This window comes from Cervus elaphus, chromosome 11 (genome assembly GCF_910594005.1).
Source record: "Cervus elaphus chromosome 11, mCerEla1.1, whole genome shotgun sequence".
NCBI lineage: Eukaryota > Metazoa > Chordata > Mammalia > Artiodactyla > Cervidae > Cervus > Cervus elaphus.
Genome location: NC_057825.1, coordinates 94,971,794 through 95,043,882, shown reverse-complemented (window position 1 = coordinate 95,043,882; position 72,089 = coordinate 94,971,794). Strand labels below are relative to the sequence as shown.

The following is a 72,089-nucleotide window of genomic DNA, read 5'->3' as shown; positions in this document are numbered from 1 at the left end:
TTTGTCTTGCCTTGTATCTGAACCATAGAATTAAACCCTGGTTACATGATCATCTCTGCTTTAAAAGTCTCCTGTAGAGTATTTTTGCTGCTTTAACATTTTTCGTTCAGCACATTAAACAAGCCATTGCTCTTTTTAGGTGGGGATTACTAATAGTGTTTTGACGGATTGATAATTAATCACTGGGCTGCTCCTTGCCTCACATCATTCTACTAATGACCCTGGGAGGCTGGTTATGAATAAACTCTAAATACACTTCCTTCCAAGCACAGCTCTTGAAGGATTGTCTCAGGTAGGCAACTGGCTTATGCTCTGTGTAGTAAATGCCTCTGTGTTTTAAGTGAAACACCAGACTGTCTGGCTATTAGCCAGTTTCATGTAAATAGGAAAAAAAATACTCTCCTGTGGCAGTATTTCCATCACTTTCCTCATTTAATGGTCCAACATGGTATTCATTTCAGGGAAGGAGAAAATACGAACAGTACACTTTCCATTGGAACCTAATTGTTGTTCCCACTCTCTGTGAGTTCATGAATTGCAGCACGCCAGGCTTCCCCATCCTTTACCGTTTCCTAGAGTTTGCTCAAATTCACGTCCATTGAGTTGGTGATGACATCCAACCATCTCATTCTCTGTTGCCCCTGCCTTCTCCTCCTGCCTTCAATGTTTCCCAGCATGATGCTTTTCCAGTTCCAATGAGTCAGCTCTTTGCATCAGGTGGCCAAAGTTTTGGAGCTTTAGCAATTCTTCAGTGCTCAGCCTTCTTTAAGGTCCAGCTCTCACATCCATACATGACTACTGGAACCAAATTAGGCATCTGAATTGGGTTGGCTTCGAAGAACCACAACTGTCTAAAATATCCTAAGTTAACATTGCTCTAACTAATACAGATGAAGTCAGAGGGCTTGTAAAGAAAGATAGTGCATGCATACTCAGTTGCTAAGCCATGTTTGACTCTTCACAACCACATGGGCTGTAGCCCACCAGGCTCCTGTCCATGGGATTTCCCAGTCAAGAATACTGGAGTGGGTTACCATTTCCTAAGCCGGGGGATCTTCCTGACTCAGGGATCGAACCTATGTCTCCTGTGTTGGCAGGCGAATTCTTTACCACTGAACCACCAGGGAAATCAAAGACAGATAGATGTTTAAAAGAACCAATCCAAATCGAAGTCTTCCCTTCTCAATACTCCTATGAATCGCAGGGGTTAGCTTCCAACTAGATGTTTGAGTGCACTGGAATCATTCCTTCTCATCCAAGTCAGTGTGCACACATTGAGTGCTTACTGTATGCAGGCAGGTGTTGGGGGAGAGTGGAGACTGGGGCAGTGGGCACAGGCAGATGGAAAATGTCTGTAATCTGAGCACTGCCCCAAGGAGTTTGAGAGCAAGGATTCAGGCATTCAAGGTGCCCTGACTTAGAGCCACTCCTTGCTGGATTTTCTATTCTTTTAAGTCTTTCCATGGTTAAAGTTATTTCCTCTTAAATCACTCTCGTGAAATTAAATCGATCCCCTGCAATTCCTAAATGTATAAATGTCCAGTGGACTGTTTTCCTATTCTAGTATTAAAACTCCTTGGGCTAAATTTCTTATTGATGTTCACTATCCATGTGAGATTTAATAGGAGTTACATTCCATGCCATAGTTCGAAAGGGCCAGGAGACTCTCATCCATCTTATAAAACAGGCATGAAACATGTACACCTTTGTGTGTGAGGTATTATAGATTTATGTTTCTGTTACTACCTATTGGTCATTTGTTAGAATATACCATAATTTATGTTTCTAAAATACTACCTTTTGAGGGGCTTCCCTGGTGGTCCAGTGGTTAAGAATCCACCTTGCAATGCAAGGGACATGGGTTTGATTCTTGGTCGGGAGTTGAGATCCGACATGCCTCCGAACAACTAAGATCTCAGGCTGCAGCAATTGAGCCCAGGCACCACAAGCAGAGCGAGTCCATGCACTGCAGTGAAAGGTTGCATATAATGCAACTAAGACCCTATGTGGCCAAATAAATAAATAGATAATATTAAAAAAATACTACCTTTTGAGAAAGAAGCTCCATATTTGAAACAGCCTCTGTCCTCTCCATCAGGGATGATTTTACTTCAGGTTCAGCAAAATTTTTCATGACAGCCATGTTTCGTATGAAACATTTTGCAGATAAAGATATCAAAAAATATATGGTTGAGCAAAAGACCTCCCCTTATTTGGTTTTGACTTGAGTTCCAGTTATGCTAATTACAGAAGCAGAGCTGAAATTTCCTTTTCTCGTTATTAAAGCACACGACTCTCATCATCATGGACTACTTTATCTGGCTACAAAGGCCCCGATTCTCAGTGGCTTCATGCCTCCCCCAAATAGCTCATGGGCAGAGTCTGCAGAGGAAGAGAGATTGTGGAAATGCCTGCCAGTGGCTTGACCCTCATCCCCAAAGGAGTGGATGAATGATGTCATTCCAAGCATTAAAAAAAAAAAAAAAAAGCAGAGGAAGAATCATATTATTATCTCAGTGTTCCCAAACACCAGAGTCTCATTATGATAATTTAGTTCTTCTCAATCTGCATTTACAATTTCACCTGAAAAACCCTTTATGCTTCCTTCCATGTAAAGTTGAAGTTAGAACAGAATCTGGCCAAGGTCCATCAGCCAGAAAGAGGGAAGCTGAGAAAGTGAACATCCTCCCCAGAAAAGAGGCACGGCTGCCTTGCTGGGTAGTGAGAAAACAGAGGCAGCAAAATTCCAGCAGTTTCCGTAAAACTGGTCTTCGTGACTCCGACAGGTCAGTTCCGGGGTAGCGCTGGTGTGGCTGGTATTCTAGATGCAGAGGAGCAGCCAGAGCGCTTGTAGCAGACTCAGTCCCAGGTCATCTGGACCAACTGCAGCATCTTTTCCAAGCCGATGGCCAGCTAGGTTGGGTGCCTAAAATCAGCCACAGTGGGAGGGTCTACACCTTGGAAATCAACAAATGCTACGAGTCGTGTTGTTTTCCTTCCGTTCAGAGAGCTGCTTGTTAGTCATCTTCAGCACACCACTGATTATCTTCTCCAGGAGGAGAGACAGATAATGGACAATTAATGTGTCACAGGTTGGGAGGTGGTTATGCTATGAAGATAAATAAAACATGGCAGGGTAGTGATGAATTGAAATGCCTGAAATCTTGTACTTTTTGTCTGGTTTTTGTTTCAGTAGAGAACACTCGGCTTTCTAGTGTCACTAGTAGTAAAGAACCCCACCTGCCAATGCAGGAGACATGAGAAATTTGGCTTTGATCCCTGGGTCAGGAAGATCCCCTGGAGGAGGGAATGGCAACCCACTTCAGTATTCTTGCCTGAACGATCCCATGGGCAGAGGAGTGTGGTGGGCTCCAGTCCAGGGCTCGCAAAGAGTCAGACATGACTGAAGCAACTTAGCACACATGCAGAGAACACTCAGGCAGTGTCATCTGACTAGAAGGCCATGGGATCAGGGAGATGGGGGTCTGGGTGCTCGCCCCTGTAGTACTGTGACTTTTTGCAAATCAGCCTTTCTGAGCCTGTGTTTTCTCATTTACAACATAACTGGGTTGGACTAGATGCTCCCTAGATGGCTCTCTGCTCTCCGATTCTCTCCTGATTTTTTTAAACTAAAGGATCAAGTGGAATTTCTCTAGCGAGGCCAAAAAAAAATTTGTGTAAGGGCAGAAACAAATGTTTGGGAAAATATAATAATCATTACCAGATTCACTACAGGCCTCCACACATCTAAAGGTATTTATGAAAGAACAGGGTCCTGTGATCAAGGGGAATCATGTGCAGTTATGATCTGACCCAGAAGATTGTGGAGAAAAGGGGGTGACGATCTTGTGGAAGTGTGAGCTGGGAGCCTTTTACAGAAGAAAGGCTTCTATGTGTGTTTATAGCTGGAAAATGAATTCACTTGAAAACTATTTTTTAATGTGATTAGTGCCTACTGATGACTAAAGCAAGTCTATGGCATGCTCTGAAGTTTTCATGGGGTTGAACAACCCAATGCCCCCGCTCCATTTCCTCCTCTCCACGGCAGTCAGGCAGTCAGAGGAGGGGACGGCTGTGGTGATGGACCCTTCCCTCCATCCCAAGGACCAGTTTGCATGGGGCCTGAAACTCATCTCCCTCCTGCCCCATGTGAGAGCTGCCCAGCCGGGCCTGAAACTTGATTCCCTCCTATCCCCTGCACCAGGAGGTTGGTGCTCCCTCCTGGAGGAGCCAGCCTGTGGAAGGGGCACGGTGGAGAGAGCTCAGAGCCTGCACTCTTCGTGACAAGGGCCAGTCCTTCTGGGGCTGACGGGCTGTGATGGATTAGGCAGATCACTCAAGTCTTGGAGCCTGGAGAAAATTGTTTTTTCTTTTTTTCCATCTATAAAAGAGGAAGAAGACCCACTGTCTCCCACCCTGCTTTATGGACTCTGTCATAGTGCACATACAGCGTATAGTATTTGTGTGCAATTAAGTATACAGTATATATGGTATACACTATCATGTACACTATATACATGCTGCATACTATATATACGGCATGACTATTATGTGTGCTATTATGTGTACTATATATACACTGTATACTATTATGCATGCTATTGTGTTTACTATTATGCATACTATATACTTTTGATACTATTATCTATGTGTGTGTGTGTTGTTGTTGTTGTTTAGTCACTCAGTCGTGTCCGACTCCTTGAGACTCTGGATTATAGACCACCAGGTTCCTCTGTCCATGAGATTTCCCAGGCAAGAAGAATACTAGAGTGGGTTGCCATTTCTTTCTCCAGGAGATCTTTCTGATCCAGGTATCGAACCTGTGTCTCCTGCATTGGCAGGCGGATTCTTTACCATTGCGTCACCAGGGAACCGTGTATACTGTGTGTACTATTATGTATACTATTATGTTATACAAAATGTAACATAGTGCATATGTTATTAATAATATTATTAATATACATATTATTATACATGATAATAATAACTATTACTATTATTAAGCATGATTACAATGGCATTTCCCCCAATCAGGGCTTTTGAACTGTTGGACAAGTGTTGGAGAAGTGCTGTAGTGTTGGAGAAGACTCTCGAGAGTCCCTTGGACTGCAAGGAGATCCAACCAGTCCATCCTAAAGGAGATCAGTCCTGAATATTCACTGGAAGGACTGATGCTGAAGCTGAAGCTCCAACACTTAGGCCACCTGATGCGAAGAACAGACTCATTGGAAAAGACCATAATGTTGGGAAAGACTGAAGGCAGGAGGAGAAGGGGACGACAGAGGATGAGATGGTTGGATGGCATCACTGACTCGGACATGAGTTTGAGCAGGCTCTGGGAGATGGTGAAGGACAGGGAGGCCTGGCGTGCTGCAGTCCACGGGGTCGCAACGAGTCGGACACGACTGAGGGACTGAACTGATTCTTTCTTCGTAGGGGTCTCCCATTCCAGCAACATATATATTTGACACCACTCCACTCAAGTTCCACAAGGAAACCTTACTGCCCATTTTCTATGAGGGAGACAACTTGTAATGTTCCTCCCACAGGGAGTTGCAAAGTGAGGAACTTGTATCTGATGAGCTGGGTTCAACCTGACACTGAAGGGATATTTCAGACTTGGGATAATTATAGTTTTGATGCTGAACCACAAGCAAACACATTTCATATGATGACAATCAGCCCTGTGGACACCTGAATGTAGTAGTACCCTTCTTCACAACTTTGGAGTGTTCTGCTCACTGAGAATAAAAATGTAAAAAAATAACAGGCAATAAAAGGAAACATAAATATGAAAAAAAACCTTCATTCTCAATCTTGATTTTTTTTTTTTCGATCCAGCCACTTATTATAGCTGTGTACTGTCCTCTCCAGCATTTCTAAAGCTTTTATATGACTTTAAATTTCAAAGCTACAGGTGGCCCACAAGCGCCACACTTCAAAGCCAGTTTTTGATTAAATGAAACAATATTTGTGTAATACAGGTCCCGGATCTTTGAACTTTTCCTGTTCAATTCATCCTACAAAGGTTCAATTAGGGGAGATCATACGACACGGTACCCTGGGCCATTTCCATCTGTCACTCAAGTTTGTCTCTTCAAATATCTTTTCTATCAACCCAGGAAAACAATTTATTTTGAGGATGTAATAATCATAATTCAAAAGCCACTTTCAAAGAAGCAATGTCCTTTGCGAGCGAGCGCGGTGTCGGCCCACGTAAGCACCATTTGAAGTGAAATTCTAAGCCTTGGCAGCCGCCGAGTCCTCGTCGTGTTACAACTTGTCTTACTATTGATAACTTGTACTTGCTGCCAACAAAAAAATTCCCGCCCGAGAGGCCCAGCGTTGGGCCAGCCTTTGTATTTTCGACTGGAGCATATTTCACTTCTGAATCTTGTGGTTTTGCCTTCAATGAAGGAAAAACTGATCTTCACAGTTTTAAACTTGTTAATTCAAGCCATATGTCAGAAACCCAGTCTCCATATGGTGCTATCCCACCTTATATTTACAGGGGGCTGCTTTGAAAACATTATTCTCAAAGCTATATTTGCCCCAAAGTTAATATGTGGCATCCTGGGCTCTGAGTCCTGTTTTTAAATATCATTGGCTCGGAGATTGCGGGCTGATAGAGCAAAATAGACTGATTATTAAAGACTAATTATGGCCTGTTTTATTGGCAAAAATGTGCTAATCAAGGCCTTGACTTGCACTGTAAAGGAGAGCGCGTTGTCAATCTCCTCTCGCCAGATATGGTGAAAAGAGGAAACAGAAAGAAAAGCCACAACCTCTTTGATTATAAATGAGCCTCAGTGCAAAGTGTCCATGACCAACGTAGAATTACAACTCAGACACAAAGTCATTTTTGGATCTCAGCTTTCGGGGAGAGGTAAAAATGAAGCAGAGATTCAAAGGTCCTCAAAATCTCAGAGACTAGCAGGTACCTTAACTCACTGCCCAGTACTTTGAAACCGGGGTGTCCACCCAGCCATCCTAGTGACCTTTAGCGTTAGGGGAGAGGCTCTTATTGAACATTGAGTTCACTTTCCTGAACACCTACCAGGAGGCTGCAGATGGATTGAAGCATAATTATCTTCCAACAGCTTTGTTTGATCTGCAGAGTCCAAGCAAGCATGGTTTTGATTTGAGAGATGAGCTTTTGAACGCATTTGGCACTGTATAGACGGTCGGTGCGTGTTAAATATATCATTTCTTTCTTTTTCTGGATTAAAAAAAAAACTGTGTTTCCTTGTGTCTGGTTTCTGGTGGGCATTTATATCTCCTTTCCTCCTTTGGAGACTCTTGCAAAGTTCACTGACAAGATTCTTCCTTGTGGAGAGCTGCCTGTGCGGCTGCAGGCTCTCACTGCGACTTCAATTCAATTCATCCTTCACTGAACCAATTCTGATCTTTTTTTGTTTGTATTTCACCCATTTCTCTCCTGTTCCACCCTATCCTTTCTCCTCTATAACTCCTTGCATTCTCTTTCTTCTCCTTGTCCTTTATTTATTTTTGCTAGACAAATAAAAAAATGGCATGAAGTTTTCTTTGCAATTTACAAAATGATTCCAAAGAGATTTTCCAAAACATAAGCAAAATATCGGTTATAAGTACTGCCATGCATTTCAAACTATTTTTTTTTCCCACGGTGATAAAAATGTTGCTATGTGCATAGTTTTCAAATCAGGAGCAACTGAATCAAGAGAGACATAACGTGAATTCACATTTTTTTCTTAAGCCTGCACAAATATGCAGACCTGTGTCTCTACTTTAAAAACAGGACAGGTTGATGGTGGGAGGAGAAATGATGGAGGCATTGGAGAGAAAGACAAGTTTCGTGACTTAGTGACTATTCATAGTTTCTGTGACACCCTCTCTTCTAAGAACAAAACGTAGCAGTTTTCTGAAATTAAAAACACGCACATGTGAATGAGCTGGCTCAAGGATTAAGGGGGGAACAATCCATTCAGGATTTTCCCAGAGAGTTTACGCTTCCAACCAATCAAGCCACGAGAGTGCACAATCCCCTTTGCTACTGCAGTGTGGGAAAGACGGGCGTGAAAAGGATGCACCGCAGCTCATCTGCAGACCTGCCAGAGAGAAGGGGCTCAGCCCAGCCTTGCCGTTGGGGACTGGAGGGAAAGATAAACGCTTTCTTCAGACTATTAGGTAAAACCCAGCCCAGATAACCTGCTGCATGATGTCCTGCTCCGTTGTTTGCAACTGACATTGAGTCAAGGCTGAGAAATAAAGACAAGCTGCGATTTCTGATGGCTGATTAGCCTGATCTTATCTGAGTCTAGCCACGATGTCCTTTCTGCGCACGGCTTTCTCAAATTTCTGGTGCTATTGAATGAAAGTAATGTGTTTCTAAATTAGGCCAGATTCCTTAGTGGTAACATCGCTTAATGGCTAACTCATTACCAAGGTCGAAAACTAATTATCTTACCAATGTGCCTTTTTTTTTTTTTAAAGGATCTCAAACTCTAAATTGTTTATTTTGGCTTTGGTTTTAGTTTATTCCTCCTCTTTAAGTCTCTCCCTGATAGGCATCATGACTCAGAGGCTACTGGTGAAATGTGGAGACTACTCTCCGCTGCCTTTTAATTGGGAATTATGATAAAATTCTGGCTCTGATAGACATGCAGTTTCTAAATCGAAAGAGACACTTTCTGATTGATGCCCTCAATAAATACCACATGAAATTCTATGAAGCTGAGGGCTCTCAAGTTATGAAAACAAGTCGGCTTTGGTCTTGGGAGAATGAGATGTTTTTGCATAGTTTAAGAATAAAAACATATTACTCTGACAGGGCCCTGTAATCGTGCCTTCTCGATATGCTGCTGTCAGAAAACATCTGGTCCTGCCTCTGAGTATGTATGAACAAGCTACCTGGGTACCATCTAGTGCTTAATCTGAGCCACACTGCTTCTAGCACGACCGTCTTGGAACTTTAAGTGGACAATGGCCGATGATGGAATTTCTAGAGGAGCTGACTGCTGGACAGTTACTAAATTATCTTCTAACAAGCTGAGTCACTCAGGACATATTAGGTTAACTGACCATCAGCAGTGATTCCATAAGATAAATTATATGTATTGAGCTGCCCCACAGGCTCAATGTCTGATAAATTATTAATGTCACAGAATTGGAGTGATTAAGTTGTAAATGGCAGAATTTTTTTTTAACTCAGCCTATTTGAAATAGTCCCGTTCCTCTTTCTTAAAACGTATCCTCTGATGTTACCATGTTTGTTGTTTATAACAAGGACAATAAAACATTCATCAAATCTTTAAAGCATTAAATGAGTCATGGTGTCTTACTGAAGTATACAACAAATAAATGTGATCTAACAGTGCTGTTTCTATTTATAGTTGTCTTTTATGAACTTAATATCTCATTATATACACTATGTACATTTACACATTGGGATTGCTGCCTAAGGCTCTGTTTTCAAAAATGTATTGTGATAGTTCATGGTCTTTTGAAATAATGGTGCAACCATGATGACATTGAAGAAAACTAATGTTTTACTAGAAATAGGAAGCTAGCAACATGTATAGGAGTATATTAGTCATTCCATTTTCTTTGTATAAGGGGCGCTTTGCATACTTTCAAATCGCAGATTAAAATATGTTGGTTTGAAATAGGCATCATTTAATTCTAAAGGAACTAGAATCACAAGTCCTAAACTGTGGGGTCTTAAATCCCTGAGCAGGGATCGAACTCATGCACTCTGCAGAGGAAACACAGCATCTTAACCACTGGACCACCAAGGAAGTTCCTAAATTACATTTTTGTCTCAATTACCTTCAACATGTGTGGTTCCAGTCTGTGTTTTATTTGTAAAGGTAAATATGGGTGTTTTAATATGAATTTTTATTGGATTTGCTTTGGAAAAAGAAAGTTGCACTAATTTCAATCAAACTACTGTTGCCTGCCTGTGTGCTAAATCGCTTCAGTTGTGTCTGACTTTTTGAAACCCACCAGGCTCCTCTGTCCATGGGATTCTCCAGGCAAGAATACTGGAGTGGGTTGCCATACCCTCCTTCAGAGGATCTTCCCAACCCAGGGATTGAACCCATGCCTCTCACATCTCTTCCATTGGCAGGCAAGTTCCTTACTACTAGCACCACCTGGGAAGCCCTATCAAACCTCTACACCTTGTGAAATGAAAATTCTGCAGTTGATATATAGAAGCTTAGTGACTCTTTGGTGGCTTCCTTGGTAGCTCAGCTGGTAAAGAATCCACCTGTAATGCAAGAGATCCTGGTTTGATTCCTGGGTTGGGATGATCCCTGGAGAAAGGATAGGCTACACATCAGTATTCGTGGGGTTCCCAGGTGGCTCAGATGGTAAAGAATCCACCTGCAGTGCAGGAGGCCTGGGTTCAATCCCTGGGTTGGGAAGATCCTCTGGAGGAGGGCATGGCAACCCACTCCAGTATTCTTGACTGGAGAATCCCATGCACTAGGAGCCTGGTGGGTGGTGGGCTACAGTCCATGAGACCACGAAGAGTTGGACCTGACTGAGTGACGGGGCTCAGTGACTGGGCACAGTGACTCTTTAGCAGACGTCTGCCTCATCCTGACCCCAGGCTTTCCTGTTTGTGGAGCTCTGCACTGCCAGACTTCTGGCTGAGGGCACGTGAAGTCAGGATGAGCAGACCTTCCAGAATGGTGCAGAGATGAACACTGATGAGTGTCAATCAGTTCCCCAGCCCACCTCCCACTGGCCAACCACTGATCAAAGAGGGAGCATGTGTGCATGTGTACTCCGCACAGTCAATGAGACCTGGAGGGAAAGTCTACTGGGAGATGGGGAGCTGAGAGGGTGAGACAGGAGCCAACTAAGAGGAGAGGAAGAATGAAAAGACAAAACTGCCCAAGGCAAAATCTTCTCAACTCCCCGTAGGTCTCCTCCTTTGACCTTGAACTTGCGTGGGATGCTGCGGATGCAGCGCCCCCTCCCCTGTGCCTTTGGCCCCCAAATGGCATCATGAAGTAAAGAAACAGGTGCCTTTTCTTCCCTCTACTGACCTCCTGTCCTGGAGAGAAATAAGTTCCTGTATGTTTAACTCTTTCTGCTTGGGTTTCTTGTTACTTGCAGCCAAATACAGTCTCACTGATATAATTAGTGGGAGGTCATGATGCACAGAAAGGAAACCAAATGGTGCCCCAATGTTCAAAATTAACTCATGCAATGACATCATAATTGTTTTTCCAGTAAAATGATTACTTTCAGAGATGCTATGTTTTTTACATTTTCTCTGCTATATGAAAAAAAAAAGTGTTATCCTTAAATTGGGGTGATACTTCTTGAGTTAATCTCAGTTAATCTTATTAGCAGGGTTCCCTGGTGGTTCACTGGTAAAGAATCCGCTAGCCAATGCAGGAGACGTGGGTTAGATCCCTGGGTCGGGAAATTCCCCTGGAGAAGGAAATGGCAATCTACTCCAGTATTCTGGCCTGGGAAATCCCATGGACAGAGGAGCCTGGCAGGCTACATACAGCCCATGAGGTTGAAAAAGAGTCAGACATGACTTAGTGACTAAACAACAACAACAAAACTTATTAGTAGGCGATGCATTATATGTCAGAGAAAACAGAACCACAATTATTACAATACCTTTGAGGGACAGAGGTTCCTGTGTCAAACTTTCATCAGCTTTTTTAAAATAATTTTTATTTTTTTTAAACTCAGATGTTTCCTGAGTCTTCATGCCTGCTGGGGTGATCTTTCCCTTTAAGAATTAGGTGCGAATGTTCTCACATGTTGCCCATGTTTGGTAGAAATGATGTTCTCTTGTGGGTGGTGATAGTGTTATGTTTATCCTGGTGACCTTGGCTCTGACCTTTGCTTCTGCTTTTGTGGCTATTTCCCTCTGTCCTCCCAGCACTGGCCCGGGCATAAAAGACAGTCACTTTTCATGCCTACATTTATTCTTTCAACATATACTTAACTTCCACCCACGTGGACAAAGATTAATGTGGAGATTAAATGAGAGGTGGTGTGTAAAGTGCTAGCACAAGTGCTCCCGGAACATCTTTCTTTCTTTCTGGAATCAAGATTCAATGCACAAACTCCAGCTTAATGGACCTGGGTTTCAGTCCCTGGTCCTTGCCAGTTGACCCCATTTCTATAAACCTGAGAAAAGGGGGCCCATCGTAATACCTAACACTTAAGATAGTTGGAAGGACCAAGTGTAATGTTGTAAATCACCTAGAAAACACATCCCCTATTATTTTTTGGTTTTGACTTTTTATCTCCAGATTCCCTTTTGTGGGTGGGTACCGGCAACCAGGCCATCCTTTCTTCTTCTCCATTAGTGTATGGATATCAAAATCGCAGTTAAATGCAAATTTTTAATGCACTTATCCCAGAATTTGTGTAATTCACAATGGTGTATATGATTTATTTCATTAAAACAGAAACTCACTGGGTATGGAGGATTTTATTTGATTTTTGTTTTGTTTTGATGTGTCGACCAGCCGTTGCTTTTGATGTTCTTAGTGCAGTTAAGGCTGATTTGATGGGGGCTTTGTATTTGATCTGGGGCTTTTACTTTCCTGAATCTCAAATGTATTTGCACAGAGAGAGGCATTTATGCTCTTTATGAATCCTGTCTCATAACAACAGAATTCAGTGGGATGCACCAAAATGGTCTCTGTTTTGAGTTCAAAATTAGCTTATTTTCTCAGTCCCTTTAGAAATGGGAAGATTCGATGGCCTTCAATAAACTCCAGCTTTTGTCCCTTAGCTAAAAAGGAGATTTCTAAATATAAAAAGGTTCTTCTGGGAGGGTTTTATTCATGCTGCCATACTCAAGTAAAAAACAACCACCCCAAAGGTTTTGATGGTCCAGCATATTCCTGCTCATTTGGGTAAGGCCAATGAGCCCACTTGAAGATCAATTAGTTCTAGCCATGTGTAACACAGAGATTCCTAGGCATCTTCACAGAGAATATTTTAATACAAATGTTTTATTTTTGTTTGTTTGTTTGTTTCTTTTTTTTTTAAAGAAAATAAAATGCCATTATCTACATTGGAAAGGTGACATTTTTGAAAATCATTGACATTTTTCTATATCCTGGGATATTTCAAGCAGTGACATTATTAAATTAATTCAACAGAAATAGAAAAATTGCCAGTAGAGTAAGTGGCCAAATAGGAAGTCCAAATGTGTAAATATGATCAACTTCTAGAGAATTCACATATTCAGAATTACCCTTATTTAGGTGACCTTGAGTGTCCTCTTATCAAGTTGACAAGACTAAGCAATGAAAACTGGATTTGAGTTTATACATCAGATTTTAGTTCCCTTATTTCTGTTTATATGGATAAAAGTTTTGCACATTAAGAGTATCAGTAGATACTCTTAGAACAGTTATATTTCTAAAAAAATGTAAAATGGAATTTTATATGTGAAACACTATAAATGTAGTTTTGGATTCAAAGAGTCTCCTTTGTGGATTATAAAATCACAGAAAATATTTTTTTTTTGTAGTTTCAAAGAAACCTTAGCTAGTACTAAGTCCAGAGATCTTAAAGTGGGCTTCGGGCAGAGAACATGATCATTAATTCCTGTCTATTTATTTTGCTTGAACAAATAAAAAGGAAATAGAGCTTAAGTAATATTTCAAATATAAACCGTCTTTCCCACTGTCACCCAGTTGGAATGTCAGAGGTCCAGAGATGTAGCCCCCAAAATTGCATTGACCAGTCAGATCAACCTGGATGCACGCTGGCCACAGAGTGGCAGATTTTAACCCTTTAGTTGCTGTATCTTGGGGAGATTATGATGGCCTAGGGGAGGGTACTTTTAGAGGCTCAGGACAATGGCTCTTTACATCTGAATGAAAGTGAATCAGTTCTGTTGTTCAGTGTCCAGTCGCTAAGTTGTGTCCGACTCTTTGCAACCCCATGGACTGCAGCCTACCAGGCTTCCCTTTCTTTTACTGGAGTTCACTCAAAATCATGTCCAATGAGTCAGTAATGCAGTCCAACCGTCTCATCCTCTGTCATCTCCTTCTAGATCCTAACAGACCAGTATGGCGGCACCATGAGCCCCAGATGGCACCCGAGCTGAGGTGAGGGGGAGGAAGGACTTCCCCCTTGTGGAGTTTTGGACAGGGTGGTTCCACTCACCCAGTTAGCTACACTACGTACTGCCAGAATCTAGATTCAAGGCAGAAGTTTTGCTTTCTCTTTTAGAGTCTGGACATTGTGGTAAATTTGTGGTAGATATGTTTATCTGCTGAAGGGAGATACTGATAATGCCCAAAATTGCAAAATCTTACCTAGTAACTTCCTCTCAAAGAGAGAAAATTAAACTATAAGTAGCTTTGAGGGAAAAGGTTGTCCAGTGACTCTCGAGATTCAGTCTCCCAGCCATAGGAGGAGGCTGAATGGCTGCAGGCCCATCAGAGATGCCACGAGAGGTGATGGAAACACTCAGGGGACAGAGGGTTGCTAGGTAACCACAGGGTCTTGACAATAAGCTTTTGGAAGCTCAGACCTGCACACGTATATGCTCCAAGACAATTTTGTCAACCAAGCAAGATTTTCTGGTTTCATTGAATCACATTGAACACTTACTATGTGCCATTGACTCTGCTAACTGCTAAGGATAAAATGATAAATAAAACAGACACGGTTCCTGTTCTCCTTACATGTCATTATACTGAAGTGTGGACTACGTCCTGTGGTACACACACACACATACACACATGCACTGAAACTATATAGACAGCATTATTTGGGATGAAAGTTCTCTAATGGCCAATATGTCATAAATTTGAAACATGTACATTTGCTTTAAGTGCGTAGAATAGAACTAATGACCCCCTGGCCCCATTCCTACTTTCTTCCTCCTCATGGATCACAGTGTGTTAAGAGCTATATTTTGTGTTCTAGGTTCCTTCAAGCAGTTCAATGAGTTTACATTCCCTCTAAATATTGATAACTTCCAAACTTAAAATTCCACACCTGAAGTCTTTGCTTCTCCAGCCTACCACCTATTAAGCATCTATATGCTAAGTCACTTAGGCTGGGACGCCTACGCTGTGCCTAATTTGCACCCGAGACTTGGTGTGTACAAGGGAGAAAGCCCGAACCCTCACCGCTCACACCCTCCCACAGCTCAGCATTCTTCGTAGCAGTTACCTGCCCCCACTCACAAGCAAGTTCTCAAGCCATTGCCCCCCGATCATGCATGACCCTCCCATCCCCCATCTCTCCACACTCAGCTCCTTAACAATCCTTTCTAAGGTATCCACAGGATATACCCTGAATTTATATCTTGTAACCTATTTCTACCACCTACATCTAAACACCATTGTTTCTTGCCTCTGTCCTAAGGCCTTGTAGCTGGCCCTCATTTTTGGATTCCTTTATAATTCATTTCAGGGCTTCCCAGGTGGCACTAGTGATAAAAAACACCCCTGCCAGTGCAGGAGACATAAGAGACGAGGGTTCAATCCCTGGGTCAGGAAGATCCCCTGGAGGAAGGCACGGTAACCCACTCCAGTATTCTTGCCTGGAAAATCCCATGGACAGAGGAGCCTGGCAGGGCTATGGTCCATAGGGCGAAGAGGCGAACACAACTGAAGCGACTTAGCATGCACATAATTCATTTTTCCCTGTAAAGTCAGAAGGGTTTTAAAATTCAGGACCCAATCTCTTACCTGCCATTTTCTACAGCTCATCATCGCACTTAGAATGATAGCCAAGTCTTCTGCAGAGCTCTGATCTGGATTCTGATTCATTATTCTCCTTCATCTCCAATATTTCCCTTCCCTGCATTCACCCATGGACAGAGGAGCCTGGTGGGCTACATTCCATAGGGTTGCAAAGAGTAGGACCTGACTGAAACGACTTAGCATAGCACAACACAGCGTTCACCTAAGTACAACCTGCATTCCGTATAGTTTTTCTTCCTGACTTTGCACTGACTAATTTTTTTTCCTTCAGTTTTGAGCCTTTGTACCAGCTGTTTCTTCTCATGGAAAACCCTCTGACTAGATACTCCACTGGCACATTCATTTTTGTCATTTAGGATTGAGCTTAAATGTCATCTCTACTGCCGCCTCATCCAAAGGCCAGCCACACAGTTGGGGCTGATACACTCACACTAGAAAAATTTATCAGTAAACAAACAATACATAGAATGATTGCTTTATTTTTTGCTCATCTGTCTTCCCAACTGGAACATTAATGTCTGGCACAGAGTATGAACACATGTTAAATAAATGACTGGAATAAGAGAGGAGAGTGTAAATTCCATGCAAGTATTTTTAGACACGCTTTGTTGTTGTTTTTCAGTTGCTAAGTTGTGTCCCAGTCTGTGACCCCATGGACTGCAGCACGCCAGGCTCCTCTGTCCTCCTCTGTCTCCCAGAGTTTGCTCATATTCACGTCCATTGAGTTGGTGATACTTCTAACCATCTCGTCCTCTGCTGCTTCCTTCTCCTTTTGCCTTGAGTCTTTCCCAGCATCAGGGTCTTTTCCAATGAACAGGCTCTTTGCATCAGGTGGCCAAGTATTAGAAATTCAGTTTTAGCATCAGTCATTCCAGTGAATATTCAGAGTTGATTTCCTTTAGGATTGGCTGCTTTTATCTAACGGCTGTCCAAGGTACTCTCAAGAGTCTGTCTTCTCCAGCACCACAATTTGAAAGCTTCAGTTCTTTGACTCATAGCCCTCTTTATGGTTCAACCCTCACATCCATACATGACTACCAGAAAAACCACAGCTTTGACTATATGGACCTTTGTCAGCACAGGGATGTCTCTGCTTTTTAATATGCTGTCTAGATTTGTCATATAAAAATTTAAATTATTTTTGAGGTACAATACATGCCCAGTAGCGAGGCTGCCTCCTCAGCGTAGAGGTAATTCTTTGACGTTTTGAACAAGGAGTTAGCTGACTTCCACGGATGCCTTCAGAATGTTCTCTGATGACTCTCAGGCCCAATCTGGGAACATAATTCTCTAAAATCAGTAAGTCTGTGTAAAATTTCACTGACGTTTATCTATATGGAAATTCCTATTCAGAAAAATCAGCCGTGGCTTTTGGCATCACCACGACCATTCCCGAATTTAATTTTTCTTCACCATCCAGTGGAGTAATTTTTGCAGAGTAAACAAGCATGAAATGAATCTTCTATAGTAATTTAGTCATTTAGAGAAGACTCAAGGTCTGGGAACACTTTAAGTGGTTCCAAGCTCTTTGTTTCCTCTTCTCCTATGGTGATACTATTTTTAGTTGGATAAAAGTACTAATTTGTCACTGAAAACAAATATAACTGGGGTTCTTCCTTGGTGACTCTAGATGATAGATTTTCTCAGCTCACTGAAGGATGCTGGCTCATCTTCCAAGCCAGACGTGGCTTTGTCAGTAGCCCTGGCCCAATTTTTTTCTAATATAGAAAATTAGAACTTGGAAACTATACAAGAATTATTTATATCAAATCATTTGTGAGAAACTGGAGGATGGGACTCATCAACCAAAGTTGAAATTAAAATGCTATCTAAAAGCAGCAGTCTTTGATTATTTGTCTCTGGCACTAACCTGACCCCAGGAATTTCCTAGAATTAACATCTGGGCCATGGGCTTCCCAGGTGGTGCTAGTGGTAAAGAACCCATGTGAAAATGCAGGAGATATAAGAGATGCATGTTCGACCCCTGGATTGGGAAGATTCCCTGGAGGAGGGCATGGCAACCCACTCCAGTATTCTTGCCCGGAAAGTCCCATGGACAAAGGGTCCTCGCAAAGAGTCGGACACAACTGAAGCAACTCAGCATGCACACAACGTTTGGGCCGTGCTTCCTTTATGTTTCCATCATGAAACATTTACATTTAGTGCTACTCCTTTCCTCAAGTCCCTTAAATGTGTTGCTGTGTGATTTTCTTGGCAAAATAGAATAATGGTCCAACTTTCACTGTCTTCAAGTGCTTTAACTCTATGAGAAAGTTAAAAGATGAGAGAGATTCTGATGAACAGAAAACATTTCCTTTAAAAAAATAAAGTAGACAAGTCAAAACGTGAATAGTATTAATAAATTATTTGAAAATGTATGTATCAGAAGAGAGATAATTAATTATATAAATATAAAAAGGGACAAGTGTAGCCAGCAGGTTAATAATGAATATTTCAGAAGCTGAGGCTTAAAAAAATGCTTCTTAATTATGTTCATTTGCAGATTTCTGAAAGAAAGGGTGTTAATGGGATAAAAGAATTTCAATACATAGAATGAAAATGAATCAAAATGAATTGTGAACAAAAAAATGAGAGTAGATGACATATAAATAAATTGTAAATATTAAAGTATCTTTTTCTCCTACATGCTATTAACAAGAAGTATTTTCTCTGCTGCTTAGATTTTAAAGGTAGGAGTTTAATTTAGTCTTAGACTAGGAAAGCTGAAATTTAATGGCTTCCAATTTTTTGTATATTCACCTCTGAAACCTAGATTTCTTACCGGAGAAAAATAAGGTCATTTTTTTTTTCCTTTTAGCCTAAAATAAGGTTGTTTTTAAAAAAAGGCGGGGAGGGAGGATTTTCCTAGTGGTCAAGTGGTTAATATTACACCTTCCTTTTTTTTTTTTTGAAACAGGGGGCTGGGGGGAGTTTGATCCTGGTCGGGGAACTAAGATCCCACATGCCTCACAGCTAAAAAACCAAAACATAAAAAAGAAACAATATTGTAATAAATTCAATAAAAACTTTAAAAGTGGTCCATACTAGAAAAATCCTTTTTTTTTTTTTTTTTTTTCAAAAAAGGTCAGACTAGGCTTACCTGGTGGCTTAACTGGTAAAGAATCTGCCTGCAAGGCAAAAGACCTGGGTTCAATCCCTGGGTTGGGAAGATCCCCTGGAGAAGGGAAAGGCTACCAACTCCAGTATTCGGGCCTGGAGAATTTCATGGACTGTATAGTCCATGGGGTCTCAAAGAGTGGACATGACTGAGCGACTTTCACTTTTACTTAGTATATCACAAACTTTTTTTTTTTCCTTAACATTGGAGACAAGTAGAGCCTGAGAAATCCATTTCTGATTGGAATCTGTTCATTGTGAAGTGTAGTTGTCAGAAACTTTGACTTCTGTCCCATATTTGCACAGAATCTAGAGTCAAAAGTATTACTCAGTGACTGGCTATAGCTTTGAACTTTGGCTGGCCACTGTGATTTGCTTCCATTTGTTATTTGGGAACATTTAATTTTGATTCCAACGAGAATTATGGGACCACGGAGCTGAATTTGAGTTCGAAAATAACCGAGCAGGGTTCTCACCCACGGCTGTCTTGGAAATAAGGGCTCTGAGCTCTGCTTTGTGAAGGTTATTGAAGTTCACACAGTGAGTCAGAGAATGAACTTGCACAGATTAGGGATTCCAAAGCCTGAGCCCATCACTTGTCTCAGTGAGATAGGCCAGTTCAAACTTTCGGCAAATGTTAAAAAAAAAAAAAAGTTCAGAATTCTACCTAAGGAGTCACCTTGTGGCTTCCGTAGTCCAGTGGATGAGGAGTTAATGTCTTAAGCCCCACGGGAGGTCTGGGGCCTGACCTGAGTGCCTGACGGATGCTTTCATCTCACTTCACCATCTCCAGTGTTTCATAGAAGACATTCAAAAAGCATCACATTGTGTCAATAGAAAAAGAATTGCAGATTAGAGATTAGTGATTTGAGAGCGCTCTCAAAGCCATCTAGCAAAGAAGAAGAAAATGGATTCTACATATCTTTTTATTTTCATTAAAATATTCTCTGAGAAATAGATATTTTAACCCTGGAAATGTCAATTTCGACAAACACCCGTGGTTGAACTGCCTCAGATTTCAATGAACTGTTTTCTTGATGATCTGTGGGGGTGATTCCATTCATTTACCCCATGTGAAAGAATGTACCCAGCAGGATTTTGTGGAGGTGGTCTGACCAAGTTAATTTTCTTAAGCTAAAGAAATACAGTGAAGTGAAGTGATAGTCGCTCCGTCGTGTCCAATTCTTTGCAGTCCCCATGGACTGCAGCCCACCAGGCTCCTCTGTCCATGGACTTCTCCAGGCAAGAATATTGGAATGGGTTGCCATTCCCTTCTCCAGGGGATCTTCCCGACAAGTGATCGAACCCTGTCTCTTGCATTGGCAGGCAGGTTCTTTATTACTGAGCCACCTGGGACACGCTCAGTCAGCTGGAGAATGGACCTGTAATGCCAAGAGGATCCAGTGCAAAGACAGAAAGAGCACTGGTTCCTGGGGCATCACTGAGCCTCTGGCTAACCAACTCTTTCCCTGTGATGCCAGTGACTTCTCCTTGTGTAAGGTGATTCCACCCTACTCATTGTTTAAAACAGCTAATGGAGGATATTCCGTTGCTTTCTGCATGGAGTCCTAAGGGACACACAAAGAACATAGAAGTAGCCCGTTCTCTGATATTTTTTTTAAATGCAGTGACCCCCATCAAGGACTTCTCCTTCATCCAGCCACTTCCATCACTAAAGATGCTGCTAAGAATATATAGTTGGCTAGATTACTATCGCCAGTGATGGAATATTCAAAATCTAATCAGTTTTCAGTTCAAGGAAATAACCGCTAATAAAAAAAATGCTTTTGGATCATTTCATGAGGCAGAGTACTTTATTCCATATGGCATCCTGCAAGTCCATATGGCTTCAGGAATTAGAGAGGTATATTTGTCAAAATATTCAATCAATTGCAGCCCTTAAAGTTGATAATGTTATGTGTTTGGAGCATACACCATCTCGTGAAAATGGGGGAAAGTCAAAGGAGCAAAATGCCAGCCAAAGGAAAATCACAGTGATTTTATATTCAGGAGAGAGAGAAAAGAAAGAAAAGAGACCCACGCGCTGCTGTAATTTAATCTAAATCATGTGAATGGTATCAACTCTGCTGCAGTAACCTAGTCACGGGTAAAAAGCAGTGTGTAATAAGGTTTATTCAAATAAGAATGGGGCAGGAAGTTCGATTATTTTACATTTCAATTGGCATCATTTCAGAATTTCAACCCTATATAAAGCAGTTACCTTGAAGAAAAAGACATGTAATAAGCAAACTTAAACACCTTCAAAATATTTCAGTTTTCTTTTTTTTTTAAAGTCTTTTTCTGTATCCAACTCTACTTCAAAGATTGTTCTTAACCCCTCCCAGCTTTGGCTGCCTGTAAACTGTTTAAGTGGTAACTGATCTGAGAACTCTTCTGCAAATTGGGCTTTCCAGATAAAGGACTTAAGTGGGCTAGCTGCCTGTGTGGAATAGCTGACACCATGGGCACTTTCCATCTTTACACATCCTGGAGTTGGTCTGGCAGGTCTCAGAGTGAGTGGGGAAGGCGGCTCAGGGCGGTCGGGCACAATTTCTCAGGCAACAAGTTTTTTTGCAGGAAAAGAAAGAAAAGGAAAATGGGGATGAGCAAAGCTGTATTTCACTGAACTTCTCCCAAGGGAACGAAGGCAGAAGCTGCAGTTTCTGTGCTCTGTAAGAAGGAGAGGCCAACCAGAGAGACAAAGGCAGTTCCCCTGGAAAAATACACAGCCCTGAATACACCAGCCAAGAGGCAGCCATCAAAGTCTGTAAGGGCCGCGAGGCGCGACGAGACTCATATTCTGAAATGCATTTCACTGTAGAGTGACTAGTCTCAGATCAGAAGGCAGAATACACCCAGCACAAGTTCGGTGAGTGAAATGCAGTGTGCGTGTGTCTGGATGTTTATACAAAGGAGTTTATAAGTGAATACATTCAAAGTGTATTTCACTGCATCGAATAGTAGTCCTCCATAAATTACAGTGAAGCCAGAATGGCATAAATGCTGGCCAAGGCAGCTTTAATAGAGTAGAATCAGCCAGAATTTGGAAGCAGAAAATCTGGGTTTGAAGCTTGACTCCATTGTTGACTAGCTGGTAACATTGGACAAATAATGTCTCTGTTTCTTTATTAATAAAATTGGAATTATGTAACATCCTTGAATAGTTTCAGGAATGTTAAATGAGATAATTCATTGGACAAGACCTAGTAGGAGGGACAGATTCATTTTCTGGGCTAGTCACCATTTTGACAGCCGGACCAAGCCTTATTTTTTATTTTTGAAGTCCAGTTATCTATTTTCTGGGGGGGTCACCAATAGTTTTGGTGTCATATCTAAGAGTCCATGGTCATTGACATTTTGATTGTTATGGTTTAGTCACTCAGTTGTGTTGACTCTTTGTGACCCCATGGACTGTAACCCACCAGGGTCCTCTGTCCATGAGATTCCCCAGGCAAGAATACTGGAGGAGACAAAAAGTGTTAGTTGTTCAGTCTTGTCTGACTCTTTGCAATCAAATGGATTATAGTCCACTGAGGTCCTCTATCCATGGAATTCTCTAGGTAAGAATACTGGGGTGGGTTGCTATTTTTTTCCTCCAGGGGATCCTCTCAACCCAGGGATCAAACCTGCATCTCCTGCATTACAGACGGATTCTATACCACTGTGTCCCTGGGGAAGCACATTAAATTTTGGTAGGAATTGCATCTAATCTCTAGATGTCTTACTATCTTGACTATTAAACTTTCCAATCCATGAATGCAAGGTGTTTTCTCTTTATTTAGGTCTTACTTAGTTTCTTTCAGCATTTTTTTTTTAAGTTTTCTGTATATAAGTCTTTTACCTCCTTGGTTAAGTTTATCTTTTAGCATTTTAGTCTTCTGGATACTAGTGTAAACTGATTTTAATTTTTTGTGATTTCTCTTTTAGATTGTTTATTGCAAGTGTATATGAACAGGATAGAGTATTTCAAAATTTTGTCAACTGCAATTTTGCTGACTTTGTTAGCTCTGGTTAGTTCTTTTTTTTTTTTTTAATTTAATTCTTTGGTATTTTTAATATATAGAATCTTGTCATCTGAAAATAGAAATAGTTAAATTCTTTTTTCAAATTTGGATGCCTATAATTTCTTTCCATTTTCTAATTTCTCTGGGTAGAACTTCCAGTACAATGTTGACTCTCAGTGGTGTGAAAGTAGGCATCCTTGTCTTGTTGCTGATATTAGGAGGGAAACTTTCAGTCCTTTACCTTTGAATGGGGTATTATCTAAGGCCTTTCTGTTGTTGTTCAGTCGCTAAATTGTGTCCAACTCTTTGCCACCCCATGGGCTGTAGCACACCAGGCTCCTCTGTCCTCCACTATGACCTGGAGTTTGCTCAGATTCATGGCCATTAAGTCAGTGATGCTCTCTAACCATCTCATTGTTTGTAGCCTCATTTCCCTCCTGGCCTCAATCTTTCCCAGCATCAGGGTCTTTTCCAGTGAGTCCACTCTTCACATCAGATGGTCAGAGTGTTGGAGCTTCAGCTTCAGCATGGGTCCTTCCAATGAATATTCAGGGTTGATTTCCTTTAGAATTCCTAAAGGGCTTTGTATAAGTATCTTTTATCATATACAGTATCCCTCTATCCCTAGTTTACTGTTTTTTTTTTTTTCAAATCATGAAATGTGTTGAATTTTGTCAAGTGCTTTTTCCACATCAATTTAGATAATCATTTGTTTTTTCTCCCTTGTTGTATTACTGTGGCACATTAATTGATTTTCTTATGTTGAACAACTCTTGCATTAATGGGATAAATCCCACTTGGTCATGGTGTGTAACCCTTTTTACATGTTGATATATTCAGTTTACTAGTGTTTCGTTGAGGAAATTTCCATCTACGTTAGTAAGAGATGTTCACTTTTCTTCTCTTGTGGTGTCTTTGCTGGGCTCTTAGAATGAAAGGAAATATTTAGTTTTGGAAGATTTTGAGAATGAGTGGTGATAATCTTTATTTAAATTTTGGTAGATGTCATCACTAAAGTCGTTTTTCTTTGAAGCTTTTTGATTACTGATTCAATTTCTTTATTTTTTGTAAGTATATTCAGCTTTTCTACTTCTTCTTGAGTCAGTTTTGGCAACTTCTGCAAATTTTTCCCTTTTGTGTAAGTTATCTATTTTTCGTGTATTTATCTTTATTTCTGTAACATAATAGTAATGTCATGTTTTTAACTGCTAATATTAGTCATTTGCGTCTTCTCTACTTTTTTCCTCCAGTCAATCTAGCAAGAAACTTGCCAAATTTATAAATCTTTTAGAAAGCCAACTTTTAGTTTTAGTGGTTCTCTATATTTTTTCTATACTCTAATTTATATCTTCTGTAATCTTTATTATTTCTTTCTTTCCTCTAGCTTTGGTTTAAATTTGCTTTTATATTTCTATTTGTAAGATAGGTTACTGATTTGAAATTTTTCTTCTTCTCTTTTTTTAATGTAGGACTTGACATTAAATTCTGGTTTCCCTTAGAACACTGCTATTGTTCAGTTCAGTCGCTCAGTTGTGTCCGACTCTTTGCAACCCCATGAATCGCAGCACGCCAGGCCTCCCTGTCCATCACCAACTCCCGGAGTTTACTCAAACTCATGCCCATCGAGTCGGTGATGCCATCCAGCCATCTGTTGTCCCCTTCTCTTCCTGCCCTCAATCCTTCCCAGCATCAGGGTCTTTTCCTATGAGTCGACTTTTTGCATGAGGTGGCCAAAGTGCTGGAGTTTCAGCTTCAACATCAGTCCTTCCAATGAACACCCAGGACTGATCTCATTCAGGATGGACTGGTTGTATCTCCTTACAGTCCAAGGGACTCTGAAGAGTCTTCTCTAACACCACAGTTCAAAAGCATCAATTTTTCAGTGCTCAGCTTTCTTCACAGTCCAACTCTCACATCCATACATGACCACTGGAAAAACCATAGCCTTGACCAGATAGACCTTTGTTGGCAAAGTAATGTCTCTGCTTTTTAATATGCTATCTATGTTGGTCATAACTTTCCTTCCAAGGAGTAAGCGTCTTTTAATTTCATGGCTGCAATCACCATCTGCAGTGATTTTGGAGCCCCCCAAAAAGTCTGACACTGTTTCCACTGTCTCCCCATCTATTTCCCATGAGGTGATGGGACCAGATGCCATGATCTTAGTTTTCTGAATGTTGAGCTTTAAGCCAACTTTTTCACCCTTCTCTTTCACTTTCATCAAGAGGCTCTTTAGTTCTTCTTCATAAGGGTGGTGTCATCTGCATATCTGAGGTTATTGATATTTCTCCCGGCAATCTTAATCCCAACTTTTACTTCTTCCAGCTTAGGGTTTCTCATGATGTACTCTGCATATAATTTAAATAAGCAGGGTGACAATATACATCCTTGAGGTATCCCTTTTCCTATTTGGAACCAGTCTGTTGTTCCATGTCCAGTTCTAACTGTTGCTTCCTGATCTGCATACAGGTTTCTCAAGAGGCAGGTCAGGTGGTCTGGTATTCCCATCTCCTTCAGAATTTTCATACTGTTACATCCCATTAATTTTCATTTGTCTTAAAATATTTTCTAATTTCCTTTATAATTACTCTTTTGACCTGTTGGTTGTTTGAGAATTAGCCATCTAATTGTCATGTTTGTGAGTTTACCAGTTTTCTTTGTGTTATTGATTTCTAACTTACTTTATTGTAGTCAAAGAAGATACTTCCTATGATTTTGTTTTCTTAAATTTATTGAGGCTTCTTTTGTAGTTTAACATATGGTCTGTCATGGAGAAAGTTCCATGTGCACATAAGAAAAATACATATTCTGCTGTTTCTTTATGGACTGTGTGTGCAGGTCTAGCGGGGCTTCCCTGATGGCTCAGTGAGTAAAGAATCAACCTGCAATGCAGGAGACACAGGAGACTAGGATTTTCTGAGTTGTTCAAGTCCTCTGTTTCCTAATTTTTTTGGGGGGTCTGGATCTTCTATCCATTATTAAGAGTCGGATATTGAAATTGCCCACCAGTACTGTGAAACTAACTCAACTCTGAATTTATTTCTCATAGTTCTAGGAGTTGGAAGTCCAAGATCAGGTGTCAGCCTGGTTGGACTCTGAAGACCCTCTTCTGGAATGTAGACTTGCCACTTCTTGCTGTGTGCTAACCTGGTAAGAGGAGCTAGAGAGCCCTGGGGGATCTCTTCCGTAAGATCACTAATCTCATTCACGAAGGCCCCACCCTCATGACACTTGCATGTCCGAATGGTCCTGACTCTTAGTACCGCCATCTTTGGGGGCTAGGATGGGTTGGGCTCTAACAATACTATATAGTTCCATTTGTGTGAAATTCTAGAAAAGGCAAAACTGTGGGGACACAAAGGCTTCCCAGGTGGCTCAGTGGTAAAGAATTTGCCTGCCAATGCAGGAGACACAGGTTTGGTCCCTGGGTCAGGAAGACCCCTTGGAGAAGGAAATGGAAACGCACTCCAGTATTCTTGCCTGGGAAATCCCAAGGACCGAGTTGCTCGGACATAACTGAGCGACTAAACAACAACAACACAGTGACAGAAAACAGATCAGTGGGAGTCTGAGGTCTGTGGTCAGGGGAGAGGGCTGATTAAAAAACAAACAAAAAACAGGGGGACTCTTCCGTGGCCACAGAATGACCTTGTGTCCTGATTGCAGTGATGGTTATCTGACTGTGAGCAACTGCCAAAATTCACCAAATGTGGATGGGCTTGATATGTGCAGTTAGTTTATACCTCAATCGAGCTGAAAATAAAAAGTAATCTCATTTATAGAATGAAGTGAATATAAAAGCATTTAATGAATATCTTTATAAATAAGCACGTGTTAAAAATAATTTGTCATAATACTGATATTACTTCTGCTCTGCAATCTCATTTTGGCCTAATTTGGTCTTTTAGTAGAATATATTTGGGCTTCCCAGGTGGCACTAGTGGTAAAGAACCCACCTGCCAATGCAGGAAACCTAAGAGTCATCAGTTTGATCTCTGGGTCAGGAAGATCCCCTGGAGGAGGAAATGGCAACCCACTCCAGTATTCTTGCCTGGAGAATCCATGGACAGAGGAGCCTGGTAGACTATTTACCAATAGAAGTTGTACTGTCTTAAAAATGTGAAGCAGCCCCACAAAAACCCTATTTTTACTTAATTTTTGTGAGATAATGTTCTCAGGAGCGCTCATTTTCACTCATTCAGTGATGGCTGTGGGTCATGGAAACCCTCCTTGGCACGATGTTATTTTGTCCACGCCACTTTAAAATAGCAGGACAGACAGCACTAATGTCCCTTTCTAACACCCACAGATAGTTAGTGCCGCATCCTGAAAAGCACAGTCCCATTTTGGGTTTTAATTGTAACTGTAGCTTTCTCTACAGTGGCTCAAACACCTCATTTGAAATGTGGTGGAGCTAAGGGGTTATGCTGTGGCCACTTTACCCCTGTGATGCATTAAAAGGTGTTATCCAACTGAAATGGAAATCACCGTTCTTGAAAACAAATTACAAATGGAGATCACAGGGCTTCACAGTAGCTTTAAGCTTCAGAGGGTCCATCCGAGACCTATTTCTTTCAGGTCCAAATTGCAGCCACACTGTTATCAAGGATAATAGGAGGTTGCTGAGGCCTGCTGATTACAAGGTGATGGTAAACAATGCTTTTAAACGCAGTGCCCAGAGAGAAGAACACACATTAATCGCTCAGATTCAAAAAGACTCACAAGAGGAAAAGAGTGGTTTGCTTATGTGCTGTAGCTTTGGGATCCCTTGTAAGAATACTATTTCTTTTTTTTTTTTTTAATGGAAACTTTTTATTTTGCATTGTTGTATAGCCAATTAACAATGTTGTGATAATTTCCAGTGGACAGCAAAGGGACTCAGCCGTATATATACATGTATCCTTTCTCCCCCAAAACCCCCAACCAGGCTGCCACCTAACATTGAGCAGAGCTCCCTATGCTATACAGTAGGCCCTTGTTGGTTATCCATTTTAAATATAGCAGTGTGTACATGTTCATCCCAAACTCTCTAATGATCCCTTCCCCCATCCTTCCCCTCAGCCGCCATAAGTTAGTTCTCTGAGTCACTTTCTGTTTTATCAGTATGATCATTCACATCATTTCTTTTTAGATTGCACATATAAGGGATGTCATATAAGATTTCTTCTCTGACTTTCTTCACTCAATCTTCACTCAAAGACAATCTCTAGGTTCATCATTTGTTTTCATGGCTGAGTAATATTCCATTGTGTTTATGTACCACATTTTCTTTATCCATTCCTGTCAATGAACATTTAGCTTGCTTCCATGTCTTGGCTATTATAAATAGTGCTGCAATGAACATTGGGATGAGAACACTATATCTTATTCCTTGATAGTAACAGTCAACTTATGGCAAGTCCTAATTGCTAATCTGTTGAGGGAAAAAAATGATGAATTTTGTTTTGTTCATGACCATGATGAGTTATATTTATTACTATGGTTATCTTTGACTTTGACTTCTCTTTTTACTTTGAGGAAGATAATGAGGACTGACTGATGCCTAAGATCAAATGTCCATTCCCCGGGATGAAAAGATGCTTGAGAGCCTTCCAAATCTGGACTGCCATGCTTATGAACTGCATGAGTAGGCCTAAGTGGTGAAGTTCGAAACTCTGAATTCAGGCCTGAGCTTACCACAGCTGGTGTTTAGGTCTGATGGGTATGCAGATGACTGATTGAAACAAGAATCTTCTGGTTAGTTGGCCTGAGACAAGAATATTCTGGTTGGTTGGCCTGGATTCACTTTTCATATAGTACTTTATTTAATATTTATACCTTTAGAGAATTTCATTTATAGTTTACTTCTCCCATATTTAAATAAACCTGGAGACAGAGATGACTATTCTATACCCATTTACAGGATCAACTGCCTCAGAAATATGTAAATAAACTCTCCTCCCTTCCCTTATTAAGAATTTTAAACAGGTCGCTCTGTTTCATTAAAAATATTTCCTTAGTTCCGTATCCAAAGTCCTCAGTGATACGTCCTTGTCAAAATCACTTGCCCTACAAAAGCTCACCCCAACTGATGCAAGTTTTCAGTAAGCCTCTCAGTTTTTCCACCTTCCTTAAGCATATTTTTCCTAAAACACTCTTCATCAAATTGCCTTAGTTCCATTGAATGTTCCGCCCATCCTTCCATCCATCCATCCTTCCATCCATTCATCACTTATTAAAAGTTGACTACCTGGTGCTGCAGGTGAGAAGTGACATGACAGGAAAAAATGTTGGCCCCGTTCTCAACATGCTCAAGGTCTAGGTGCAGAGGACGGGGTGGAGAATAAACGCCGCCTTAGCCCAGTGCAGCTAGTGTGGTGCCTAAAATTTGTGTTCAGAACAAGGATGGCACACGGAATCATCCCAGCCTGGTATCTGATATTTCACTGCAGTTACCTAACTAGGTCACGGCTCACTCTACTGAGCAGCTGTCCTCAGGGTACCCTGTGAATGATTCCTGAGGGCTCATGCCACATGGATGTTTTAGGACTGTGGATGAATCATGGTGTGATGTCAAGACCTGCACATCCAGCAGACACTTAATCAACTATGAAGGTATCTTGAAGCTTCTAAATTCACCAAACACGGAGTGAGGAACCTTGGTGTGAACTAGATCAGGTCGCACGGGCAAATGGCCTCTCTGTCCATGAACATGAGACACATCTGTGCCCTTGAATGCACTGAGGGCAGAAGCAAGAGCTGTGGTACCAGGCTGCCTAAGAAAGACACTAAAAAATAAGAAAGGGAAGAAGGAAGGGAAGGAGGGAGGGAAGGAAGAGAGAGCCAGAATCATAACTTTAAGACTATCTTCCTCCATGACCTTGAGTAAATTAATCAATCATCCTGAGACTAACTTTCTAAGATTTATTGGAAGGGACTGAGTTATATTATTTCTCAAATTCTATCTGTTTCAACACACTAATACCTAAGAAATTTCTGGAAGCTTTAAGCAATTTCAGCAATATTAACTTTTACTAGAAGAATTAAAATGTATCTCAATCTTACATGTAGATATATATCTCTATCTTATCCATCCATCTATCTATCTAGATATAGATACAGTAAGATTGGAAATGCATGCTACTGCCCCCAGATGACCACCACTTTCTCCAGGTTCATGACCATCTTCTCAATGGCTTATGTTTCTAAAAATGTAAATGTGTGAGCATTTTCTTTCTTTGTGATATAAACTTTGTTGATTCCACTCTTCATGCTAGAATGATTAGAGGAGCTTTGATTCTGTAGTATGTCTCCGACTGTCTGCAACCTGTAGGAGAGACACGGTATGAGAGATAAGGTATAATTAGATTTCCTGCCAGTGTATTTTAGCCTTTGTTGCTGAGTAAGACATGGTGTAGTGCTGTGTGTGGGGGTCGATGATAATTAAATGGAAATTCTATGTGACTATTTTTAAAGGACTAAACCAGTTGAACATTAACACAGAAGAATCATATCACACTTGGCATCTCTGAAACCACAGTCTACACAGCTGAGGATGCTCTGGCTGTCTTATAGAAAAAGGAAATCACTTCTACCTAACAGCAACTTATTTGAATGAGTGCCTTAAATTAAGATTTTATAACCATGATGTTATTTTTCTTAAGTAAGAGGTAGTTAACTTTAACAGTTCTGTCTTCTTAGACTTACAATTTGGGTATCAGTATGATTAGTTGTTCAAACCCTCTTGTGAGGATAAAGGGGGTGTATCTAAAAATATTTATGGGCAATAAGCATTAACTGTGGACCATCCCAGGCAAAGTGGCATGTGTGACCATCTGACTTATGTGCCCTTAGTCGCTCAGTCATGTCCGACTCTTTGGAACCCTAGAGACTGTAGCCCGCCAGGCTCCTCTGTCTGGATTCTCCAGGCAAGAATACTGGAGTGGGTTGCTATTCCCTGCTCCAGGGGATCTCCCCAACCCAGGTCTCCTGTATTGCAAGCAGATTCTTTACCATCTGAGCCACCAGGGAAGCCCATCTAACTTATCGGAGGCTTAAATATTTGAGATAGAGAATTGCAGATGATTTAGTATGCAAAAATCTCTCTCATCTCTGATGTATTCTATTTCTGAGCTTTATGACCCTTAGGAATGGAGATAAAATTTTTTATTTATTTCTTTGGCTGTGCTGGGTCTTAGTTGCAGGACTTGAGATCTTTTGTTGTGGCATGTAGGATCTAGTTCCCTGACCAGGGATTGAACCTCAGCCCACAGCATTGGGAGCACAGATTCTTAGCCACTGGATCACCAGGGAAGTCCCCTCTGGCAAGCTATTGAGAATTCCATTAAGTTGTAGTTTTAGGTATTCTAGAATATTTATTTATTTCATAAATACAATTTGTGACTTCAGACATATATCATAGAAGAGAAATATTCACCTTTCATTATGCAATCTAGCTCATGCTGTCCCAAAATTAGAACAAAGGGAAAAGACATTTTTAAAAAGTTCAACTCAACATTTTAATTATGTTCAGACTTAATAAGAAAAATATACCTCCACCTTCATCATTTCTGTATACTACATACTACTTAATACTGCTGCATACTACATAATACACATGATCATAAAGCAACTTAATATAATGCTTTATGATGATAAGATCTGCCTGAGTGTCCATGACTTATCTATTTTTTCCACAAAGTTTTAGTAGAACATACATGAAAATATTCTGGCATGTTTTATCTGTTTGTTACTTTTATCCAGAAGTAATCACTTTCCCTCCTTCTCCATGACCTAAGAACTTTGAAGAGTATCAGATTTGTCTTGTCATGATCAAAGTACTCAATAATGTACACAAATGAAAGGCAGCTTCAGTTTCATGACAAATTCAATTCCATCACAAAGGTAGCTGACACTACAAATTTGTAACAAATTGGGCAATTCAAGAAGCTATATTAATGAATGCTGTGAAGCACAGGGATCGTTTGTGTAAATGGAGTTGAAAAATACACCTGTTGTTTCCCATGAGCGATAATAATCATATAACCAGGTCATAGGATAAGGCCTGCTTTCTCGATTCATGTGCATTAGAAAACAACCCTTCATTGTTACCTTGCATGTGGAGAGGGCTTGCAGATGGTACGGCTACAGGAAACGGAGCTGTGGGAATCATTTTGTGCAACCCTATACTCAGACAGGTGCCACTTTGAGACATTTTAATTGATCTCATTTGTTAGTTATACCTGTAAATTACACTGTTATCAGTCCTGAACAAGGAATGGAAACCAGCAATTGTTGCAGACCAAAGATAGTAGACCAAATCCCCAAATGGACCAGCCATATAGATTTCCTGGCTATAGTTTCACAACAGTGCATTAGATAGAGATTGGATACCTGGAAAAATCCAAATTACATGAGGCCTCTTGTTTCTTTATATCACATTGACTAAAAACATGGTTTTATATTCTGCAGTAGCCAAGGCTGCATGGCATATATTAACATGAGTGTGTCCTAAGTGTGTGTGTCTACTTGTGTGTGGGTGTGAGAGATTAGACGTTGTAAAGGGTCTTCTGTTTTAGTGCATGGTGGGCAGCACTGTGGTACAGTAAATATACTGCTTCCCAAGTTCTTGTTAGAAAGTGCCACTTTGCACCCAGTTACAGTACGCTCCAGTATCTGTGATGATGGGAAGATACAGGCCAAGGATAAAGAGGCATTCAACAGTTGTAGATTTCAAGAGTATCCCAGCCGGGGTGGTGGTGGGTTGGGGGAGGTCTGTTCTCTGTTGCTTTTTAAGGTCTTTCTCATAAGGTCTTCGGATGAGGATACTGGTTAGGGATTACGTATAATTTCAGCGGAAAGTCCATTACAAAAACAAACAAACAAAAACCAAAAATCCGAAATCTCACCTTCACTCAGCATTAAAGAAATCTAGGCTATCTGTTCAAGCCCAGAGACTTTTCTAGGTCCTCATCAGTGACAGTGTTGCCTGGACTCTGGAGCAGCCAGTGGAGTTGTACTCCTTAACATGATCCCAAAGCATTCAGTGTCAGCAGTTCTGCGGGCTGGGACTCTGATCACCTGGTAGGTGCCTGCTCCGTCACTCGCTCGTCCTGTCCAACTCTTCAGGACACCCATAGACTGTAGCCTGTCAGGCTCCTCTGTCCATGGAATTTCCCAGGCAAGAATACTGGAACGGGTTGCCATTTCCTTCTCTGGTGGATCTTCCCAACCCAGGGATTGAACCCACATTTCTTGCATTGGCAAGTGGATTCTTTACCACTGTGCCACTTAGGAAGCCCATGGTTAGCTGATGACCAAACCAAATCCCAGTTCAGTCAATAGCTATATGAAACATAGTTCATTTTCATCTGCATTGGTAAGAATTACAGTGAACATCATGAAATCAATGTAATTAAATGTTCTAAAGCATTCTGTTGTGAATACATTTAACAATGACTTTTACCTAGAAAAATATCAATGTAACTGGCATATTAGAAATGGCTAAATGTGTCCTCAGAAAAAGACAAAATATGTTCTTTTGATCAAAACTGAACTTGCAGTTATCACTTCATCATATTATCATTTGTCTCTCTAATCCCTAATTTAAGTAGTTAAAGTGCTCTATTTGACTTTTGAAGTTTTCCCTTTTAAAAAACAAGTTAATGGTATTTATAAGTGATGGCTTCCCTGGTGGCTTGGTTGGTTAAGAATCTGACTTCAATGCCAGAGACCTGGGTTCGATCCCTTGGTTGGGAAGATCCCCTGGAGGAGGGCATGGCAACCCACTCCAGTGCTGGTGCCTGGAGAACCCACATGGACAGAGGAGCCTGGTGGGCTACGGTCCATGGGATCGCAAAGAATCGGACACAGCTGAGTGACTAAGCACATAAGTGAGATAAGAACAACATATAAACATTTGGAGAATATAATTAAAACTAATAATAAACTGAGGTGAGAAGCTGTGGCAGATGCTGTTGCTTAAAACGTGTGAAAAATCTTCTAACAAATATTCTTCAGGTCAATGATTTTTAACCTTTGGGGGTATGGGGTTCTTGAACAATTTTATTAAACATTCTTCCCCAAAGTGAAATCACACACTTTATCGTACAAGATTTTGTGTCTGGAAATTGATTCCCTACACATTCAGAATCTTAGAATAACCTTTATTCTTGTCTTTCCTTACAAGTTTGTTGGTCTTTTCTGAATCTGAAATTAGCCCACAGTAGGCAAATGAACCAACATTAATTTTTTATTCTGTTCAAATGTAAATTTCAATGAGGAGGCTGCTATAATTTAGTGGGAAGCCATGTTTGAAAATTGGGGAGTGATCTCTGATATGGAAGTGATCTTCAGCATGATGTCAATTCAAATATTTTGTTCTGACAGCAGCAAGTACTGAAAACTTCACCTGGGAAGGTTTTGTAGTAGCAAACTGAATGAAATCTCCCCTAGCTTAAGTTACCAGAGAAGAATAGGTCTGAACTGTCTGAAAAAAGTGTTACTCACTAAGTTGTGACCCTATGGACTAGCCAGCCAGGCTCCTCTGTCCATGTAATTCTCCAGGCAAAAATACTGGAGTAGGTAGCCATTCCCTTCTCCATGGGATCCTTCTCCAGGGGATCTTCCCAACCCAGGGATCGAGCCTGGGTCTCCTGCACTGTAGGCAGATTCTTTACTGTCTAAGCCACCAGGGAAGCCCCTGAACTTTCTAAGTCTATTCGAGCTGAATGCACACGATGTAATTTCTTCCGTCTGCAAATTCACCAGGTTATAAAGTGTGCGTCTGGATGCTGAGTGGAGGCTTTGCTAAGCCCTGATGGTAGAGTCACAGTGAACATCGCTCGGTGCTGAGTCATTGGACATGACTTAGCAACTGAGCATACCTATATAAAACCTGGGTGTGTTGGCAGAAGTTACATTATTACATTTTGCCCAAATACGACAGAATTCCAAGATGTGATTCCAACTCAATAAGATGAAGGCTATGTGTTTAGAGGTAGATGCAATAACTGGTTACATTCTGCCCCCACCCCAACTTCTAAAAGGGACAGTTGTACACTGTTGAGTGAGGACCCTTTTATTTGTGAGTCTTATTAAGGGAAGAAGAACGTGGGTATGAGGCCATGAAAGAAGTATTCTGTGCACGTATTTTTGTCATTGTAGCCACTCGGCACACAAATCCCGGTTATAGACAGTAATGATGGGACCCAGTGCCTATTTCACTGCAGGATAAACCAGAGACAGGCTCACTTCTGCAGCCCCTGAAGCCCAGGCAGGGTGAAGGCATGTGACCCAAGGTTACCCGTACCTCCTTTCACACACGTGAAAGCTCTAATCCTGACTCGAGAATATGGGCACAGTTTAGAATCTATTCATAGTACTGCTGTTGTGTTCTTCAGCCATGACTGTCAGGCCACTGACAGCATTCTAACCAGACTGCTACTGTGGCTGTGGTTTCTGCAGTCTAGACTAACTTTTGTCTACCTTATTTTTAAAAAATCTATTCCACAGTGTTTATAAGGATCTTCCCATTCTGCCTATAGAGAAAGGAAAAGGTTTAGCCACTTTCATGCAGGAAGAGGCACTTCCATGATGATTACATCACTTTTATACTCTTTCAATCTCTCTCTTTCTCTCCTCCGTCACTCCCCTTTTCCCTCCCTCTCCCCTCCTCTTTCTCTCTTGTATTGGGTTGGCCATAAAATTCGTTCAGGTTTTTCCGTAAGATGTTTTGAATCTAAAGCCTATCTTGGCTAGCATATGATTGAATCATGGCTTTTATTCTTTGATCCATTCTGCCGATATCTGCTTTTTGATTGGAATATTTAAATCATTTACATTTTCTGTAGTATTATGGTTTATCATAATAGTATATTAATTATAATTAATATATTAGCAGGATTTGTGCCTGCTATTTTGCTGTTTTCTTGTTTGTTTCTTATGGATTGCTGCAAGTTCTGGAAAAGTTGAAATTGACAGTTTTAGCCAGTGTTCTTATGACTTTTATGGAAGAGAGGATCTTAAAAGTTCTCCCTCTGCTATTTTTGTTGATGTCAGTATTGCATTTCTTTGTGCTTCTTTTTTATAGTTTTATGGTTGTTGTTCAGTCGCTCAGTCATGTGCAACTCTTTGTGACCCCATGGACTGCCAGTCTTCCCTCTCCTCTGTCTCCCCGAGTTTATGCAAACTCATGTCCATTGAGTCAATGGTCCTGAGGCAATAGAACTCTAGTGTTAGAGTGTATCTAAACCAGCTATAAAATGGGTATGCTTAATGTTTATTGTAACTATAGATACAGTGTGTTCAAATTCTTCTAGTGGAGTCACTTTGTCTTCCCTTCCTGGCTGTGTGGTTTGCCTTTATACTACTTCTCAGAGAGAATCTCAGTCTCACAGTTCTTTCAGCTGTAATCTACTGTTGTTACTGGGTGTGTGTCAGTGTGGTTGGGGTGTGCAAGGAGGCAGAAATTCTCTGATAGTCTAATTAAGTCTCAGTTTCTTAGTGTACTAGAGTTTTGGGTGGTTGACTTTCAAAACTATTTCTATCCCTACTCCAGTGTTAGGGATAAAACCTCATAGGCAGTTCCTCTCTCTTATATTTTACTGACTCAGTATTTTTCATTTTAACAACTGTGGTGGATCTCTAGTGGTGTCTTATTATGTTTTAATTTGCATATTCTGACTTCCAATATCGACTTCTAATATCTGACTTCTAATATCAATGCTTGCTCCTTGGAAGAAAAGTTATGACTAACCTAGACAGCCTATTAAAAAGCAGAGACATTATTTTGCCAAGAAAGGTCCATCTAGTCAAAGCTACGGTTTTTCCAGTAGTCATGTATGGATGTGAGAGTTGGACTCTAAAGAAAGCTGAATGCCAAAGAATTGATGCTTTTGAACTGTGGCATTGGAGAAGGCTCTTAAGAGTCCCTTGGACTGCAAGGAGATTCAACCAATCAATCCTAAAGGAAATCAGTCCTGAATATTCATTGGAAGGACTGATGCTGAAGCTGAAACTCCAATACTTTGGCCATTTGATGCAAAGAACTGACCCATTGGAAAAGATCCTGATGCTGGGAAAGATTGAAGGCGGGAAGAGAAGGGGACGACAGAGGATGAGATGGTTGGATGGCATCACCGACTCAATGGACATGAGTTTGAGTAAGCTCCAGAAGTTGGTGATGGACAGGGAAACCTAACGTGCTGCAGTCCATGGGGTCACAAAGAGTCGGACATGACTGAGTGACTTAGCTGAACTGAATATTGACTGACTACTGGAAAGTCATTATTCTGTGTATATTTTCTTCCTCTTAGAGTCTCTTACCTATTTTCTACTGGATCCTCACTCATTTTGTATTATAAAAGGTCTTCAAAAGACACTTGCTCTTTGGAAGGAAAGCTATGACAAACTTAGACAGCATATTAAAAAGCAAAGACATCACATTACCAACAAAGGTCTGTATAGTCAAAGCTATGGCTTTTCTAGTAGTCATGTAGAAATGTGAGAGCTGGACCACAAAGAAGCCTGAGGGCCGAAGAATTGACACTTTTGAACTGTGGTGCTGGAGAAAACTCTTGAGAGTCCCTTGGACAGCAAGGAGATCAAACCATTCAATCCTAAAATAAATCAATCCAGAATATTCATTGAAAGGACTGATGCTGAAGCTGACATGCCAATTCTTTGGCCACTTGATGGGAAGAACCAGCTCATTGGAAAAGACCCTGATGTTGGGAAAGATTGAGGGCAGGAGGAGAAGGGGGTGACAGAAGATGAGATTGTTGAATGTCATCACTGACCCAATGGACATGAGTCTGAGCAAACTCCAGGAGATGGTGAAGGACAAGGAAGCCTGGCGTGCTGCAGTTCATGGGGGTCACAAAGAGTCAGACATGACTTAGTGACTGAACAAAAATAGTCACAATAATAGTCAAAACACAGATCTATACCAGATTTTTTCATATTAATGTAACTTCACTAATACAACAATACTATTGACATCTCCATCTCTTAGTTCTTTCCTCTGTCATCACCCAAACTTCACTGTTCCAGGCACTTCCTTGTCCAGTTCCAATGGAAAAGTGCTTTTTAAGACTTCATGTTTTCTGATGGCCCATTGACCACTGTTCATTACGTACTCAATCCCAGATTTAAGGGGTGGAGAAATAGATTCCACTATTTTATAGGACAAATGGGGAGATCCAGTTGCAAAAGGAGTTTGGAGCCATTTGGGGAGTGACTTATATTCAATTTGCGAGCACAGCACTTTTATTGTTTACAGAATTTGATCCATGGAAGACACTAAAATATTTGCCGCCTGACTGACTCACTAATGAATTCTGTGAAGGTAGGTTTTCATATTTCATACTGAAGAATAACTTTATATGCAATTACTTTTCTTCTTCTCTTAAGACCAGCTGTCTTGAAATGGTTGCCTGCTTAACTGTTACTTTAAGTTATGGCCACTCATTCTTATTTTAGTTTAAGAAATTCAATAAAATGTATCCACATTTCATCATGGCAATGTGTTAAAAATAGACTGCTTGACAGACTTTTGCAGGTTAGAGGTTTTAAACAGGTTAAAGGTTTTAAGCATCCAAATGATGGGGAAGAAACAGCTTTAATGTTTTGTTAGTTGAGGTGAAAATGGAATATGTAGTATTGACTGGGAGACTTCTCTCCTCCCCAGAGATGAACAGATAGGATGGCATATGCTATTCTAAATGTGGTGTTGCTCAGTGCCGAGTACAACAAGCACAACAGTAGCGATTAGATGACTCAGCTTAAAAAATGCTCCTTGACTACACTGTGCAGTCAAGTGGTCTAGAACAAAATACATTGAAAGCTGTAGTTAGTATATTAGATATATTTGAGACTCCCCCCCAACCCCCGCCGCCCCATGTTTCAAGGTTAGTTTGATTTACTACAGCTTTTTGCTTGAAAAGTAATGATAAAAAAATTTCTTTTTCACCTCTTCTTGATATGGTCTGAAAGTTAACAAGGACTGGACATTCTCATCTCTGATGGATGCAACAGTTGGTTTAACAAACAATTCTCAAAGTAGATCCAAAGTTTTTTTGTTTTTTTAAATTAAGGTATGAATTCACATTTTCTTTCTGGAACTAATCTTGTCAGAGTTGTGCGGTTGTAATCCTCACATGTAACAGATTAATGTCTTTAGACATTCTTATGATAGCTGCCATGAGCATCATATTTCTTGGTTCTATGATCAGGTTTCACAGGTTTGGGTACAATTAGCTAGTTTCCTACTGCATCCTACTGTTTTAATTGCTCCACTCTTTGCTGTCACTCATCAGCTCATCTGCCTGGAGGTCAAATGGGACCAGTTCCTAATCAAGGCCAATGGCAACCATGACTGCATTGGGGTGCCATGTTTCATCTGTCACGGGGCATCTATCACTCCTCTCCTTGTCAAAAAGAAAATTGAATTAGACTAACACAAATCTCTATTTTTTCCCTGATTAAAGGCCCATGTCCTCCCTAGGCATGGCCTGACACGATTTTGACTTGTGAGAGACGCAACGTTCTGACAACATTATTTGGTGACAGTGTGCCTGTCTCCCTGGGTCATTATTCTTCAGATTCACTTGCTTCTCATGGACTATAGGCTAGATTATCTAGATCTCCTTTGGGGTGTTAATTAAAAAGAGTATCCAAAATTAATCAACGGGCTCACCAGGGCGAAGGGGAGCTGTCTGAAGACCTTGGAATATAACACACTTCTGGTACAGAGAAATGAGCCCTTGGCTATTGACAAAAAGCAAACAATGTACAGACTGCAATGTGACATAAAAATTCATATATATATACAAGTACACACTCATTTTTCTTGTCAGCTTGTCAACTTTAATTATAAAGGTTGATTTGCTATTTGGCAGATCTCAACATTGTAGATGTTGGCCATTTGAAAAGCATCGTGCGGTCAAGATCTTAGAACAATGGCACAGGAAGGCAATGGATGAGTGATGTATTTAAAGTCCACGCTGAGTGAAAAAACACCTGAATCGTGGCTGAATTATAAAAATTGTGTCATCTCTTTAAGAAAGAATGTATTTTATCTACAACAGGAAAGTGATAATGGATGAAAATCTTGATTCAGGAGGTGTAATTTTCATCATATTTTGCATTATTCTTTTTAGAGTTTCTTTAGGCTAGTATATTTCTATCCAGCATTGAGGATTTTCTTAGGATTTTAGGCTAAAAGTAAACTTTTTTTAAAAATCAAAACCTGGGTTTTGAACACACTGGAAATTGAGTAATTTCAGTGCTTTAACTTTAACAAGCATTGTTTCTTCACTTCTAACTTATAGAATCAAATTTTTTTTGGTTGTTCTTATTTAGTTAATTAAATACTAGCGTCTCTCCACCTGTCTGTTGGTAGCTCCTACTTGATCGTAACCTTCACTTTGCTTTCACCAAAGCAAAGGTGATGAGGTCTCATCCTATCGTGCAGAATTTCAATATTTTTTTCAAAGTTGAGACAGCAGGGGAACCTACTTTTACTTTTTTAGACATTTTATTTATTTTTAAATTGGGGGATAATTGCTTTACAATATATTGTGTTGATCTCTGCCATACAGAAACAGAAGCTGGCCATAAGGATATACACGTCCCCTCCCTCTTGAATCTCCCAGGCCCCTCCCACCCCACCCCACCCCTCTAGGCTGTCACAGAGCACCGGATTTGAGCCGCCTGCATCACACAGTGCATTCCCACTGGCTATCTATCTTACATATGGTAAAGTGTATGTCTCAGTACCGCTCTCCCAATTCATCCCACCCTCTCCTTCCCCAACTGCACTCACAAGTCTGTTCTCTACGCCTGCACCTCCATTGCTGCCCTACAGATAGGTTCAGCAGTACCATCCTTCTAGATTCCATACAGATGCATTAATATATGGTATTTGTTTTTCTCTTTCTGACTTACTTTACTTCAGTCTGTAAAATAGGCTCTAGGTTCAAAATGCTGTTTGTCAGATGGTGGACTTGGAGAGCTTATATTCTCTAAGGACAGGTGCCCCTTCAAAGCCTAGTCTTATCTGCAGTGGATGTACATGGGTTCCATGAGTAATATTTGGATCCTGAGTTTTCCTGGGGTTTGGACTGAATGTGGTATTGTTGGAACTTGCAAGGCAGTATTCCTCTAACTTGCAAATTAGTGACATTACTTTATTACAAAAAGAGTAGTTTCTTACCCCAAACCAACACCCTGATTTAGGTCTGTCAAAAAAAAAAAAAAAGAAGAAGAAGAGAAGAAAAATAATTAAGGCAAGTCATTCTTTGTACTTTCTCAGGGCAATTGGCTATGTATTCCAAGAACTGAATTGCATATCTTAACGATCTAATTTCTCAAAAGATTTTTCTTTTGATGTGGACCACTTTTAAAGTCTTTATTGAATTTGTTATAATATTGCTTCTTTTTTATGTTTTGGATTTTTGACTGCGAGGTGTGTGGGATCTTAGCTCTCTGACCAGGGATTGAACATGCACCGCTGCATCTGAAGGTGAAGTCCCAGTCATTCCCACCAGGGAAATCCCTTAATAATCTCATTAATATTACCTGCTTAACAGCCTGATTACATGTGGTTTATCTGTAGTGGACAATATCTACTTGAAGGCTATAAAATATTCCAACTTGACTGTGTATATCAAAGACATCTACAAAATTATATTTTTTGACTCATTTTTAATTTAATATTATTCATATTCAGGAAAACAGTTGTATGTGTCATTGGTTTAGTGTCAGTAAACCTGATTATTGGCACGAGAGAAATGTAGGCAAAAGACAAAAACATGTCTCCGTGATCAGTTTGAAGGACACAGTACAATTTTATTTGTTTGGCTTTGATTTTCTTTTTCATAGACATATAGATAAAACTTAAAATGCATAAGTAGTGTCCAACCCTTTATAAAAGATTCTTTTCTTAAATTCAATATCCTGAATGTTGGCAACAAGAATAATTTATTAATGTTATTCATACTTGCTTCAACTATTTTGGTATAATTGATAGTTCAATGGTCTCTTAGGTATTTTCCCCAAAGATGGTGCTCAAATTTTAGCTTCTTTCTACCTTCGATATGAGAAAGTTTAGTCTGACTAAGAACATCATCTCCTGGAATAGCAGCTCCTGCCTGTCATTCCAAAGCATAATATTATAACCAGACCAAATTTTCCCAGAATTCTTTTATCTTACATTTTCTTTCACTCAACAAAGGTTTACTGACTTCTAATGTACATGCTCTCAGAGAAATTATGTTCTGATGGGGGCATAATTTTCCTATAACAATACACATTATTATTTCTTAAATGTTGCTTAATAACAAATGGACAGCCATAAGGGAAATGGGCATGTTTTTAAGTCATTCAATGAATGGATGCTGGAATCCAAGTAAATAACCAAAGCCATTGTTCTTTAGGTCATTCTTGTCATGCCTACAATGTCTAGTTCTCTTAGTCTCCATCTGAGGCCACTCTCCAGGTAATAGAAGAGAGCAGAGAATGACATCTATTTTCAGAGGTAATAAGGGCTTATCCACCACTTTGAATATCCATTTAATGACCTCTGGGTTGAGGCTATAAAACTATAGTTTGAAACTATAAAACTGTGACTGGGAAATTATAAAACTGTGACTAGGAAAAAGAAAGTACCATGAGTGGATAAAGAACATGTAGATTGGAATCCAAAACATAAGAAATAATGAAAATGTAGCACCACAGAAGATATAATAGGACAGAGAAAATCATGTTTATAAGAAATTCTAGTATGTATATAGTACTACTTGGGATTGCCAGGGTTGGAACGAATAAATCTCTTGGGGTGGAGAACGGTGAAAGGTCACAGAACCTATGATCTGGTCCAATAAACAGCCACCAACTGTCATCGAAGGAGAGCTGATTCTGTTCACAGTAGAACTTTTCTTTGCTAAGTAGGCATGCCATGCTTCGATGAGAAGTCTCCTGGGCTTTCTCCATGCAGTATCAAGTATCTCCTCTAAATAAATACTCAAGAATTATTCAGAGTCACTGTTAGATTTCCATACTACCCAAGTGTCTCTGGACTGCTATCTCAGTTCAAGACTACAAGGTTTCAAATCTGTGCCAACCCAATATTTCTAAACCATGACCATTAAATAAAGAGTAAGTTTTCAGTTCTATAAAATAAGTTGTCAAATTGCCAATAACCTAATAAAATAGTTAAGCACAGAAGTAGTTAATAATCAGTATGTAAAATTAATATTAATATAAGTTTATTGATATAAGCACACTTGTCTTCACTATCATTTTATTTTCTTAGATGACTCATCTTTATAAAACAATATTCTGTAAGCTATTTTTAAAGTTGTGATATTCTTTATGTACAAAGGCTGTGTAAACTTGTACAAATCATGGAGCAGATTCACTAGAATATGACAGAAACTAGTAAATTTGTGTAAACTTTAAGAAATGTGTAATCCATGCTTAATTAAAATTAAATTCTAAACATTTACATTAGCTAGTGAAGAATAACAGTGATGTTTTAGAATTAAGATTTTACATTTTATGTAGTTTTTAAATTGATAAAATTAGATGCTATAGATACTTACATCTGTTCTTTCAAATCATGTGTCCTATATTGTTCTTCAGCTAAGCTGCTATGGAGCTTATAATACACATTTTTACCTGGCTAGACTTGAATATTCTCCTTTTATTTTGGAGCACAAGTGATTTTATATAATTGAAAAAATATAAAATATATATTTATTATAGACAACACTCACCTTATCTATAATACATAACATGCTATCATTGCTATTCAGTTGCTAAGTCATGCCTCACTCTTTGCAACCCCATGGACTGCAGCATACCAGGCTCCTCTGTCCGTCACAGTCTCCTAGAGTTTGCTCAGATTCATGTCCACTGGGTCCATGATGCTATTTTACCATCTCATCCTCTGCCGCCCTCTTCTCCTTTAGCCTTCAATCTTTCCCAGCATCAGTGTCTTTTTCCAGTGAGTTGACTCTTGGCGTTGGGTGCTTGTTATGATATATAGCATACAATGTGATATTTTGTTATTCTATGGAATAACAAAAATAGTGGTAGCAAATATCCCCAAATATAAACTCATAAACCAAAGATATTGGTAAAACTTGATAAAAATAAGAAGAGGAAAATAAACTCATCAAAACGTCTTAAGAGAACTTCTAAACTATCTTTCAGTTACTTGTTTTAAATAAACTAAATGTATAAGCAAATCCTTCTAGCATGAACCAAATTATCAATCCTCCAGTAATCTAACTGGGTTTAAATTCTCCACATAAAAGCTGTGAACATGTGGCTTGACAGGGGTCTGACATAGAAACAGAATTTTGAAATCCAAATAGTTGTGAAGATAGTCCAGATTGCCATGTGTGAAGCATTGCGGTTGATGAAGATGGAGCAGAAACTTCTGAGAGAGTTAATGTTTTGATAATGGCAGAGTAGAATTAAATTACTTTTTAAAAAATGACTCAGAGAATTCCCTAGTGGTCTAGGAGTTAAGACTTCCCCTTCCAATACAGGAAGCACGGTTGGTCTAGGAGTTAAGACTTCCCCTTCCAATACAGGAAGCACAGTTTCAATCCCTGGGTGGGGAACTAAGATCCCACATACCTTCAGGCCAAAACACCAATACATAAAACAAGCAAAATTGTAACAAATTCAGTAAAAACATTAAAAATGATCCACATCAAAAAAAATCTTTAAAAAATCAAACAAAAATAAAAATGACTCAGAAGTTCCTTAACTGCCTTTTGTTAATTTGATTAATAAAAAAGAATAGCATAAAATGAAGAAACACATGACCATAATTGCCAGATTATTTGGAAAACATATTAGGTGGGCGTTAAGATTGCATTATATGATTCAGCACATGGAAAGTTCTTCCACAAATGTACACATGGACGTATGTTTAAAAATTTTGTTCTTGTGCCAGCTTGCAATCTTAATCATAAATGGTTTAAATTCTTTTTACTAAATGAGAAATGTGTCTTAAAGATCTATAGAGCTTGAATATAGACTATTTGTAATTTCTGTTCAGAATATACATTTATTTTTTAAAACAATTACTTAAAATAAGTAATTCATGCATCCCATGATTTAGATTCATGAATTCATATATCTGTGCATTAAATCATGTGAGTGCTTGATATTGAAACCACATTTTAAAAAATTCAACAAAGTTCAATGCTCAAATGCATCTGTGGAAATTTGCCACCTCTTTAGTTTTTCAATGGAAACCAAGCCATTGTGATTCTAATTTTTAAATTTTAAATACAAGCACACCTGGGACCTTGCCAGATTCGCATCAACAAACTGAAACTTAGAAATAACCTACCTAGGAAAACAACTGACTTGAATCTTACCTCATAATTATTCCTTCTCTATTTGTTTTTCTTGGAGATAAAACATGGGATTTTACCCCTTGGCAAACAACAGTCTACCCTGTCCTGTCTAGCTAGAAATAGATAAACATAGCAAGCCGTATTTCCTATTCACTTAGTCCTGGCCCAGTCATTTCAAATGAAGATTCTCTCCTTACTACAAAATACATCTGTAATGAAAAAAGTGTATTATTTTAGAAGAGGTAGGTATGTGAAAAGAGGATTTGACTCTATTTTTTTAATGAAAATTAGAGGTAACTATCAGGAAAATCATTTTTGTGTTTCTACTAACCTTTTGGAGACTGGGCTTCCCTTGTGGCTCAGTTGGTAAAGAATACACCTACAATTCAGGAGACACCGATTTGATTCCTGGGTCTAGAAAATCGCCTGGAGAAGGGAAAGGCTACCCACTCCAGTATTCTGGCCTGGAGAATTCCATGGACTGTATAGTCCATGGGGTCACAAAGAGTTGGACACGACTGAGCGACTTTCACTTTTACCTTTTATCCTTAGCTATTCAGTCATGACAAACTTTAAAAAAAAGCACTGAAGTTTTATGTAATGAATTTGACTTATCATTTTTTCTTCTGTTTCCTCCTGGTGAGAACTAGCATTTTACTTGAGCCAGAGTAATTCCGGTGAAAATCAGTCTGAATGACATACTGTAACTAGACTACATGTAAGGTTTGTTTCCACAAAGTCAGGTGAGAAAATGACATCAAATTTAAAATTAGTGTCATTTTATACAAGAAATAAAAAATTATATAGTTTCTTCCAAAGGGATTGTTGCAGGCATTAAGATGCTGTCATCTTTCACCCAGAGAATATTTTTTTTTTAAATGGGGATTTTAAAAAAAATCTTTGAATTAACTTTATTAAGTACAACTTATAAGAGTTCAAAAAACAAAATTCATAAATATCAAGACTTATTTTAATGGTACTCTTTCACCTATAATACGTGAGGATAGCAAGTTTGTATTCATACAGAGGTGTTAATTAATGATTGGCAAACCTTTGACAATTATTGACACATTTTTCTCGATACCTGTTATGTGAAATATTCTGATGAAGACATCATTTATTAGTAATAATATACTTTTGATTTTTCTTAAATGTGAAAAAGGAATTTAAACAATTTACTTGGTTTCGGCCACTTTTAAAATCATAACAGGTAAGAAAATTGCCTTTTGCCTGGGACCTTATAAGCTCCATGAAAAGTTGTAACCTTTGAAGGCAAATTTGGGACCTCCCCTTTCACATCTTGGAGAACTCAGCTTTGAAGCAGTGCCCCAGCCCAATATCGCTCGCCACAAAGCTGCTGGCTCATTATCTGTGAATGAAAATTGTATTGGATCTTAACTTCCAACAATAGGGTCTGATAGTTTGTGAAAAAGAACAAAAGAACAACACTTTTGTCTTTCCAAGACCATTTCTACCTAGGGTCAGAAGTTGCCATAACCCATTTTGCTCAGTCCTTCAGTTGTGTCTGGCCCCCACGCACTGTAGACTGCCAGGCTCCTCTGTCCATGAAGTTCTCCAGGAAAGAATGCTGGAGTGGGTTGCCATTTCCTTCTCCAGGGGATCTTCCCAATCCAGGGATCAAACCTGAGTCTCTTGTGTCTCCTGCGTTGGCAGGCAGATTCTTTACCACCAGCACCACCTGGGAAGCCTCATAACTCATTAAATATGTACAATGAATGGAAACATTATCAGGCATTTTTGTCCTCATTCCCTGTGATAATAATCTCCTTCATCGGGAGGACTCGACTGAGATTGCACGCTGCCTGCCTTTGAGCCTTTGGCTCCACAAGCATAGGAGGGAAAAGTTTTCACAAAAATATGAGAATGTTTGCAGTAGTTAGTTTCACAATAGCTCTAAGAAGTCCTCTTTAGAAAGGATGTATATAGTGGGGAGGGGGGGCGGGGGGCTTCCGTTATGACTCGGCAGTAAACAATCTGCCTGCAATGCAGGAGATGCTGATTTGAGCCCTGGATGGGGAAGATCCCCTGGAGGAAGAAATGGCAATCCACTCCAGTATTCTTGCCTGGAGAATCCCATGGACAGAGAAGCCTGGCCAGCGATAGTCCATGGGGTCATAAGAGTTAGATACAACTTAGCGACTAAACCACCATCACCACTGTGAGTGACAGGAATTATTGCTGAAGATGCTGACAATCACCCTTCCCTGCCCTCTTCCTCTGTCCTTATTTTATGCACATTTTTGAGGAAAAGCAGTACACATAGGACCATCCAGTTTCAGAGGGGAGGCTGGAGGCTAAAAGCAGAAGATACACTTAGCCATTGCCTTGAGTGAACTTGCCACAGAGAGTGAGCATCACAAGAGAGACTGAGCAAGTCTAGAAGTGAAAACTGCTCCTTCAGGAGCCTTTGTTGTTTAGTCACTCAGTCAAATCAGACTTTTTGACCCCAAGGACGGTAGGCTGCCAGGTTCCTCTGTCCATGGATTTCCCCGGCAAGAATACTGGAGCAGGTTGCCATTTCCTTCTCCAGGGGATCTTCTTGACTCAGGGATCAAATCCATGTCCACTGCATTGACAGGTGTATTCTTTACCATTAAACCATCAGGTGAACTTGCCTGAAGAATCCCAAGGAACCCTTAGGAACCCAAGGAATACCAAGGAACCCTTGGTGAAGTGGAAATATCACTAGTTTTTCCAGTGCAGACTCCACTCTGTAGGAAAAGGGCTTCTCTGAATGCTATGTTGTTCCAGAAGGATGGTGAAGGAAGGAGCCTGCTCTTCTTCTCTAGGCTGGAGGCATAGTTTAAGTGTGTTCCTGCGATGAGGACTGAAGAGGCAAATGAATGGCAAGGAGCAGCTCGTTCGCTCCCATCACAACATCAAGCTGCTCCCCGACCACTGCATCTGGGAAGCACTTTCACATGGTCTCACAGTCCCAGTGGTGTCCAGCACCTTGAGTGTGATCCACACTCATGGCTCAAGTTCCCACCTGGTGCACAGGACATGCCCTATGCAGCAGCAACACTTGTCTAGCCAGCCACGGCATGAGATACACATTCTCTTGTAGCATCTTCACAACGGACCCAGGAGCTGAGCACTAGCAGGTTGCCTGTTTAATCAGTGAGAGAATGGAGATTTGGCAAAGTTCTAGAGATCACCCTGGCAACAGAAGCAGAGCTGGGGAGGGATGCCAGGTCTATGAAACACTCCTCTAGTCTTGAGTTCCACAGCTCTCCATCATGGTTGATTGAAAGAATTCTTACCTTAAGTTGAACTTGATTGTTTGATAAGTGGCTCACACACATTGGCTCGAGCAATCCTCCAAATCTAATCTGAAGTAGGTCAGACATTTGCTTTACTTTATAGTTGATCAAACTAAGATCTGTAGCTGTGGCTTGTTCTGGATGGAGCCCCAACTCAGGGCGGGACCAGCTTCCAATCAGAGTCCCATGCCCTGCTCACACCTCACCCCTCACCCCTCTGCGATACTGTGCATGGACCAGGAAACTCCCAAGGGGATTGTCTTGCTGGAGATGGCCTCTCCTCTCCACAGATGGTATTTGGTGTTATCCGTGTTGGTGCCAAGGGCCCTTTCTTCCATGCAGCCCTCCTGGTTACTAACCAAACTTCATTACTCAGAACTGCCTCTTCTGCTGCTCCTCCAGCCCTGGTCCAATTCTCTAAGCTCCTAACATGCTGACCCTTAACTGTGCTATTTTCAAAGGCAGAGTGGCATTTTTAGCGCCTGTGTTGGTGCAGAAACGTGACTCACACAACCTGTGGCCTTGGTTCCAGGCAGGTGCTTCATTCATTCATTCATTTACCAGCATATCTTTATGAACTCCCTACTCTGTGCCAGACTCTTCACCAGACGGTGGTTTGCAAGGGTGAGGAATACCAGTAAGCACAAAGGACTCTTGCTTTTCCTCCTTCCTCTGATGCCAAAATAGAGTAACAGACAAAATCTTCTCGGAGACTTTATTCCCACCTTTACCATTGCATTGCCAAGCAAATGTTCATGCTCTAAATATCACTCCTGGGCACCACCTCCTTTACTTGTTTTCTGTGTAGAATAGATCCTACTGTGAAGGTCTGGGTAGCTGGGTGGAGGTAACTACAATCAAAGGTAGTCTTGTGACCATTTTCAGCAGGGGCAGTTGAGCTTAAGACTCAAAGCTAGTTTGCTAGGTGGTATCTGCAGCCTGCTGCCTGTGTTCTTGTCGTATCATGTGACATGTTCTCAGTTGTGTCTGACTCTTTTTGAACCCACGGACTTTAGCCTTCCCGGCTTCTCTGTCCATGGAATTTTCCAGGCAAGAATATTGGAATGGGTTGCCATTTCCTACTACAGGGTATCTTCCGTACAAAGAGATCAAACCTGCATCTCCTTATTGGCTATATTGCAGGTGGAGTCTTCATCCATTGCGCCATCAGGAAAGCCCTTGTGTTCTTGCAAGTATCTCCAAAGCAAGAACACATGACTTTGAAACAATTTGCACAGAATTTAGGCACCAGTAAATGCTACGAAATGCTAGTGTTGTTCTTGCCAATGATTTGAGAATAAAATGTGATAACACATGTAAAAAAAATTCAATAAAATGTGTATGTTATTGTCAAGTTATAGATCAAATAAACTTTTAAGATAAAAAAAAAAATCTTTAAAAAAACATCAGGATGTAGTAATCAAAATTCTTGTTGCACTCACTTTGCTAAAAATCTAATACCCATGGGGTTTCATAGAATAGGTGATTATGTTTAAAGGATGCTTTTTGCATGCCGCTGCTGTCTTATTTACGTATGGACAGATTAAGTTAGCATTACAGCTAAGCAGCAAGCAGCTCTATTATTTTCATAAGAATCATCTTTAAAACCTTATGTAGGCTTTTGTCTCTGGGATCAAAGCAAAGAAGATCTGCTTCTCAGAAACCTAAAAATGATGTATCATCGTGAAAGAGAATAGCTGCTTCTTTTAGATTTACATAGCTAGATGACAGGGAGAAAGAAAAAGTGCTAATTTTTCTTAATTTCTCTCTGCCTGAACAAGTTTTTGACATGAAAGTATCATCTAATGATTTCAAGTGAAATGTACAGGTTTCTATCATTTTCTTTCCTCAATGGCCTCTCTACTTCTAAAATTGTAAAAGCAATCTGGTCTTAAGAATACACTTGAGCATAAAAGTTAGTCTACCTCCCCAAGTTCACTCTGAGACTTTCTGGGAGAGAGAGAAACAGGAGACCCCATGTGGCAGGTTGAAGCCTCTGGGCAGGGAGTGGACACTGGGGAACACAGCCCCCACCCTAATTATTTCCATGGTGCTGTGTGGAGACACACATCTGAATTTTTTCTAAGATATGAATATTTTTATGCATATCTCCTCAGTTATATTCAAGAATGACATGAAAAGATGGAAATTCATAAGATGAAAGAAAATATTAAAAGCATCAAAAAAAAAAAAAAAAAGAAATCCCATAGCATTGTAGACATATATTTTAAATATTCTTTACATCCATGTCCAAGAATATATCTTTCCTGAGACGCTCTGTATTTGACTTCATGTGTTGAAGTCAGGGGTATTGTGAGACCAAAAGAAGCCTACTTGAAATAATATCCTTTACTATCTTAACGGTGAGAAAGCAACAGTTTTTTGAGATATTTTGTAATCAAGAGTCATAAATAACATCCATTTCTACTTTTAAAAATGAGTTTTTATTTTTTAGACTTTGTCTATGCCAATACCAGAAAATAGTTTATTAGTGAAATAAAACTCTCAGTACTTTTACAGATTATTTCAATAAGTTTGTTTGACTTTTTGTTTGCTAATATTTTAATTTGACTCTGACTCACTGAACTAATTAATTTTGGCATCTCTGAAACACAACCATGGATTGTTGTGAATGAGATATTTAAGCAAGAATGTTAACATTCTAATTATTTTGTTCTTATATGTGCCTCAAACTGTGGCATGCATTTTTTGGAAAAGAAATTTTTTTAGAAATAAAATGTTGGGGATTAAATTTCATCCTTAATTTTATAGATTTCCAGAATGCTTCTTTAGAAAGCAACAGCATTAGTTTAAAGAAGTTTTCTCTCTGTTTTCTTTCCATTGTTTTTTTTTTTTTTTTTGCTTAGTTAAATGTTAACTTCTAATATTTAATCACTTAAAATGTGACTAAGTGACTATTGGTGGAAATAGTTCATGATGTGCATCAATTTATGAATTCCTCCAGCAAATATCAATGGCTTGCTTACACTGAAGATTTCTCTCTGCCTCTAAGAGAAAGTGTGTTCAGTGGCTGCACGATGTGAAATACTATAATTGGAACCTATTCTACATTCAAATAGATAAATTATTAATACTCTCTGCCGCTGTTAAACAAGCACCACATTTGTGGCATTGAAATTCTGACTTGTCAGGTATTGGGGTTGTAACTATATTAAACAATGCGCCTATGTGGGGGGGAAGTATTCTTTAGGAGGGGGACCTTAATCAGTTTCATGCTGAGCAAAAGAAAATTGTAAACTATGCATTAAAAGAAGATTTACTGAAAGTTATTTTTGTGAGATCCACTGCATTCTAATTCACTGCTTCCCCTTTGCTTTCAATGATAATATAGGTAATCTTGCAGCCACATTCATGAGCCAAGATTGCTGTGGATTTACACTTGTGGAGCTACATTACAATGGGTAGATTTAAGGTATTATAAAATGAGTTTTTGGATTTGTTACAGAGGTATGGAGCCCCTCTGATATAGGCAGATCAGTTTTCCAACATATGGCAACCACCTTATTATAAAACAAAACAGTGTTAAATCAAAGTACCTGATTACGATTCGCAAGTGCCATGCAGCTCCGATAGCCAGGCTTATATTTAATACCCTAGAAACAATATCATTTATTTTTCTGTCTTCTCTTATCCCTAAGTTATTGGGTTTGTAAGGCTTTGAAACCTTAAGCAAAAGGATAAAATACAAATTATAGAAAACATTGGAGTATGGAGAAATCAAATTACATTCTCCACAATCCTGAAGAAGATGGTTCGCATTCCTCTGGTGTAGTCTGGCTGAATTCCCTCACCAGAGAGCCTTCTAGGGGATAATTAGTTGACTTTGGGGTACCAGGGAGCATTCCTATCACACTAGGAATAGGCAACTATAAGAAAGGGTTAATTTCCAGTTTTGAAATAATAATGATCCATGTTATTTTTTCTTCTTCAACAGAATTTATTGTTGAGAGGATTCAAATAATAATTTTAAAAAAGTCATTGAATGAGTATCAGTAGACATAAGAGGAGGTATATTTTATTGTGGATAGTGGGCTGTTTCTGTTTTCTGCTCTCTAAATTTAAAGATTCTTTACAAATGGTGAAATTTTGGAAGTTGTTCAGGACCCAAATGTAAAGAGAAACAGAGACACCATCAACACTAGAAAACAAATTCCTTTGCAACATCAGTTTCTAATAAATAAGATCTTTGTGGAAAATGCAGTGGATGACACCAAAACTGTTGGTGGGTAAATATTCAATACATTCACTTGGATGTAATAACTGGGTAATTTATAACCAATCAGAGTTAAAGTTCCACAGGCTTGTCTCAGACTCTCATCTCCATATAGGGCTCTCTTTTTAACAAGGTTTTAATTCCAGTACTGACAGACAAAAGCACTGGACTCTAATGAACTGTCTGCTCCGTGCAGAAAGCTGGTGGTAACAAAGAATGTTAGTTACAATAATGATAATCTTTAGTATTTTTAGCTTGTCAGAACTTGCACAGCTAACAACAACCAGTCTTTTACTAAAACTCTACCTCATCAAACTAACTTAATTAGCAATTCAACTCCTTATTTTTGTTTTGGATTCCCCTCTGGCTACTAATTAAAGCTTAATCGAAACCGCTGAACTGAGGTTGTAAAGAATTCATTAATATTAAAATTAGCCCCAACAATTTTTTTGGGGGCTGGTGCAATTTGTATTTGTTACTGTCAGGGGCTTGAAACTCAGTTGAATTCTTAAAAAAGCAGTATGAGAAATTCTCAGTCTGCCGTGCATATGAGCTGATCACATATGACGAATGCCAATGGTGGTACAAACATTCTTCTGGCCATGCAAACTCAGGCCACTTGAGCTATCTTCAACTTTATTTAGCCAAAATATAACTGAGGTTATTTTTCTGAAATCATTCACATTATGTTGCTTTATCCTCCTAAGTGGTTTCATATTTTGGATAAAAGAGAGGAAAAGGGCTCTGGAAAAAATTTCAAGGATTGATTTTTATGTATTATCTTGACAAGATTAATATGTTTGAAAAACGAACAGATTTAGTTTTTCACTTTGATTTTTCTACTTTTTGTAACATCAAAGATTACTCTAACACTGGTACTGGGCATTCTGAAAAGTAAAATCAAATGAGCTCCAAACGCAACTGCTCTGTATAGGACATACTTTTTTTTTTAAACTGAAATCTGATCTTTTATCAGGAATGGTTGAAAAGGAAATGTAATACATTTTCTTCTCTAATAAAATGATCATGTCAATGCATGCCTTCAGTTCTCTTCCAGATTTCTTTTGATAGTTTAAGTAGTAGATTTAAAACTATTAGGTATTTTTTAAGCTCACATTGAAAAAAATCATTTATTCAATGTTTGGATATTTGCAAATATTCTCAGTTTCAATGAGACCACATTTTGTTTTCCAGGATGTGACATATAAATGCAAATTGGGAATGTTTTTCATCTTGGTGAACAGGAAATAATTTTCATAAATCAAATCCCCTTTTCATTTTAATTTTTGATATTTTAATAATTTTGTGAAAACATGTATATTTATTTTACCCCTTAGGAAAATTCCAAGTGTGTAGGAAACAAATTTGTTGGCACTAAAATATACAGCAACTGATACTACTTAGCATATTTTATTAAACCTGTAAATTAAAATACATTTATAAAATGCAAAACTTTATCCAAATATACATGAAAATTTCACTTTCATCTAGGTTTCATTTAGATAACATTGGTGACACAGTAATCATGCACACATTTAAAAATAAATATATGGCCATTTTTCAGCCCCTGAATTAAATCAACAATGGCATATAAGACACACAAGTTTAAATCTTGGTGACAATTTTCATGAAGTTATTCAAATACACTTTGACTTCTGACAAGAGGATGTAATTTATAAAACAGAACATGCCTATCAGTGAAACTTAAATTTGCATAATGAGGATACTTTTATTTCTGCAAGCAGTTTTTGACATCCCAGTGTGGAGCACTTAGAAGAAACCAGTTAAAAAAAAAAAAGGTCAATATACATAAGTGGAAAATTATGAATAAAATGCTTTGAACTTTTATCTGATTTGAGTACACAAAATAAATTTTATGTACAAAAGCATAATTCTCCCTCCAACTGATAAAAATGTTTCTTCAATGCAGAAAAGTCGAGCACAGCCTTCAGCAGCGGCAGTCACCCTTACAAACTGAGGGACGTGTTCGAGGTTATCGTTGCATGACAAGAAACATTGTTTGACATTAATGTTATGCGATTTTTTATCAGTGTTTTGAGTTAATTTCCTCTTGTGTTTCATATAAACGCACTGCAATCATAAGTATAACCTTTTAAAATCATTTTACAAATTTCTGTTTTGAGTGAAATGAGGCTCGTCGTTAGCTGATTTGGGATGCTGGAGCAACATACACCGAATTGTTAGGGGGTAAAAGAGCTTCTTTTGTGGCTGAAGCGATATCAAACTGTATTAACCAGAGAAAAGGCTACTTATACCATTAAATTTCAAACCTGACCTGAGAAATAACAAGAGAAGTTACAAGTTGTACAATATTCAACAACAACAATAGCAAAAGAATAATGAAGCAACTGAGTAAAATCAGCAACTGAATTTGAGGCTTCAGTTATAAACATTATTTGTTTAAAATTTTGGACAAGAAAAAAGGTGATATTTTCCAAACATACTTCTAAAATATTACTAATATTCTTTGCATGCATTTGAATTTGCTGTCCCTGTAAATCATTGACATCTCTATGGCCACACAAAATTTTTCATCATTTTATACCAAACCAGACTGGCAAATGTGACTTCACAACTGAAATATCTACAAAGGGAAATTCCCTGGAACTGTTTTCTAAAAGGATATGGAGGAATGTATATTTACCCAAGGAAGAAACGTATTATATTTCAGAGTATATGGTAAGATCACTTTGTCAGGAATTGACAATTTGATATGAAGGTGGTATAAAAATGAGGTGATTCTATATGAACCATCATGTGTTAAATAGACAGTGGGAAGCTGCTATATGGGCACGGGGAGCTTGGCTTGGTGCTCTGTGACAACCTCCAGGCATGGGGTGGGGGGAGGTTCAGGAGGGAGGCGACATATGTGTACTTGTGGCTGATTCACATCGTTGTATGCCGGAAGCCAACACAGTATTATCAAGCAATTTTCCTCCAATTCAAAATATAAAAGATGGATCTGTAAAAAAAACTATGATTCTCAAGTAAAACACAGACAAAGGCAAAGAGATTATGGTATGTTAACTTTCTTGTTTTAGCTATACCTTTATCTGCAGCTTTTTTAATGAGTACATTCCTTTTTATCATTTATGATCTGAACTTGCCTCCTGCACAACTAAACACATCACAGTAGGTCTTCTATAAAACCTGTATGTGACACACAACTTCCAAGTAAATATTTTGAATTTTTCAACATATTTTGTTTTGTCAGTACTTCATACTGTTTATTTTTTCCCGCAGTCTATAGGTCAGAATCACTATTACATTTTCGATTCTGAACAGAGATCATATAAAAATATATCATTTTAGTTTTAAAGGCAGCAGTGAACTTCACTAGCATTAAGAGTTTTGTTACAACACTGTAGGCTATCATAAATTAATAGTGGGCAAAGGTACATATTCTTAACATTGATATGAACATTTTCTCCTACTGTTCCTCCCCTCACCTCTATATGCTTAATCCAAAAGTGCTATTATTCCTCAAATAATAGTTTAAAAATGAAATATTTAATTCATATATATATGCCAAAACCCACTTAATATTTATTTCCATGAGTGGAATTGATGATAAAAGGGATTATGTAATTGTGAAAAATCCAATAAAATGTTATCTGTGAGTATTAACTTTTAATAAGTGAAATAATAGTCAGTGATTTCTAAGCACTTAACTATGATGTAGCGTGGCAGGGTGGGCTAGGGTGGGGGAAGGAGGCAGTGTGACCTGCTGGGAACACAGAGGACCTCAGTGTCTGTCAGCAAGTACCACGCGGTCACTCACAGCTGGCTCTGCAATGAGTTCATGATAGCTCACGTTCACTGCTGTCTGCGAAGTCAGACCTCCTCTCTTGACTATGTCTACATATTAGTGTTGGAAAGTCAGCGTTACCACAGTGGGCAGACTAGATTGTCGTTATCAAGGCCCAGGAGGATGGGAGTGCGAGGGTTACTTTTTAATGGGTAGAATCTCAATTTTGCAAAGTGAAGAGTTGAGTGGACAATTGGCGGTGATGGTAGCACAGCCTGTGAATGTACTTAATTGTCCCTGACCAATATGCTTAAAATGGTTAAAGTGGTACATTATAAGTTATATGTATTTTGCACAATTAAAAAAATAAATATTAAAAAGGAGAAACTTCATTTGAAAGAAATCTTAATTATATACTGTGAGGTAGGAAGTGAGTAAGTAATAAAATCACGAACAACATCAGCTAGGGCAGAATCATCTGTGCATGTTTTAGCAACAGTTCAGTTCAGTCGCTCAGTCTTGTCTGATTCTTTGCGACCCCATGGACTGCAGCACACCAGGCCTCCCTGTCCATCACCAACTCCCAGAGTTTACTCAAACTCATGTCCATTGAGTCAGTGATGCCATCCAACCATCTCATCCTCTGTCGTCCCCTTCTCCTCCCACCTGCAATCTTTCCCAGCATCAGGGTCTTTTCAGATGAGTCAATTCTTCGTATCAGGTGGCCAAAGTATTGGAGTTTCAGTTTCAGCATCAGTCCTTCCAGTGAATATTCAGGACTGATTTCTTAGATTTCTTAGAATCCTAAGGGATTATAAAATCAATCCTTTAGGATTGACTGGTTGGATCTCCCTGCAGTCCAAAGGACTCTCAAGAGTCTTCTCCAACACCACAGTTTAAAAGCATCAATTCTTAGGTGCTCAGCTTTCTTTATAGTCCAACTCTCATATCCATACATAACTACTGGAAAAACCATAGCTTTGACTAGATGGACGTTTGTTGGCAAAGTAAGGTCTCTGCTTTTTAATATGCTCTCTAGGTTGGTCATAACTTTTCTTCTAACGAGTAAGTGTCTTTTAATTTCATGGCTGCAGTCATCATCTGCAGTGATTTTGGAGACCTGCCCACCCCACCCCCCCCAGCCCGCCAAATAAAGTCTGTCACTGTTTCCATTGCTTCCCCATCTATTTGCCATGAAGTGATGGGACCAGATGCCATGATCTTAGTTTTCTGAATGTTGAGCTTTAAGGCACCTTTTTCATTCTCCTCTTTCACTTTCATAAAGAGGCTCTTTAGTTCTTCGCTTTCTGCCATGAGTGTGGTGTTATTTGCATATCTGAGCTTACTGATATTTCTCCCAGCAATCTTGATTCCAGCTTGTGATTCATCCAGCCCAGCATTTCTCATGGTGTACTCTGCATATAACTTTTAGGAACAGTAAAGTTTATAATGAGGTCTATGACCTTGGAGGTCAGGGTTGGCCCCTTGAGCTGGACATTGACTCTGCAATCTTCCTGCTGAGAAAAGGGGCCTGTTGTGGACCAGGAGAGAGTTGGGTGAGTGAACAGACCATCACCTGCCTCACTGACAGTAGGCAATTCACAGATCCACTTTGGAAGGAATATCCAGGTTTGCTCAGATCTGAAAAACAGTTCATGACTATCAAGATCATTAGATATAATGGTGGTGAGTTCACAAATAAACTGCAAGCTTAGAAATTTGAGTAAATGCTGTCAGGGAGAATGAAAACTGTCTGAAAAGCTTCTGCTTTTAAGTACAGATGATTATTTCAATTTGGAATGCAGAGAATACTACGGTGGGGCAGTGAGCTTTGCACAGGGACAGAAACAGATACCAGCTGAGAAGAGGACAGGGCAGTGAGGCATCTCTGTGCTCACCCAATACCTTTGTACAGTTGCATCACAATTCTGACAGCAGTAGAACTGTCCTGGATGAAACCTGTGGTTTGGAGGATAAACTGCAGCTCAGGTGGACTGGTTAGTAAATTGCACACCATTCTCATTTCATTCTCATATTGTATGATTCAATCATTTAAAATTGGACCATGGATTTTCTACAAAACTTGAATTAAAGATCCTTCTCAAATTCGTTAAAAATAAGTTTCTAAGCATTGTCAGGGGCTTCCCTAGTGGCTCAGATGGTAAAGAATCTGCCTGCCATGAGGAAAACCTGGATTTGATCCCTGGGTCGGGACGATCCCCTGGAGAAGGGAATGGCAACCCACTCCAGTATTCTGGCCTGGAGAATTCCATGGACAGAGGAGCCTGGCGGGCTACAGTCCATGGGACTGTAAAGATTCAGACATAACTGAGCAACTAACACATACACACATTGTTAGACCACAAGAACTCACCCTGGGTGAATAAAACGCACCCCTTTCTGATGGGTTTAAGAAATGTTAGCCTTGTCTTCGTATTATACACATTATAGAAACATGCAAGAAAATCCAGTGATTTGTTGTCAAAGATTAGAAGTAAATGAATTATAACCAGAATGCCTAACAATTAAGAGTTAACTGTATAATTAAGATGATCAATTCTACAATTTTCAAATGATTTGGGAATGGATTTTTAAATGAACACTGTTACTTATATGCATTTTTGCTCTTGTAATTATAAAACATGAACAAAATGCTAAAAAAGCTTAGCCTAACACCCCCACACACTCTTTCTCCATAATATATAACTCTGCTCAGAGCATTTATTGCTCTATCAGCTGGCGAATTACAAATGACACTCCTTGAGACTTGAATACACACAGAATTACATTTTATGTTTAAAATCCATTCTTCAAGTAAATGTTTAAAACCTTGTTTTACAACAGCCTATCTACTTCAATTTTCTTTTATTTATGCATTTAGTTACATGCATAGATAAAATTTTACTTCTAAAACAAAAAATAACATTTTGAGTGATTTTTGACACACATTGCATTTTGATGTGTATCAGAAATCTAGATTTCCTTTTGGAAATTTGTGGAATAATCTAAAAGGATTTTAATAATCCTTTCTCCCAAACACAAGAAATTATATGAATATATAAAAAGTAATAATATTTTGCTTCTTTGACTTCAAGAATATATGGATTTCAAATCTTCAATAGTAAATGTATAATATACACAAGATATATTAAATTAAAATTATTTTAATGATTTTGGTTTTTTTTAAATCCTTAAATTGATGAGGAATGAGTATCTTCTCTTTCTCTGGATCACATATAATTATGGCTAAAGATCCTGAGTAGTTTAAAGAATTTTATAAAAAGCTTAAAGTGTATTTCTAAATATTTAGAGAAATATACCAGATAGTCACATCATTTTCCCATTAACTTAATTTGCAATCTATAAAACAAATCAACCACATTTTGGTAAAGATTAATGATTTAAAATGTTGACTGTAATTATGACTGTTGCAAGATGTCTTTGTTTCTGTCAGAATTCATAAATAAAGTTTATTGAAGGAGTCTTGTGTTAATTCTACTGCTTGGTTTATGGCTGATTCTTCAACAACAGCTAATTATTCTCCATGCATTATTAGTTTATGATATACTTGTAAGCCAGCATCTCTTAATCTTTTTACTTTTATTTCTCTCATAGGGCAAATGCTGGTGATTGCTCACATTGTATCAGATGATTTAAGCCTTTGTTTTAAAATCTGCTTTGTTATATTGTTTCAGGTATAATCATAATGTCCTATTACAGTAATCACAGACATGAGAAAAACAATATTCACACAGCCCAAAGCAAAGGATTATTTAGGTATCCCTTAAGAAGAATATACATAGAACTCAAGAAACTGTGGATCCAAACTGTATTTTTAAATCCGATTATTTGAGGAAACCAGTTGAAAACAGATGAACTTGTTCTCAACCTGGCACCGTGTTTTGGCTGAACAACTATGACATGGTTTGCTAATACCTCTTAGGCAACTTCACTTGTAAAGTTCTCCACAACTTTTAATAGGAAGAGTTAGGTAGACAATTTTAACCCAAATCCCACTTTATCTGAATCATGCAGGAATTGAAAGTATTTATGTGAGGGGGCAAGCTCAGTGATAGATTTTTTCTTTGCTAATGGGGCTTTTAAATATCATAACGGCAACAAAAATGTAAAAAGAAGAGGGGGGAATAGATGGACTATAGATAAACAGATAGATACACATATAGGTAGACAGACAGATAGGTACAGCAAGAGAGAGGAAGGGAGATATTGAGAGTTTTCTTCTAAGAAAAGAAAGTGAAAGTGTTAGTCGCTCAGTCATGTCCAAATCTTTGCAACCCATGGACTGTAGCTCGCCAGGCTCCCTGTCCGTGGAATTCTCCAGGCAAGAATACTGGAGTGGGTTGCTGTGCCCTCCAGGGGATCTTCCAGACCCAGGGATGGAACCTGTGCCTCCTGCATTGGTGGGTGGATTCTTTACCACTGAGTCACCAGAGTCACTGATTCTCACACAACCTGCAAGACTGTGGTCCCTTTCTTCTCCCACTAGCCTCTTGCAAGCTGTGTGGGAATCAGTGTCTGAAGGTACAGTGAGTGTCTGGTTGGTAAGGGCAGGGGTACTCAGATTAGGAAACCACCTGCTTGATCATGTATCTTGGCAAAGGCTCAGAAATCCCACTACCCCATTTGGAGGTCTTATTTCTCATCAGAGTGCATCGTTTTCTTTAATTTTGTTTAATTTTTTGTTTTCTTTAATTTTTTAAAATAAAAATTATTTGCTTTGTTTAACTGTTTTCTTTTATCTTTTAAAATAGTTACAGATATCTATAAGGTCTTAGCTCAGGAGGTCAACATCCCCGAGAGAGATGAAAAAGTGGGAAAGGGACCTTGCTTGACAACCTTTTACACTACAATTAATTCCACGTTGGTAATTTCAACATCCGAGGGATCATCTATGTGTTTCTTGGTGGCTCAAGTTGTACAATCAGAAAAGCATGAGAAAGAGAGTGTGGAATGAGAGTTAAATGATATGCTTCAGAGAGAGGGTGAGAAAAGAAGGGAACGGTTAACTTTTTCAACATTTGCTCATCTTCATATCCCAGATGGGTGCAGCGTGTGCGGACGGGCACACCTGGCTGGAGGGCCGGCCATCTGGACTCTGTGTGGGACCCTAATTATAAACAGACAAGTGGAGAGATGCCACAGGTCAGCCAGCAGGCCAAAGGGGGGGAAGGAAAGTGCCAAATTCTCAACGTTTCCCAGAGAATAATAATATCCACCGCTTTCCTTACAGCTTTCATCTGAAAAAGAACCAGAAACAGACCTGTCGTCAGGGAAAGAAGGCGCTAGCCAGATTCCAAATGCTCATTGCTCTGATTTACATCTACTGCTGTCCTTCATCTTCTCTTAGGAAGATAAGAGTGGTCTCTTACTCTTTAGAAGTCTCTGCATTGCAAGTTGAGTCATGCAGGAAGGCAGAGGGCAAGTAGAAGAGAATCAAATCACTGGAGGCTGGATTTCCCTAAGACTGGTATGTCACCATGACTCCCTGTTTTATTTCTCGTTCACTCACTTGTGGAGATTTTCCTAGAGTCGTGCCAGATGCAGTCCTCAACTCACAATATGTGTATCAAGGTCCCAGCCCTGAAGCCTTGTTGACCTCAGCATCCCTGCATCCGCCTGTATACAACCTCACATAGCGCTTCTTCTGCCCAGATCACCATGATGCTGTCCTTTGAACACGTAGCACTGGGAGGCTGGTTTCTATAGTGGTATTTTATGTTGCTAATATCTCAGTTGTGTCCCTCCTTTCTGTCTCCATGATTTCCAGCTTTCTGGATCCCATCATGTTCTCTTCTGCATGTGCATTGCCTTAGCATGTGATCTTGCCTCTCAGGGCTTCCAACTTTCACAGGTCTATACTTTTTATGTGGAACTCAACGCCACCGGGAACATGAAAAGATGACTGTTTTACATTAGACTTTGAAGACAGATACAAAGGAATTGTGCTCACTCTAGTTTACCCAGAACTAAATGCAAACTTGTTTTTTTTCAAACAAACAGAGCAAAATGTGAGATTGATGGATAGATGACATTCTATTTGGTTTTCAAGCTCTGAGTTTTAAGGATTTCCCAGGTGGTACTAGTGGTAAAGAATCCACAGAAGCAGGAGATTCAGGTTTGATCTCAGGAGATCTTTGTATTAGATTGTTTTGGCTATGAGTTTTAGATAACTCAATGAGAAGAAGTTCACTTATGATTTCCTTAGTAAGAATCTTGGAGCTTTCCAGATGGCTCAGTGGTCAAGAATCTGCCTGACGATGCGGGAGACAAAAGAGACCCAGATTTGATCCCTGGGTTGGAAGCTTCTCTGGGGGAGGAAATGGCAACCCGCTCCAGTATTCTTGCTTGGAGAATCCCATGGGGAGGAGCCTGGCGGGTTACAGTCCATGTGATCCTGGAGGGGTCACAAAGAGTCAGACACGACTGAGCACATACACATACTAGTAAAATTCTTCACTGTGAGAAGATGGAGGCCACAAGGGCAAGCATCACATCCTTGTCTTAATAGAGACTAGGGGTAGGGTGCTGACCCTTGGCTGAGAGATGCTTCTTGTTATTCCTCCCTAACTTTTATCAAAGAAGGAATGTTTTTCTCATAACTTTCCTCCTCTTACCTTATTGGCCAGGGCTGTGTCTATGGCCCCTAACAAACTGCTGAGGGTTTTCTGGACTTGAGTCTCTCTGGTGGGACCTAGGAAGGAAGAGAGAGCTGAGAATGGCTACAGAGAGGCTAGCCTGCTGGATCCAGCTTTGCTTCCATGCAGGGTTATGCTGAGATTCATATCTGTGTTGGAAATGTGGTCATGATTTTATTAGGGATACCGTGAGTCCTCTGCCTAGGAACCCTGAAGTTGTGAACTCTCAAAGACGTGAACGTGTGTTGCATCAATGTTGGTGACGACCCTTCAGCTCTACCATCTCCACCTCCTCTCCCTCTTACAGTCAGTAACTCTTCTTGCCTGTTCAATCGATGCCAGCCCCCGTATGCCAGCTATTGTACTTTACTACTGTATTTTTCAAGGTACTGTACTTTAAGATTAGAAATATTTTATTTTTTTTTGTTTTTCATGTATTATTTGTGTGAAAGTATTATAAATCTATGACAGTACAGTACAGTATAGCTAATTGTGTTAGTTGGATACCTAGGCTAACTTTGTTGGACTTGCAAACAAATTAGACTTACGAACTAATGTCAGTTCCTCAGTTGGCACAGCCTGGTTCACACAAAGGTAATCTGAGTCTGAAGCCCCTGCTCTCCACTTGATCTCTATGGCTCCAAGGCAGCTACCAGCGCTGCCAAGCAACCTGTATTCACCAGGACATGGTTCCCACCTCTGCTGCCTCCATCCTTCCAGAGCATCTTCTGTCCTCCTCCAGGGGCTCTCTCAGCAGTGCCTCCCTTCTGCCCATCTTCGTCCTTGGGAAAACCCTGGCCCCAAACCCAGCCCTATCTGCCCCTCTAGTCCCTTGGAGAAGGCTCTTCCATCCCAGACCCCCTTACTCCTCTCTGTTTATGGGATTCTCCCAGCAAGAGTACTGGAGTGGGTAGTCATTCCCTTCTCCAGGGGATCTTCCCAACCCAGGGATCAAACTCAGGTCTCCTGCATTGCTGGCAGATTCTTTACCATCTGGGCCACCAGGGAAGCCCTTATTCTTCTCTACCTGAAAAGTTAAAACCCAAGTAGCAATAGCACCCTTCACATGCCTCTCCCTACCCAGGCAGGTTGAAACAGCCCCTTCTGGTGGGAAGCGAGTGGGAATCAAATGGAGTTTCTCTCCTTCTTGATTTCCTTGGGTTTTAATTTGAAGCAAAAAGAGAGAGAACGGCAGGGGACCAAGCCATCTTTCCAGGGCTCCATTGGCAGCCCTGCCCCCCGCAGCTGTTCTGATTAATGGCCATGCCTCCCGCCGGCTCCTTGTAATAGGTGTCAGGAAGGTGTTTACTCAAAGTTTTACACCCAGTTGTCGGCAGGTCGACACAATAGGGCGTCTCCCATGCAGGTTAAACATCTTTTTATGGGTACTACTCGTGAGAGAGGACTTCTGTGCTTTCAGGCTCTAAACGCAGTGGTTCATAGCACTTTCTTCAAGACTGACTCAGCAGGTCCCAAGAACCAGGCAGCTTCCACAAGGTCTCCCTGAGCTGGGCTGTGAGCCTCGAGGGGACAACAGTGACACAAAGATGTCCCCGTGTCTCCAGCTTTAAGCTTGTGCCCTGTCTGCCTATGAAATCCTGAAAGCTTTTAGAACTCAAGCAAGTAATAATATCAAAATTCCTCTCCCAGGGAAGGACTGTCTATACAAAATAGAGATGTCGGAATTCTTTACAATTAAAATGTCTTCTTTTGTCACAGTAAACAGTGACCTTGACCCCCCACCCAGAGTAGTTTTCTCTTCCCTTCATGATCTTTTTCCAATTTCCCCCTACCCTCAGCCTCTCCTCCACTTAACAAACAAGCCTCAAGAAACAGAGAGCAAAAACACCACAAAGCTGGAATTGCATCTCCCATCTGCTGCCCACAGGTGTGTATTTTGACCCTATTTCTGAGAAAGAGGAGGCCAAAGGCCAAAGTGAATTTCCTAAATGTGAGATGCTTTCAAAGTGCTGCCTTATGTTAGTTCGCACATTCCTGAAGCTGTCTTCAGCCCTGGGTTTTCCTGTGACAATGAGGCATTTCCTGCAGGGTCTGCGGTGAACCCCTGGGCTGTAGCCAAGACCAGAAGAGCTCAGGGTATTCCACCAAAGCCCTTCCGAACAGCAGAGCCCCCTGTGGCTTCCTTGGGCTTGATTGTAATTTTTTCAAAAAACCCCTCCTGGACTCACAGATAGAGAACAAACGTATAGCTGCTGCGGGGAAGGATGGGGGAAAGGACTAGTTAGGGAGTTTGGGATGGTTATGTATACACTGCTGTATTTAAAATGGATAACCAATGAGAATGTGCTGCTAAGTGCAGACGGCTCTACTCAATGTGATGTGGCAGCCCGGATGGGAGGGGGAGTTAGGGGGAGAATGCCAAAGTGTGAGAGTGTTAGTCACTCAGTTGTGTCTGACTCTTTGTGACCCTGTGGACTGTAGCCCACCAGGCGCCTCTGTCCATGGGATTCTCCAGGCAAGAATACTGGAGTGGGTTGCCATTCTCTTCTCCAGGGGATCTTCCTGACCTGGGTATTGAACCTGGGTTTCCTGCATTATAGGAGGATTCTTTATCATCTGAGACACCAAGGAGAATGGATACATGTGGATGCGCAGCTGAATCCCTTTGCTGTCCACCTGAGACTATCACAACATTGTTAATTGGCTATACGCCAATATACAATATAAAGTTTAATGAACAGGGGAAAAAAACCCTCCTGGACAGAAAAGCTTGTATCTCTATAAATGATGATAAATGCTTAGTTATTTTCATGAGGACTCAGGCCACCCTTCCTGTATGTGAATGAACATCTCTACTGCTCCAGATACCAAGGCCAGTTTAATGCTTTTCTCAAACCAATCTGTCTATTGGATTTGACTGGAGATAAACGCAGAAACAAAGCACACATCCAGGGAGAAATTCATAGTACAAATACAGTATTTATTGAAAAATTAGCATTTTCTGAAATTTTGGGGATTCTTAATGGATGATATGCAATGAAAAAGAGAGAAGAGGAGAGGGTTCCAAAAGTGGAGATGCAGAGGGTGGTCAGATCCTGACGCACAGCAGTGACAGCGAGAGGGAATAACCCTGTGTATGCTAAGTCACTTCAGTCCAACTCTTTGTGATCCCATGGACTGTAGCTGCCAGGCTCCCCTGCCCATGGGAATTCTCCAGACAAGAATACTGGAGCAGATTGCCATGCCCTCCTCCTGGGGAATCTTCCCAACCCAGGGATCGAATAAGTGTCTCTTATGTCTCCTGCATTGCAGGCAGGTTCTTTACCACTAGTTCTACTGTAGGGTTCTTTCACCCACTGCTTAGCGTTTGTATCAGAAGACCTTGCTCGTCAGCATTTTCTCTTGGCCTTTCCTGGCTTAGAAAACTTGGGTGACCTAGTCAACCTCTCTGGTTGCAGATTTTCTTCTTTTTGCTGAAATTGGAATAGAAAGCCTTTCCTGTCTTTTCTGTCTGATGATGAGGTTGTGAGGTTCAAACGACATTATGTATAGGAAAGCACTTTTTAAATTGCAAACTGGCCACCTGATGCCAAGAACCAAAGCACTGGAAAAGACCCTGATTCTGGGAAAGGTTAAAAGCAAAAGGAGAAGGGGGAGGCAGAGGATGAGGTGGTTAGATAGCATCACCAACTCAATGGATGGTATGAGTTTGAGCAAACTCTGGGAGGTAGTGAAGGACAGAGGAGCCTGGTGTGCAGCAATCCATGGGGCCACAAAGAGTTGGACACGACTTCAAGATTGAACAACAAAAAAGATGCGTTGCCTTTTAAGGGAATGTTTTCAAGAAACTGTGGTTCATTCGTCCTTCCTGTTAACAGGCAAGGCACGTGTATCATGCATGGATACTTACAGGGGCCACTGTTTCCCACATAGATGTGGAAACTTCCAAGAGATTCGAATATGGACCAGCATCCCGTAGATACCATAGTGTGACCTTAGGCACATTATGTTTCTGAACATAAGCATCTGTGGACAGTGTCATCTCTGTCTTGTGGGGTTCCCATGAGGCACCACATGGGAAAGTGCTCTCTGAGCTGTGAATGCCCAGTATGATGACGTTTTGCCCACATAAATGCAAAGTATTAGGACATTGTGTTTGAAAAGTGTTATTTAAGTGCCACTTGCTATTATTGTGGTTATTATGATAGTTGAAGAGTGTAATGGATTTCAGCGACTAACAATCTAGATGTGGACTCTTTTACCACCACACAGCCTCCCTGAGTGTTCCACTTTAATAAGTACCCTTCCTTTCATTGGGAGCTAGATGCTGATGTAATTAACTCTCACCATATTATGTGCTTTGCTTTGAATTCTGGATACATAACTCAGAATTATTTCATTGTATTTACCCCTATAAATAGGCCCTACTTTACTTCTAAATTAAATAGCATTAGAGAATAGGTTACTAGACTGACGACTCTTCTCATTTTCCACAAATATATTATGTATGACTCAATTTCTTTCTACGCGCCCAGCTTTAGAGACAGCTTAGTGGATATAAACCTTTTATATTGAAAAAAATTGTCAATAATTAGGATAGGGAAGGAAAATAGTTAAAGACTAAATATGCCTTTGATTCACCTATTAAATCAACCGACTTACTTTTAGACAAGAATTTTGTCATGTTTTTTCTGTCATCTAGTGTTCATTTTTCACCTCAGGGTATCAGCTTCACCAGATTCCCTTTAAAGATGAAGAATATACATTATTTTTCTCATAGAATTCTGATGATTGAGAGGAATTATTTAAGAAATGTTTACTGAACGTTTTTTGATGTATAGGTCTAACATACGCTTCCAGCTTTTTGATCTGTCATTGTATGCACGTAAGAAGAGGTGAGACATTTACAATTTTGGTAAATAAATGAACAATTATTGTTAATGACCATCATCAACCATTTCCTTAATACAGAATCGTTAGCGTCACTGAACTTATGTAAGTAAAGAACTTGACACAAGGTCTCACAAGCAGGCAGCTCCCTGAAACATAAGCTTTGCAAGCTTGTTTTGGGGTTAACAGGGGAGCTCACCACGCTTACCAGCGGGGCCACGATCAGCCTGGGGTATCAGTGAAGAGGGTGTTTGGGGAGATAGGACTGGCACTTCAAGGAAAGAATGCCATCTTGTCTTCTGCTAGAAAGTGAGGCTTCTTTGCCAGAACCCATCCAGAGAGCAGACAACGCTAGCGGCCTCAGGAGCAGGAGGCCAGACAGAATTTTTTTTTCCTTTTTGGTAAGCTCTGTTACCTGGATCAGGGAACTTTAATCATAAGCAACTGTTCTAAGTATTTCCACCAACCCCCGCTCCAGAGTCCTGAACCAGTTCTTCAGTTCAATTTGAAAGTTAACTTTTGTTGCACTATCACCCTGCCCTATATCCACATGGGTGCATCTCCCAAGTCCATCCTGTTCCCGCACCATCTCCATGGTCATGGGGGGAAAGGTGGAATGCCTCCGCCCCAGTTCTGAGGTCACACTGTGTCTGCATGTGATGTTGTGGAAGTGACTTGGTCTTTCTCTTACTTGACTGTTAAATCTACTGCATAGGGATGGCAGCACCTGCCTCATAGGGTACCACGTGCCCACCAAGGAGCTAAGCCCCACCATCCAGGAGCCAGCAAAATAGTGCCTTGACTTTGTGGGACTCATGTCCCGTCAGGGGACTGTGTGATCCCAGGCACAGAACTGTATCCACTGACCACCTTGGAGAGAGTTTCGGGAAGAGGATGCTGGTGGCAGGTGGGGCAGGACAGCGTGGCCAAGTGTGGGCAGCAAGGAGCAATCTGAACCTCGGATCTGAAGAACCAGAAGATGGGAGCTGGGAGAACAGGGGAAGATGAACCTTCTGGGCCAAGGGAACAGCAGGTGTGAAGGCCTCAGAGAGGAGAAGAGCTCAGGAACTGAGAGTTGCCTGACCAGGTGCTGGGCAGGTAGACCTTGTCCAGAGCTCAGGCCACTGACCTGGGAATCCTGGGACATCACTGCAAGATTTCCACCAGGGGATGGCAGGATCTGATTTGCATATGGTGAATGATCACATGGGCTCCGGTGTGGAGAGCAGTTTATGGGGACACAGCTTCTCAGAGTGGCCCTTCCTGATGAGCAGACTCACAAGCTGGGTGACTACTGTGGACTGACCATGAGGAAAGCTGGTGACTTGGACAGGAGCATGTGTACCATAGGTGAAAATCAGATGAATGCAGTAAGGGCCATCTGGACTGGGGGAAGTATTTGTTAAAATAAAAGCATCAGGATCAGTGATCTATCCAGTCTTTGCTCTGAACAATTATCAAGAAGACGATGAGTGCTCAGTCATGTTCAAATCTTTGAGAACGCATGGATTGTACCCTCCAGGCTCATCTGTTCATGGGACTTCCAGGCAAGAATACTGGAGTGAGTTTCCATTTCCTACTCCAGGGGATCTTCCCAACCCAGGGATTGAACCCATGTCCCTTCTGTCTCCTGCAGTGGCATGCAGACTCTTTACCACTCTTTACCACCTGGGAAGCCTTGATCAATTTCTAAAAAGGGTCAATTTCTCAACCTATGCAATGGGCCTCCACCTTCCTCACAGGAAGATGAGCCATAACTCCCCAGTCCCCGAGCCACAGCATGACTTCATTGAGCAGAAAAGCCTGGACTGAACTGATTTGTTGTCTTTGTTTATTCCACTTGCTTTGAAGATTTTGCTATAAAATTAGGTCTGTGTTTTATTACCCCAGATCTTGCCAGGGCGATGTGTAATGTGCAGCATACATATCATATTACCCATGTAAATTCTGTATTCTCCCAAATTCCAAGACACATTTGCCTCCACAGATGTGTAGATCTGTGGTCATGAAATTTGCAGAATTCCTTGCCCATGGACTCCCAACTGCCAAGATATGACAGGCTTGTCTAATCCCAGGGCTCAGACTGCTTACCCCCGACCACTGTGTGTTCCCTTTCTCTTTTCTTTAGAAGAGGTAGATCTACCGGCCAGCCATCCCTCTCATGATGGAATCTGGATCACAGAGATGTGCGAGGGCTGTAGGGGAAAAAGGAGTCTCCTTCTTATGGCCACTTTTTCCTCTTCTTCTCAGGACTCACAACAACCTCCTATTAAAGTGCATCAAACTCACTCACCTTCTTTATCACAAACCTCCTGAAAAACCATTTGTTCCACAAAGTATTTCAGTTACAATAACCACTCACTTCTCAACATCCTTGTGTTGCACTGAGTTTTATTATCTCGCATGTCCTTGGGTACATTTACACTGTGATCCCCCAAAGGAAAATCCTTGCTTTGTTCTGTCTGCACGCGTGCACCCACCAGGAGCCACATGTCCGCCTATGCCCTGTATAAATGATGGATAAGAATCGAAATGTCACCAATAGGCGTGCTTCATCTTGGAGGGTTAAGGAGCCGTACTTGTCACATGCAGAGGACATCATAGAATTCAGTGGGGAAACTTTAAAAAAAAGTGATTATTTAGGTATGATCTTTCATTAATTTCAACATAATTGACATGACTGGGAACACCATTTGGTGTCTATAGATAAACAGGCATCACTAACGGCCCGTCTCTGATGACAGCTCCCTACAGCAGACTACTGAACTGATGGCTGAGACAAAATCACCACGATCACATTGTTGAATAAAATAACAGTCACTACCTTCCACTTCACATAGAGGGAATTTTGTTTTGGGGGCAGGAGCATAGAATAGGGACAATTCGTTTTTAATGCTGTAAATACACAGTTGAGGTTCCATGTTAGACTCAAATAACAGACCATATAGTGGCTGCCCAGAAAAATAAAGAAAATGTGGTAAGGTTCCAAGATTCTCTTATTTCAGAATGAATGGCCCTGAAAGATGGAGAATGCTTCAATATCAGAATGAGAATGGTCTCTTTGTGACAATTTACCTTCCTCGCCCTACCTCCCCACAATCTATGGTTTATGAAGGTCAAGTCTGAAGGCTGATGAGTTTCATTTACTTAAGGGTCATCCTCTTACTTAACCATATCTTTGTTTAAAATCTGATGGGTACAGTGATATGATACCACTGTTGTAATGAGGGGTTACTATTATCATTTACTCTTTTTAGTCAATACACTATAAAGCAGAATATGCGGGATTCTGTTATATATAATTTGCTCTTGACTGAATATTTGTGTTCCCATGAGTTCATATGTTGACAGTCTAAGCCCATGATGGTGGTGTTTGGAGCTGGAGCTTCTGGGAGGTCATTCAGTACTAAGGGCAGAGCCCCTATGAATAATCTTATGCTCAATCATTCAGTTCTGTCCGATTCTTTGTGACCCTATGGACTGTAGCCTGTCAAAGGCTCCTCTGTCCATGGGAATTATCTAGGCAAGAATACTGGAGTGGGTTGCTATTTCCTCCTCCAGGGGATCTTCCCAACCCAGGGATCAAACCTACGTCTCTTGCATTGGCAGGTGGATTCTTTACCACTCGCGCCACCTGGGAAGTACTTTAAGTAAATGACTCTCATCAGCCTTTAAACAACAACTTAGTAATTACCATAATAATGATAATAGATGGTATGGATTACATACTTATTTTGTGCCAGGCACAGTTACATACAATTTATGTGGGTTTTCTTCATGAATCCTTAAAACTCTATGAGGTAAGTAATATTATCCCCTTTTCATAGAAGAGTCAGAGAAGGCAATGGAAACCCACTCCAGTGTTCTTGCCTGGAGAATCCCAGGGACGGGGGAGCCTGGTGGGCTGCCGTCTATGGGGTCGCACAGAGTCGGACACGACTGAAGTGACTTAGCAGCAGCAGCATAGAAGAGTAAAGTGAGGCTTAAAGAAGTCAAATCATGTACCAAGGGACCCATAGACCATCCTGGAGACAGGGTTCACACTTAGGTTTTTCCAAGACCATAAACCACTGTGTTTCACAAAACCTACTGGCATCAGACTCACCTGTGTGCTAGTC

General features: G+C 40.2%; 1 long non-coding RNA gene across 2 annotated transcripts; it reads left to right on the top strand.

Moving 5' to 3' along the window:
- Nucleotides 1-21,325: 21,325 nt before the first annotated feature.
- LOC122703922 lies at nt 21,326-65,616 on the top strand. 2 transcript variants are annotated; one of them, XR_006343665.1, is made up of 4 exons: nt 21,326-21,684; nt 25,869-25,969; nt 61,525-61,627; nt 61,716-65,616. It is a non-coding gene; the product is annotated as an uncharacterized LOC122703922 (long non-coding RNA). The 2 variants fall into 2 exon arrangements; XR_006343666.1 differs by lacking the exon at nt 61,525-61,627.
- The last annotated feature ends 6,473 nt before the right edge of the window (nt 65,617-72,089 follow it).